Genomic DNA, 72,089 nt, shown 5'->3' with positions numbered 1-72,089 from the left:
GATAGCTACATGATAATTGACCTTATTAGAAAGAATTGGGATATATTTAAAACTAATACTTTATTATACAATAAACTGGGTTCTAGGCCTGAAATTACTTTTAGGAAAGGTAGCAATTTGAAAAAACTACTGGAAAAGCCTACACCCAGGTTTGTAAAAACCCCAGGAACTTTCAAATGTCAAAATTGTAATAGATGTAGTACTATTTTAGAATCTAACAGGTTTACTATTTCGGATAGAACTTATATGGTGAAATATAGGACTAATTGTAATTCACGTATGGTAGTCTATTTGGCTATGTGCCAACAATGTCCAGGGTTCTACGTAGGTAAGACCGAACGTAGACTACAGGACAGAATATATGAACACTTATACGCAATAAAGAAAGGAAGGTTAGAGAATGCACTAGCCAAACATGTCTCATTATACAAGGACCATACTTTTAAGTTTATGATAATTGATCAAATTTTGAATAATGACCAGGGTGTTCCCCTTCATTTACTATTGGAAGAGAAATAATTGATGTGGCAGATAAAATTAAACTCTTATGCATTTCCAGGTCTTAATGACCTGTGTTCAATTAGTTGCCTTTTAAAATGAAAAAGTCTGAGACGCTAATTCTTACCACTTTTATGTAATATGAAGAGATTATCATATATCTAGGCTTAAGTGATATTATTTCATTGTTTTAATGAATGTTTGTATATGTTAGAAAATTTATTAACAAAAAGGGTTCATGGTGTAAAATATTAAATATTAAAATATTTAAATATTAGAACATTAAGTTAATTAGTTATGTTACGTATTACAATTTTTCTGTGTTGATTTTATTGTGAAAGTTTGTATTTTAGTGATACTGGCCAGTAATATCTTTTAATTGATGTCAGCTGATGCTTTTAACAGTATTTAAAGATGGCATTTTAAGATTACTTGTATTGTTCTGAGGAAGTCTACTGACGTCAGTAGACGAAAAGCGCTTCAACTTGGATTAAAGTGTTTGTGTCAGCCGTTGGATCTACTTGACTTGAATTACTTGTGGATTTATTGGTGGATTTGGACTGTTACAATCTTTTGGTGGTTTCTACAGTCTACTACTTGGTGTGCTGTTTTGTAATTTCTCAGTTCTTGTTTTTTGTGCAACGAGCTTCAGGAACTGTGGCAGACATAACCCTACCTCCACAGCAATAGTGATGGCAGTGTGTGAACACCAAGGGATGTGCATGAGTAGACCTTGCAGTCATGCAGATTTGAGGGACATGTGTTGGGCAGACTGACCATACACTGGCAAATGCAGATGTCTCATGCTAGTATACCCCTGCCAGGAATAGTGACTGCTATAGTACACATAACAATAGGTGCAAAAAAAATCATGATAAGGGTTTTCACACATATGCACACACTGATTGTATGCATCTTGGTCAGCATCCGCACACCAAACACATTTTGTAGACCCTGCATGTGAATGTACAGGGCATATTTCATATATCAGGCACATGTACTGTTAATATATGTAGTGATGTGGTCACATGGCAGATCAAGGAAGGGTGAGTCATATCAATAAGGGTGTGTATGCTCCCCATAGTCACATAACTGACACAGTGCTACACATTCAGCAATGGGTTTTACACCTGTGAGGTTTGGTGCACAATGCATGGCAGGATGCAGAACAGGTGCACAGCAATACTGTGTACATGGGTGCAGTGGTATCCAGGGAAGGGGCATCACCTACTAACACAGCCCATGCATCACACACACACATGTATACTGTTGCTAGCATGGATTTACTAATGCTGCACTGCATGCTGTTGTGTATCATATGTTATGCATGGTGACAGATGGGTTATGGGAGGACTGTGTGTACTATCTTTGTGCAACCTCACCTGTATGTGTGTGTGTGTGTGTGTGTGTGTGTGTGTGTGTGTGTGTGTGTGGGGTCATTTGGTCTATAGGTTCACTCTGGTGAAGTGGAGGGAGGTTGATGCATGTAGGATGTGTGTATACAGTTGTATGTGTGTTTGTGTAGGTGTCCATGTATGCCCATATGTGATTGTGGGGTTCTTCATATGGCAGTACTTCCCTTTGGGATCGTGCAGTACATGGACATGGACTGACATATGACACACCAGGAATACTTGTCTGATATGTACTCAGAGGGAAGATGATAGTATAAATAAGGTCTGTAGTATGCAACATGCATTGGGAGGGAAAGTAGACACCAGATATACCCTTAATACCGCATTAAGCAGGGAGGTGACTGACAACCTATGTATGCAGCACTACAGATGCATTGGGAAATTACTAGACAACACCAGGGAGTGTATATATATATTACAGTTGTCACATGAAAGTTGATTGAGCAGCATATCTGGCATTTACTGAGCAATAGTTACATATGACACTACAGTGTGTGACATTATGGAGTGAACGTAGTAGCCCATCACATATAGGGGCCATGCTCACGATGTCTGGATATACCCAGGGTGAACAGTGGATGACAGCAGTGAGGTCTTGTAAAAACCACTCCACTCAGGTCAAGGAGGTAATGGAGTAACAGGTCTTGTGTTGTGATCACTTGTCTAGGTATTTGGAGGAATGATACATTTATTAGTGGTATTAATGAGTGTATGTTACCAAGTGTGATGCAGGATGGGGAACTTATGGGAATAAACGTGGGACTGTCTGTAAATGCATGGACAGGTAGGTATTAAAGTGGAATGTGTGTGTGTGTGTGTGTGTGTGTGTGTGTGTGTGTGTGTGTGTGTGTGTGTGTGTGTGTGTGTGTGTGTGTACTGTTTTGCAATGCTGTACAGGTCTTAAAGTGCATTCCTTGTTTTCCACCATAGGAGGCGAGGTGGGTCAGGGTCCCTCCTGCATGCAATCTGATGTTGGTGTCCATACAGACACCGAAGATGATGATAGTACTGTTGAGGCACAGGTGGTGGGTGCCAGGGACCAAAACATACCCCTCTTAGCCACCCCAGCCCCGCACACAGTTTCAGTGCCTATACATACCCCATCACCAGTGGCCATAGCGGAGGGACAGTTGGCGGTTGGTGGCAGTGCACAGGGGAGTGTGGTATCCATGCCTACTGTGTCTGGTCACAGCAGGCATAGCCAGAAGTCCAGCAGGGCACCACATAGGTAGATGTCCCAGGGTGCTTGTGGTATGGCCACTGGTCATCATGCCCCTGGCAGAAGCTCCACAACAGGTACCACCAGGTACATGTTTCAGGTTGTCATAGGGGTGCAGGCATGTATGGAACTGTACACCAGACATGGCCTGAGGCTGCAGAGGGCTGCTCTCACATCTGCAGGCAACAACTTCCATGAACTGTCTGGTGCCCTCCATGCTCAAACGAGGTCATGGATAGATGGTTTGATGAGATGATGGGCCTCATCGATTGTGGTTTGCCAGTGCTTGAACATGTGGTGGGAGTGTGGTGATGGCCGCCTGGACGTAGACCAGCAACACCAACAGCTGGTAGTCAATGTGGATGTGCTAGGACACCAAGGCACTCCTGTAGTGGCAGTACCAGCCTCAGCACTGCGGGGGGATGCTGTCCACACCACACCACACCACAGCAGGCCACAAGCACATGGTCTTGGCCAGTCCCAGGAGTGACCTGGTTCCAGCAGACATCTGTCATCATCAGGAGAGAGTAGCACATTGAGGCCTGTACCTGGACGTGCCCATGGAACCCATGGCAGGCACAGTCCATGTATCCATGGCCGGAGGCTGTGAACTGCACACCTTGTCATGTATGGTCTGCAGCTGTCCATAAACACCTGTATAGGGCAGCCACATGGCAGAACTGTGTGTATTCATACCCACACACTATACAAACACACCTAGGGCAACCACATACCTACACACACCACATCACCATGCCCAGTTCAACTCATTACACCCCTCACCCACACACATGGTGTCAAATGTATGGCTCACCTTCGGCCTCTGGCAAACCAAGGATACACCCTGTGCATATGATGATAACTGTGCCATATTCCTATCATCCATAATATTGATGCAGGGACAGGCTAATATGGTTCTGATGCACATGGTGACTGTACTACAGTATACCAATGTACTGCAGTGTAACATGTTGTCAGGAGTAATGTTTAATGCATATATGTCAGGTACTGTAGCCATCCAGCACTGATGCATTATAGCCATTAGTGACACTGGTTGATTGTGGTCTCCACAATGTTATCCATTTGTGTTATAGGTGTACATATGTCTGCAGGAGGATGGTCTGCAGTCATATTCCACAAGGGGTATGGCACTGTGGTGACACCATGGCTGTGACATATCCGGGGTACAGTTGAACACATGCCACAGGTTTGTGTAACAGTTATTGTCTGTGCCACATGGACAGGTGACACACTGGGATGTGTATAATCTGCAACCTGATGTAGACCCATCCACATACATGCACACTCTTACTTGGCAACACTGGGACTAGACCCCTACCTAGGTATGCAGTGCTACTGAACTGTGTGGCTTTTATTGCACAAACCACACACTGTTTAGGGTGAGGTGTGTTCCAGGTAACATGTTACGTGCTGAACATTCCCAGACATGTACAGTATGGTAATGTGGGATGTAATAGTGTGACATACCATCATATACACATTAAAAGACACATAACAGACAGACACACATCCGAGAGACCAGGACCTATCGGTGCTAACTAACTTGTCCATGTGTCCAATGTGTTACAGGTAGGCTGCACACAGCACATGCATAACAGGGCTGGATTGTGGTATCAGTTACTTGTATGGTTGGTGGTGACAGTTCATAGGTTCATAGGTTCATAGGTTCATACTAGCACTCTTGCAAGGGGCAGCCTAGCCTATAGTTATGTGGCTTTGGCTTTTCACCACTTTTTAGTTTAAAAAAACTATATATCATTCATTTCATTGTGCCTCTGTCAAGCAGTGACACTGACTGAATCCTGGGGTGGGGTATATCTGCAATCTCCCATCCATTTCCTCTTCTCCAAGGCCAGAGAGGTGGAAGCTCCTCCCATGTACCGGGATTTTGTTCCACAGCATAGGGAGTCTCTGGGTGATGAATCTGTGGTCACCATAATTTGGCACATGGGACATATACTGGGTGTATCATGGTGTAATGACAGTGTACACAGCACCCACATCCCCCAGTGGATATTGTACTCCCTGGAACCCATGGTGACACTCTGACATACCCACCATCACACATTGCCCATGACTGCGATATAACCCATCGTATATCACAACAGTGGTACTACAGGGATATGCATGTAATGCACATGTCACAGGCCTAGTAGGGTGCTGCGTTGTCATGCTTCACCTATGGGCAGCAACAACATTATCTGTACTACTGTGTGGCAATGCATATTGTAATAGGAATATGTGGCCTTGGAATGCTGCACCCTACAGATATACAGACATGCACACATACACACTTGTCAGAACTCAATGGGTATCCCATGCCTCTTGACCCATTTGCACAACACTGTTGTGCTGGTTCTGCAAGGCTCATGTAGCCGGTAGGGAGAGGAGCATAACAGGGTACATGTCCAATACAGCAGCAGCCACATATGACTATGGCAATGGGTGTTGTGGTGGTTGTGAAGGCCCTCATGGAATTCCCAACTACATGTGTAGTAACACACAGAAACTGCTATCCTCAGTAATGCACACATGCACATGTGTCAGTGCTGGGGTGCATCACTGCAGGTGGTCATAGCTGTGTACCTGGCTATTGTCCATGGAGAGATGAGTTGTGTAAGGGATGTGTGTACAGTGGTATCATGCCACCTGCTATGTGCCAGCAGGCAACCTATCAACAGACACCACTGTGATGACCCTCAGGGTGAGAGAGGCATGCATCAGCCAATCCTCTGGGTGCCTCCTGCACATGGCCACTGAGATGATCCAGTTGACATGTATGCAACATGTATTACAACACATGGTTTGTGTCTGTGATGGAGACCTGTACCCAAGCATGTTCTGTTGACTGTAGTAGTGTAGTGGAGGTACCCATGGCATGTGGTGCATACAGGGTGTTGTCTCCTATATGTGCCATTTATTACACTTCTGGGCAGACATATCAGTGTCAATCAAGCATAGGTTGCCTGTATGTATCCCAGTTGGATACCTGCCATCTGCACATCTGTAAAGGGACTGACAGTCATCAGCTTGGCAAATAGCTATGCAGTAGGATGAATGTGTCGACAGATAGACGTTTGACAATATGTATGCCATTACTACATGTTGGAAGCCCTCAATAACATGTGCTGTACAGACGGTAGTCTACAGTTACATTCTACATTTCAGATCATTATCCAGTAGAGGCATATATACTGTGACACAGCTCACACACCAGGAACATGACAGGGAGGCCTCAGAGTCCAGCTATGCCTGCAGGTGTGCTTGTCAGTACTACATTTAGCACTCTACTCTTGCCTGGGAAAGCACTGCCAACAGTAGTACCGCCATGATGCACTACATGCCAGTTTGACAGAATATACCCTGGGTTATTACCCCTGTATGTAACACATTCACACAGATAACAGTGCTGTACAGGTCTCATATACTTGTGTGTCCCAGACATGGCACTCACACCCCTTGCTACTGTCATGACAGCACATAGATGCATGTATTGTACATGGCATTACATACACTTATTACAGATGTCATTACCCTGCTATGTTATCAGACTGAGTGGTGAGAACTGGTTACCAAGACTAAACCATGCTTAGCAGGTGTCGGCATTGCTGCAATATAACAGATAAGCAGAGTTGCACACTGGTAAGCGGATACATTTAACTGTACCTTAGCACCACTTAGCTTCACACAAACCCGCGCAAACACACTTAAAGCTGCTCAAAACTGCCTTCCCCAATCTGTATCCAGCAGCCCTTGTTCTGCCCAGCAACAAAATAAACAGCCCTTGCAGGTCTTGAACACATGACCCTGTACACTAGAGTCACAACTGTTAAGCACTACACCATGGGCACTGTGAAAACAGCTGTTGTTTTCCAATATATCTGTCAATACACATATTGATTATTATTGAACAATTGCTTTTACTTCCACAATTGTGTAGTACTTGTTATTGATATTACTGTTGCATCACATATGTTGTTATATCATAATGTACACATATCAGATACATATGGTGAGATACATCTGAGAAGGTATGCACAACCATGATGCTTACACATGACAGGAATATGGATATATATACATATACATATGTTGATATATATATATATATATATATATATATATATATATATATATATATATATATATATATACATGAACATACACATGTATATTCATCCATATGTCTGTCTACACATCTGTATAGTGCATCATATATATGGCCATGTGTAGATTTCTTTGTATATATATATATATATATATATATATATATATATATATATACATACACATATATGTGTCTATATATATATATATATATATATATATATATATAAAAATGTATATATATATATATATATATATATATATATATATATATATATATATATATGTATGCACATCCTATGTGTACAGATATACCTATGTATGTAGATATATATGTAGATATCTATAACTATATGTACAAATATATATATCTATTCAGATATACCTATTTATGTCGATACATATGTAAATATCCATAAGTATATGCGCATATGTATCTATACCTGTATATGTGTAGACATATATTGCTGTGTATATGTATATATTTCAGTGTTTATATGTATATATGTACATATATATATATATATATATATATATATATATATATATATACATATATATCCATATATGTATATCAATATGTATATGTGTATATATTTATATAGATATATGGATAAATATATATACATATATGTGTACCATATGTCCAGAACATTAAGTGGAGTCCTACCTCAGCACCAATAGTCCCAACTTCTTAGTGCAAGAGGGTGTCATGTATGTATTGCAGGTATATATGTAGACTGTTGCTACTGTAATAGGGGTTGTTTTAACAGACATGTTGTGTGTGGGAGGTCACATCTGTTTTTGACATGTGCGCCATTGGCTACTGACAGACATCCTAAGGACATCATAGTACAGTACCACTGCTAGCACAGTAATGATCTTGTCGACTACAGCAGAGATATGACCAATATATGTGGACAGTCTGGCACTCTGTGGTCAGTCCAGACGTGTACACATATCCCCTTCATGCGAGGCATGTGAACCACACCTCCCAATGTGGATGTTAATAGCCATGTACATGGGTATATCACGTAAATACTGGACTACATATATCCACACAGATTATGCATGCACACACGCCAGTCTGTCCTGATACATGATACCTAGTGATGCAGGGGTTACATGGCCACATACTACCCAGTAGTTAGTGACATACATCTGTACAGAATCCCACTGCTTTGTCAGAAATACACAACAGTTATGGTGGCCTGGCAGCAGTATGTCTTGCAAATAACTGGAAATAACAGCACACTGGGTAATTATACCAGGCTGCTAGGCATGTCACAAAGCACTGTGCAAACTACAGACAGACTGCCACAATACTGGACTACACTTTGTATGGGGGAATACACATGTACCTGCGATTATAGCAGGCTCTCCATGCATGTCACAGCACAGAGTAACAGACACCTGTGAGAAAGTGCATACCCACAACCAATGTAAACACAGCCACACCCACATATGGTACACAAGCTTAATATGACACGATATGGACTGTCTGATAAACACCATCCTCACATGTGCCACTCACACACTAACCCTACATAAACTGTGTTATGGCACTGTGTGGCCCGATGGCTGTCTGTGGTATGGGACACGTGTGTGTCTGGCCCTACAGACATGTGAGCCAATAGGGTAGCATACACTGGAGCAGCATGCAACATCAGATAGAACAGGACCAAGAACAATGGCATCTACCACAGTCTGTGCATAGTCCAAGGTACGTATGCGCAATACACATACTGTCGACAATCATCCTAATTACACAAACCCCAGTACTGTACATGCAACTGTAAAATGGCCAAGTTATGTCCTCAGAAACAACCCCTACTAAACATAACATGTCTAGCAGTCAGATAAACTGACTGGCTTATTATCGGGTATGATGTCAATAAATAATGGTGTACAGAACATATGCACCTCTTACTGCATGACATATGTACAAAGGTTGACAGACTTGTGGCTGGAGCTACAAACACTGCCCCAATATTGGCATGTTGCTGTGATAACCTCATACATTTACTGTTGTTCCAGGGTTTGTTGTGACATATGTCCTATGAGGGATTTGAAGTCAGTAACTCTCATGGCTGCCACCATGTACTGACTGCAGTCCTCACACTATGCTTCTGCAGTTCTCAGATAGGTGTTCTGTGAGTAACACAAAAAACAAAAGGCTCCACACACAACCCAGTCTGCAGATGACCCTACAGATGGGAGTTTCCTCAAAAACATAGCACTGCCATGACAGGTATTAAAACATGTAGACCAGCCATATCCACACACACCCTGTTAAAACGACATTACTCCAAATGCAGAATAGCAACACTTACTTTCTGTAGTCATGTCAGGCACACCCCCCTCCTGTCTGTTGGCCTGTTTCCACAGTGTATGTTGTTAGAGGTAAATCCCACAACCATCTGTGATGCTGATTGCCAAACACCAGATCTAGATTCACAGTGAATGTAAAGGCCCAACACCAACATGATGTTCCTAGATATTGGTGTGTGTTTCCATGCAATTGGCTATGGGAATGTTACCACAGCTGTTCGACATGCAGTCTGCTAGAAGAGGTCTGCAAATCATGCAGAGGCCATCAGCTGATCATGAGCATCACTTACAAAACACAAGCTGCCTAAGCAAAGCAGGTGTACTTCTCCACATCCATCAGAAAGGGAGTGAGAGAGACAGACAGAGACAAAGTAAGTCAGGGAGGGGATGGGAGAGTAAAACCTAAGCATGTTTGTGTCACACACCTACCAGTATGGTTTTTCAAACCGCTGACTGACTATGTATTTCTATCACATGTCTATGCAGGTATTGCATGCGCCACATAGTGTACATGTTGAGGAGCTGTCCAATTGTATATGTGATGGCGAGTGACATCTGCAACAGTGATATTGTAGTGATATGGTAGGTGTAGTACACGTGCCTGTCCACATGAGCAGGTGTCAGTGTCAACACAGCCACACTTTGTCAGGGACTCACACACATTGACACACTTGACAGGGTCAGGAATACACTTCCTGACTAGTTTGTTTCTCACAATACAGTAACGCACAGGTATCACATGCACCACAGGAGTTATCTGGAGGTTATATGGGCAAAGGTTATGTGAAGGTGTCAGACAACAGACAGCATGCTTCAGTATGCCAATGGGAGTTGTAGTGAGTGTGAATGTGGTCAAAAGCATCATACACCACACACACAGACACAGGGTGCCAATACTGACATGCATGGGTGCATTGCTTCATGGTGTGTAGTGGTTGATTGTACCAGAAGACAATACAAGGCTAGGTGAAGGGTATACATTGGCATCAGGCCACACGACAATAGTCTGCAGTGTGGCTCAGGGGTGTAGTGTCTGGATTGACCTACACAGGTGGGTATTGTATTCACTATCCAGTCACTTGGGTTACTGTTATGTGTGGCCAGTGCTGTGCAATGCTTGCCATGTATGTGTTCTTTAGTCCATGACATGGATGGTGTCTGGGATGTGCACACATCCCACTTGCATGTACAGTGACATGTGGAACTGTACCCGGGGTGCCTGGCCCATGTTGTGTACACAGAATTTTATCATCAAATGTGCCAGTCCTGACCTCATGTGGCAGGAACCAGTGATGGACAGCAGGTTGACCCTGCACCTACACTGATAGCATGATACAGATATTCCCTGGTGTCAGTGGCATCTGTCCAAACAGGGCATGTGTTTAAGGCATGGAATGTCCTTTGTGGGTCACATTTGATGGCACCACAGTTGTTGCAAGGGTCCAGTCGGGAACATAGTGAAGGTGCACTGTCTGCATGTACATGCCTATTGTACTGATGGACAGGGTGCCATGCCCCCTGTAGTCTACTGCAATCACACCATGGTTGCTATCTGTGGGTAAATTTCAGGGTACTACCAACATAGTGGTTGTTGCCAAGGCAAGTGTGCTTGTGTATGAGACATGGGTTGAGAGTGTTCTCTGGGTAATACAAGGGTTGCTTACTTTGTTCTCCAGGCCTTGATGTCACATGTAGGGATATGGATTGACACCCCAGCCTCTCGGCTATTTGACATCTGTTGTCCTTGTAAGGTGGACATTATGTCATATAATAAGGCTACCATATAAGAGATTTGCAAAACCCACTCAACAATGAGTCCAGTTGTTACACACTCACAGCCATCTCCACACAGGATATGAATGGCAGACACAGACACACACAGTTGTCCTGTCTGGGATTAGAATTCCTATCTAACTAGTTTATCACACAATAGCATTACGCAGTTATAGGACGCTCCACGGAGATTATTAGACTACGTCTTCCTCAAAGGTGAATTTCACTGGAAATTATATCAGCAGGCTTGCCAAAGAAGGTCAGTGGAGGTTTTAGTGACTGTAAATGGCCTCAAAAGCATTGCACTCTACACAGACAAAGAGAAACACACACACTTGCCATGTCTGGAAATAGAACCCCTACCAAGCTACTATATCACACTACAGCATTATGCTGTTATAGGATGCATCACAAAGATTATTGGAGTACTCCTTCCCCAAAGGTGTATTTCACTGGGAATGACATCAGCAGGCTTGCCAAAGAAGGTCAATGGAGGTTGTAGTGACTATGAATGGCCTCAAAAGCATTGCACCCTACACAGACAAAGAAAAATACACACAAACATGCACACTTGTCATGTCTGGGAATAAAACCACTACCAAGCTACTATATCACACTACAGCGTTATGCTGTTATAGGATGCACCACAGAAATTATTGTAATACTCCTTTCCCAAAGGTGTATTTCACTAGGAATGACATCAGCAGGCTTGCCTAAGAAGGTCAATGGAGGTTGTAGTGACTGTAAATGGCCTCAAAAGCATTGCACCCTACACAGACAAAGAAAAAACACACACAAACATCCACACTTGCCATGTCTGGGAATAGAACCCCTACCAAGCTACTATATCACACTACAGCATTATGCTGTTATAGGATGCACCACAGAGATTAGTGGAGCACTTCTTCCCCAAAGATGTATTTCACTGAGAATGACATCAGCAGGCTTGCCAAAGAAGGTCACTGGAGGTTGTAGTTCATACGTTCATAGGTTCATAGGTTGGTACTAGGCTATCAGCCCTAGGGCCTATGCAAGCCTAGCCATAACAATTCCCTGGATATTTCTTCCCACAATATTTACTTCTCTGGACACCTGTCTAGCAGGGTGACTGACATGATCCCCGGGATGAATTTCCTATCTCCTATCCAATCATCAAGGTTCCTTTTGAAGAAGGCTCAAAAGCATTGCACCCTACACAGACAAAGAAAAACACACACAAACATCCACACTTGCCATGTCTGGGAATAGAACCCCTACCAAGCTACTATATCACATGACAGCATTATGCTGTGATAGGATGCACCACAGAGATTATTGGAATACTCCTTCCCCAAAGGTGTATTTCACTGGGAATGACATCAGCAGGCTTGCCAAAGAAGGTCAATGGAGGTTGTAGCAACTGTGAATGGCCTCAAAAGCATTGCACCCTACACAGACAAAGAAAGATACACACAAATATCCACACTTGCCATGTCTGGGAATAGAACCCCTACCGAACCACTATTTCATACTGCAGCATTATGCTGTTACAGGGCACACCACGGAGATCACTGGAGTGCACCTTCCCCAAAGGTATATTTCAATGGGAATGACATCAGCAGGCTTGCAAAAGTAGGTCAGTGGAGGTTGTAGTGACTGTGAACGGCCTCAAAAACATTGCACCCTACACAGGCAAACAAAAACATACTCACAAACACTTGCCACGTCTGGGAATAGAACCCCTGCCAAACCACTATATCACACTGTTATAAGATGCACCATGGAGATTACTGGAGTACTTCTTCCCCAAAAGTGTATTTCACTGGGAATGACATCAGCAGGCTTGCCAAAGTAGGTCACTGGAGGTTGTAGTGACTGTGAATGGCCTCAAAAACATTGCACCCTACACAGACAAACAAACACACACACAAACATCCACACTTGCCATGTCTTGGAACAGAACCCCTACCAAACTACTACATCACACTACAGCATTATGCTGTTATAGGACACTCCATGGAGGTTATTGTGCTATTCCTTCCCCAAATGTGTATTTCAAAGTGAATGACATCAGCAGGCTTGCCAAAGTAGGGCATTTGAATTGTCGTGAGTGTGACTAGCCTAAAATGCTTTGCTCCTTACACATACAGAGACACACACAAACACACACAGTTGCCATGTTTGGGATTAGAACTCCTACCTAACTAATTTATTACACTACAGCATTATGCAGTTATAGGATGTGACATGGAGATTATTGGGCTACTTCTTTCCCAAAGGTGTATTTCAAAGTGAAGGAAATCAGCAGGCTTGCCAAAGTAGGGCATTTGAATTGTAGTGAGTGTGACTAGCCTAAAAAGCATTGCTCCCTACACAGACAGAAACACACACACACACACACACACACACACACACACACACACACACACACACACACACACACACACACACACACACACATACACAGTTGACATGTCTGACATTAGAACTCCTACCTAACTAGTTTATCACACTACTGCATTACACAGTCCTAGGATGCACCACTGAAATTACTGGGCTACTTCTGTCCCAAAGGTGTATTTCATAGGTTCATAGGTTCATATGTTGGTACTAGGCTATCGGCCCTAGGGCCTATACATGCCTAGCCATAACAATTCCCTGGATATTTCTTCCCACAATATTTCTTCTCTGGACTCCTGTCTAGCAGGGTGACTGACATGATCCCCGGAATGAATTTCCTATCTCCCATCCAGTCATCAAGGTTCCTTTTGAAGAGGGTCAAGGAAGCGCTCTGCTTGACATGTATGGGCAGTCTGTTTCAGAGTATGGGGAGTCTCTGGGTCAGGAACCTATCCCTCCAGCATGTTTTGTTCATTGTGATGGCAAGGTTTAGATCCCTGGATCGTGTAGCTCAGAGGGATTGGGATTTCTTTAAGTGGAGCATGCCCAACAGCTCAGGGTTTGACATAGCCTTGTATGTTAAGCAGAGATCACCTCTGAGTAGACGATATGCCACAGAGTATAGCTGGAGTTTTTTTAGATGGTCAGCATATGGCATCTGCTTTAGGCCTGTGATTATTTTAGTGAGGTATTTCTGTGGTCTTTCCAGCTGTTGCAGATGTCTTGTGAGGTACATACCAAATGGGGCATTATACTCTATAATGGGTCTAATGAGGGATGAGTACAGTGGGACAATGACCTCCTTTTTTCTGGATGAAAAGCCTTTAGCGATGAGTTGTGCCACATAGAAGGATTTCCTGACTGCTGTGGTGATGTGGTTATCGAAAGTGAGACCACTGTCCACTTGTGTCCCTAAGTCTCTCATCACACTTTCAATGTTTAGTGTGCTGCCACCTATGTGGTAATTCATGGGTGCATGTTTTTTCCAAAGGGGATAACTATACATTTCTTGGCATTAAGCTTGAGCCCATGGCTCTGGCACCAGGCATCTGTTTCTGTAAGGCCCTTTTGTAGAATATCCACATCATTCGGGGATTCAATAATGGCTCCCAATTTGCAGTCATATGCAAACTTTGTTAGCTAGAGTCCCTTAGTGTTGGCCTGTACTTCAGAGAAGTAGATGCCAAACAAGAGTGGTCCCAGGACTGAACCCTGAGGTACTCCACTTGTAATTTGTCTGGAGCTGGATTTGGAGTCGGCTACTTTTACAGTCTGCATTCTGTCAGTAAGCCAGTTGACAACCCATCGAATAACATAAAGATTTATGCCCAGCTTAGTAAGTTTATCTATGATAATAAAAATAAACTGACTCTCTGCAACAAACACGAATCCTGGTTCCACAACAAAAACGGCCAATGGTACGAGTAGAAATGCATGAAATTATTTAATTTTAAGTGTACAAAAAATAAAATCCACTTTTCATCAGGAATAATCTCCCAACTTCCTCAGAAAAATACATGGGCATTATTACATCAAATGTCTTATATAGTTAATTAACCAAGTCACATGATGGACAGCTTAATTAGTCCGTAGTCTTTAAAGTAATAAAGACGTGAACACTGGACAATAAACATAAAAAATAATAAATAATAAAAAATAATAAATCCTAGCTTCATAATTAAACTATAATTAAAATATTTTAAAAGGTTTTTAAACAACTGTTATTAACACGTTCCTAAATGCTAGTGAACCATAAACTAACGATGTATATAGTCATTCTTACAACTTACTGGCGATTGTTTCATACATACTGTAGGAGTTTATATGGAATGTATAAAACACATATATAAAAGAATATATATATATAATTATAAATATCCACACATATATCTAAAAGTACACTTAATCAAACCCAGTCAATTACAATAATAATAATAATAATAATAATAATAATAATAATAATAATAATAATAATAAAAGGTACAAATGGTAAAAGTAAATGTGATAACTTAAACAAGTATCACACTAATATAACTATTTTAGCAATCATTAAAAAATGTGAGTATATATATATATATATATATATATATATATATATATATTTAATTATTTAATTATTTATTGAGCCCGTATCAAGTCACTGCTGAAATAGCGTACTTTAGAGAATGTATTACCTTGAAAATTGTGCCTAAACGTCTCAGACTATGGCAGTACCCTACAGGTCTGACTGAAGGTTCCGTTTTTCATAAAGCTTTAATAACCTTGTTTGATAGGCACGGTTTAAAATTGTTGGAAGTGCTGTGCATTCACTACCAACAAACTGTGGACAGACTTATTGATGAAACGGACAAACTTGACTCTGAAATTAAGAGTGATATGTATTTTCCTAGGTACTGCTTCGATTATGATCGAATTTTTGATAGTATTGATCAGTATTTATCAAAAATTAATTCTACAAAAATCAAGAAAATTAAAAGAGACATAAAAGATTATGAGGCAGGTACAGCTTATCCAAAACCACCTAGCTCACAGTGGGGTTTTTTGGCCGACGAGAATGGCACTCAAAGTAATTCAGAAGAGTTGCAGAACCAAGGAGATGAACTTGTTAACTCTCCCATTAATAATAATGAAATTGTACTGACTCAGCATGATGTTAATTCGAGTACTAATCGTCGGAGTGGAAGGATAGCATCTAACAACAACAATAAAAATAACTCTAATCAGAACACGTTCACTAGAAACATGAACCAAATAAATTTTCGGTACTGTGCCTCGAACTTTGTAGAACCGAAAACGAGAACAACCAGGAGTGCGAACAAGACCAAACAGTAATGATGGACACTGTTTTAGCTATTGACAAAGATGTTAAATGTAAAATTTTGTATAATTCCAGTATGGACTTTAAGGTTTACAATTATTCCGATATTGACATCAGTTCAGAAATGATTGATTTATTAGCGAAGGGACATACATTTGTCCCAACAGTAGAACTTGGTGTAGCAACTACTTTAATTGATCTTAAACTTTTCATTAGGAAACAATTTAATGGTTTTAATGGGTGGTGACATGAATAATAAGTCCGACTATTATGTTTCGAGTGTGTACAACCCACCCTTACATCCTTTACTCACTTTATTTGAACAAGTTAGTGAATTGGATATTCGTAACCTTAAGAATATAGGAAATACTTCAAGACACAATAAAGACCGAACTTTAAACATCAGTAGAGATGCCAGGGAGAACTTGAAATTTCTGTGTCAAGCCCCCGTCCGCATTATGAAACCAGATAAGGGTGGGGGGTTAGCTATTATGAATATTACGGATTATAATGAAAAAATGACAGAAATTTTAGATAGCCACACATATGTAGAAGCATCTAAAAATGAGATGTATGGTGCTTATAGGAAAGTCACAGCCTTTATTGAATAACTATATATAGAGGCAATGATTGATAAATCAATGTACAATTACTTAACGCAACCTGCCCCTCGAATTCCAAGGTTGTTTGGAATTCCAAAGGTACATAAATGTATAGACAATCCACCTATGCGACCATTAGTGGATGGTAGGAACAGTATTACTTACACGTCTGCCAAAGTAGTTGATAATATTTTAAAGAAATACATAAAATTTGAAACACAAATCTCCAAGGATTCTTGGTCATTCCTGGAGAACATTGATAAACTTGAGTTTAGCGAAGATACCTTTTTTGTAACAATTGATGTGAAGGATTTATATTCATCAATCCCACATAGTGTAGGAATAGAGTGGGTCGTACAAATGTTAAAAATTTTGGATGCTCCTACACAAGAGATACAACTTGTAGGAGAACTGATTGATACAGTACTATCGTATAACCATGTCCTTTTTAATGATAAAGTATACCATCAAAAAGTTGGGGTAGCAATGGGTTCCTCCTGTGGTGCCAGCCTGGCTAACTTGGTAATGGCATACTGGGAGAGGGAATATGTGTTAAAAAATCCATTGTTTAAAGACCAAATTCAGTTCTATACCCGTTTTTTAGATTACATTTTTATTCTATTCCAGGGTACTGTGGATGAAGTAAAACAATTATTAGAAATGTTTAATTCTAGTACTGACTTTTTAAAATTTACTTCTAACCACAGTAGAAACAGGATAGTATATTTGGATGTAGAACTACATAAGAACTACAATGAAAAGATTTTTGTTTCTAAAATCTTTCGTAAAGACACCTATTCCAACATGTTTTTAAATTTCACCAGTTGTCATCCTACATACCAGAAAAAATCAGTAGTCAAAGGCCAAGTTGTTAGAGCTGCCAGGATGACTACCAAGGACACCGAGTTTGAAGATGAATGTAAATTATTAAAACTGTTCTTTAGAGAGAGGGGGTACCCAGACCATTTTGTACACGACATCATAAAGGAGGTTCAGCATAAAAGAGAGTTAGGTGTTTACACCCCAATTTTGAATAACAGTAGAGGGAGTAGACCATGGACGAGTTTAAGAACTAAAACATTTAACCCGTGTAGTTTTATTTGTATGTTTAATATGATTCATACCAAGTTGTAAACATCATTGTGAAAAATTGGGACATTTTGATGAGAGATAGTCAACTCAGAACGTTGTTTCCAACAGTACCTGGAATAACTTTTAGGCGAGGTTTCAACTTGAAGAACATACTGGAGGCTAACCCTAGACCGTTCATTAACAGGAAGGGTATGCATAAGTGCAAGATGTGTCGGATTTGTAAATATATCGACACAGGATGTAACTTCATGATAGGTAGTAATAAATATACTACCACGGGGAAATTTAATTGCAGTAGTAAACAAGTTGTTTACTTGGCGAAATGTACAACATGTCCAGCTTTCTATATAGGTAAAACTGATAGAAAGCTGGGCGAGAGGATTTATGAACATATATACTGTATAAGTAAGAAGAAATTAGAAAATGCATTGGCTAGACATTCAAGTGTGTTTGAGGGGTATGAATTTAAATTCAGAGTTCTTGATCAATTGTACAATGATGGAAGAGGTGGCCCTGAGTCACTAAAATTAGAAAAAATAGAACTACTTTGGCAACTTAGAGTGAACGCCTGTCAATACCTGGCCTTAATGAAATGTGTTCGATTATGTGTATTCTTAGACTGAAAAATTTGAATAGATAAGAAATGGAGTGTTAATAAGTGTTTGTATAATAGTGAACAACCTGATTGGCACTACATCAAAGTGTATTAGAGTATGTTAATATTAGTTGCGATATTATCAAGTTTAGTTTACATTTTTATTTAATAATTGCTTGTTATACAATTTTTCCTTTATAGTATTTATTATTTGAGCAGTGACTTGATACAGGCTCAATAAATAATTAAATAATTAAATATATATACTCACATTTTTTAATGATTGCTAAAATAGTTATATTAGTGTGATACTTGTTTAAGTTATCACATTTACTTTTACCATTTTTACCTTTTATTATTGTTATTATTATTATTATTGTAATTGACTGGGTTTGATTAAGTGTACTTTTAGATATATGTGTGGATATTTATAATTATATATATATATTCTTTTATGTATGTGTTTTATACATTCCATATAAACTCCTACAGTATGTATGAAACAATCACCGGTAAGTTGTAAGAATGACTATATACATTGTTAGTTTATGGTTCACTAGCATTTAGGAATGTGTTAATAACAGCTGTTTAAAAACCTTTTAAAATATTTTAATTATAGTTTAATTATGAAGCTAGGATTTATTATCTTTTATTATTTTTTTATTATTTATTATTTTTTATGTTTATTGTCCAGTGTTCACGTCTTTATTACTTTAAAGACTACGGACTAATTAAGCTGTCCATCATGTGACTTGGTTAATTAACTATATAAGACATTTGATGTAATAATGCCCATGTATTTTTCTGAGGAAGTTGGGAGATTATTCCTGACGAAAAGTGGATTTTATTTTTTGTACACTTAAAATTAAATAATTTCACGCATTTCTACTCGTACCATTGGCCGTTTTTGTTGTGGAACCAGGATTCGTGTTTGTTGCAGAGAGTAAGTTTATCTATGATTCCAGAGTGAGGGATGGTGTTGAAGGCCTTGCCGAGGTTCAGATAGGCTGTGTGGACCGCCTTACCCTCATCCACAGCTCTGGAGACTGATTCAAAGAAGTCAATCAGATTCAGGAGACAAGATCAGCCTTCACAAACCCAAACGGGGTAGGGTCCAGTGTTTGAAGGTTGCCAATGTCTTTGTTTATAAGTTCCATGATAATGCATTCCATGCCCTTGCAGATCAGGCTTGTCAGACTGATGAAATGGTAGTTCCCGGGATCCAAGATGGATCCCCCCTTGTGGAGTGGGATAACTGTAGCTGTGTGCCACTCAGTGGGCACAAAGCCTGAGGTGAGGCTATGAATAAACATGACACTTAGGTGAGGTGCCAGTTCATTTTGTAGCTCATGTAGTACACAGCCTGGGATATCATCTGGTCCCATGGATGCTGTATTCTTAGCTTTGGAGAGTGCGGTTTCTACCTGTGTGGCCGTGATTACCAGAATTTGACAATCTTTTGATATTGAGATGGGGCCCTTTAGTGGGTGAAGTTGGCACTAAATCGATCTGCCAGGATATTGGCAATATCCTTGGAATCAGTATATTTAATACCATTCTGTTGTAGCTCAGAGCAGATCTGAGCATTGCCATTTAGATTCTTGACATAACTATTGAATGCCTTGTGGTTGTTTTTGGAATCTTTGGCAATTTTATTTTCGTAACTAGCTTTTGAGGACTTTATGAGGGATCTTCTTACTGAGACTGGTGAGGGAGTTTTTTGCATCCTGGGATTTTCCTCTTTTATGCAACAGTTTCTTCCTTCTGTTGTATAGTTTGTTTATAGCCTCGGACCACCAGATTGGTTTCCTTTTTTTGGAATAGAGCATCTTGGTTCTATTTGGGATGGCATGATTCATGCATGAGTGAATGTGCTCGTACAGTGCCTTAGTGTAAGATTCTGCAGTCAAACTTTCAGATCCCATCTGCATGGGTGTCATGAAGTTTGTCACTTCTGACTTCAGTACCATGAAGTTGGCTTTGGAGAAGTTTTTTAAGGAGGTTTCCTTACTGGGGGGGGGGGGGTGGGATGTGGATGTCAAGGGTGATTTGCTTATGGTCAGACCTGACCAATGAGGGGGTGACCACTGGTGTGGAGCATCTATCTCCCATGTTGGTGATGACTAGGTCTAGGATATTGGAGCCCCTGGTGGGACAATGGATTAGTTGATCCAGGGCATTGGAATTTATGAATTCCAAGAACAGTTGGGAAAAGGAGTTGGTACCCGAGTAGTTTTCCCATTTACTGGCAGGGTAGTTGAAATCACCCAGTATTAGGGTGTTTGGTTGTATCTTAATATTTTCCAGTATGTTTAGAAAGGTGTAGTGAGAATATTGGGGCATGGTGGGGGATCTGTAGCAAGCTACAATTTGGATTGCAGTTTTCCCTAGTGTTAGTTGCACCTGGAGAATTTCAGATGCATTGTGTTGGGCAACTAGCCTGGAGGTGTGAATGTCCTTGGTGAATATGGACACTCTTCCAACTTTAGTGTTTTGGTCTTGGTTTTGTGGCTGAAAAGTGTGGTAAGAGTTGTAGCCTGGTATTGCAGGAGTACTCTCTGGAGCCTTAAACCAGGTCTCAGTTACTGCACAGATATGGATGTTCTCCATTTTTAGGAGTGCCTCGAGAGAGTGCATTTTAAGGTTTATGAAAAAATTACATGGAGCTGGATGAGAGAATATACTTTGCAGCATCAACTTTGCATGAGTCCCTAAGAAAAGCATGTAATTAACATTTTACAGATTTTGTTTTGTCTGGAATAAATGGTAATCTAATGCCATCTGATAGAGCAACAAGTTTTATCATACAACTGTAAAGTTTTTATCTGTTTTACTTCTCCAACATGTAATATTAGTTTTACAGTCATTTTGTCATTTTGTGAAAATGAAAAACAATTAGAAACATTCATGCTTTTTGCATACCAACATTGTCTTGCTAAGAAAGTGTTAAATCCTTTTAATAGAAATTCCATTGTTGAATCATTTTGCCTTTGGTCATCCATGTCAATTGAATACATTTAATCAGATTTACATTGTTCACTATTTTTATCATTCTTAGTTGATCTTTATGTACCCTTTTTTCCTTTGATTTTGTACACTAATTGTCCAATTTGTTCCGTTGTTTTAGCCATTCCTTGTTAATAGGATGTAAATACTTTAGCACATACAATACTTTCTCCAGTTCAGCTCTTGAGCTGACATATGCCCTGGTAACTTACCTCAGTGACATTTATCTTTCTAAACAGTTTGCTTGGTGTGGATTGGTGATTCTTAAGACAGTCAGTCTTGTTGGCTGCTGGCTGCTGCTAAATTCAAAGTATGGTTATATTTGCATTCACAGCCTGTTGCATACAGAAACTTGCAGAATAATATGATGATGAGAGAATATACTTTTTGCAGCAAACTTTAGAGAGCAGTACAACAACTTTTTTATATAAACCAAAACAGAGCCACGTTGCAGCTTAAAAGTACTGTTCCAACTTTACTTCTCATATAGTAAGAAAAACATATTTTGAGAAAGTGAACATCCTGTATTTTATTTTGTTCTTAAAAGCAGATTTTTGCATTGTTGTTCTTGCATACATCCTGTTTCTGAGTCTGCCATGGTAAATTAGTATGGATGCTGATTACATATTACTAAACTCTATTTCTACATTTAAACAGTTTATACTTATAGCATTGAGTAGCATTACCTTCATATTTTGCATGCCTGTATCTGTTACGGTGGTGGTTTCATCCTTTGAACCTTGCCTAAAATGGCACTATAGGGGTGGCAAGAGCTTTAGCCAGTAACCTAAATCCCAGGGGTGACAGGTGCAAAACATGTCTGGCAAAGCATCGCAGTTTGTCGATCATGTCTTCCCAGGCAGACAGATACTGGATCCCCTTTGAATGACACCATAAGATTTGCCGATTGTTGAAGTCAATCATTTTGTCCTTATACTGTGGTATCTTTCTGGGCGAAGGCAGGATGCTACTCAGGGCTAGGGTCATACCTGTCTGGGCCACATGATCCAAGAGCTCTTCCATGTCTCTTTTCATGTAGTCCAGGGAGGTGCATCTCAAGTCATTCACTCCAACATAGAAAATGACAGAGTCATATTTGTACTTGTTGTGGAGTGACTTGAGTGCATGCATTATGTGGCAGATCCTGGCACCAGACAGGCAGCTGACTATAATTTTCTCCTTGTTCAGCCTGGTGAGTGGGACATCAGTGTGCCTGACTATAGAGTCACATATGACTAAAGTTGTGGGTACATTGTCTTGCCTTAGGGGCTGTTGTTGGGTGGCACACTGGTGTTGTGAGCTATGTGTCACTTTGGTTGTGACTGGTGTTCGTTTGCATTTCAGTTTCGGAGGTCCTTGTTGCTTGGGCAGGTTAATGTTAAGGGCCTCTGCATATATGGGTTTATTGTTGCTATGTGTGGGTGTTGATGGTGTGAGTTTTGAAGGGCTATGAGTTGCTTGAGGTGTAGTGCAGGTGTTAACCTTCTCCTCTTGACTGTCAATCACAATCTTGGCCAGAGAGAGCTTTGCTTCCAGTTTGGCTATGTAAATGCATCTCTCTCAGGTTGTAGTGTTGGGTTGTAGGAGGAGAAGATTGTTTGTGTACATGAGGCAGTTGCCACATTGCCCCAGTATGCCCAGATTCACCAGGTGGACAGGAGAAATCACCGGAAGCTGACCCTTGGACATGTCTGTTTAGGTGCTTTTTTTGTAAAGTATAAGAGCAGTTTTCCCTTACCTTTGCAAGGTACTTTGCAATTATAGGCTGTTTAGTGCCTACAATTAATTTCTCCTTATTGACAAGGAAAGTTGAGTGCTTGCATCAGTTTCAGGCTTCCTAGTGCTTTCTAGCAGGTTCTAGAGCAAGTGTTAGTCACAGGGGTTCAGAATATAGTGCTACTACTGAGAAATCAGCTAGTTCTAAGGAAATATTTGAAGAACAGACTTTCTGGCACCTGGAATATATGAATGACATCAGCAGGCTTGCCAAAGTAGGGCATTTGAATTGTAATGAATGTGACTATCCTAAAAAGCATTGCTCCTTACATAGGCAGTCATGCACACACACACAGTTGTCATGTCTGGGATTAAAACTCCTACCTAACTAGTTCATCACACTACTGCATTATGCAGTTATAGGATGCACCACAGAGATTACTGGGCTATTCTTCTCCCAAATGTGTATTTCAAAGTGAATGACATCAGCAGGCTTGCCAAAGTAGGGCATTTGAATTGTAGTGAGTGTGACTAGCCTAAAAAGCATTGCTCCTTACACAGTTGTCACATCTGTGATTAGAACTTATACCTAACTAGTTTACCACACTATAGCATTATGCAGTTATAGGGTGCACCATGGAGATTATAGGGCTACTCTTTTACCAAAGGTGTATTTCAAAGTGAATGAAATCAGCAGGCTTGCCAAAGTAGGACATTTGAATTGTAGTGAGTGTGACTAGCCTAAAAAGCATTGCTCCCTACAGAGACAGAAACACACACAGTTGCCATGTCTGGGATTAGAACTCCTACCTAAATAGTTTATCACACTACAGGATTAAGCAGTTATAAGATGTGCCACAGAGATTATTGGGCTACTTTTTTCCCAAAGGTGTATTTCAAAGTGAATGACATCAGCAGACTTGCCATAGTAAGGCTATGGGGGCAGTGTTTGTGCATGGGCCATAGCCCATTCATCTAGAGGTAGACACACAACACTCAGGCACACACACAGGTTTATATCCTGCGGGTATGTGTATACAACTGCTATATGACTACTGCTTTGTACAGTCATGTTGCACAGCTAGCACTAGCACCACAGAGTCTTTAATGCTGAGGGATACCAGTGGCTAATTTCTACAGTGAGTGACATTTACACATCATGTGGTTGTAGCCATTTGGCTGTGTGCTGGGTGGGATAGGCCTCATGATGGAAGGCTCTATGTCACTGTCACTCTCTTCCACACATCTATGTATATATACTTTTGGCATATTATAGTGTGTTGTCCTTGGATATATGTGTGTATTCCTATCCACTGTGTGTGCAAAGCATGACTGGTATATACTGAGGAGTGTATGCACTAACATCTGCAACTGTCAGATATGTATGTTCCACTGTTATTGGCAGACATGGGCTTCATTTGTTTAAGTGTATGAGCATGCCCAGTATGCCCTGCTGTAATGAATGTGTGCATCCATTCCAGGTAGTTTGTACTCTAGTGCAGAACTTTCTGTTCTACACCTACAGCTAGCAAACTGTTTCTGCAGGATATCTGTAGATCAGTTGGTGATATGGGGTTAAACAGTGCAAGGGATAGTGTGTACTGTAGGTGATTGTGTCTGTGCTGCTTCTGCTACATGGTACTGGTGTTAGCAGAGATATTCAGACATGTGTACTGTTATACACTGTGATGTTTTATGTCCTCAAGTACTGTCAGGTGGACATTTTTGCTCACAGTGATGTCCTGGGGAACACAGGGTGAATGCAGCTGTGTCTAGTATTGTGGTCAAACACCTACATATCCATGGAAAGTTATGCCATTCTGGAGGGGGAGCTGCAGACACTTGCTGCTGGGTCTGTGTATCCAGTTCAGCACCTTGGTACAGTGATGGAAGTCCATTTACGTGACAGTATGGCCTTACCTTGCTGTGGCAATACCTCACAGCTGTACAGATTCACACAGGTTACCCAGAGGCAGGGGTCATAAGTCAGGATATTACCCTTATTGCGGTGTACAGGCAGGTTTGTAGCCACCCATTTTTGTGTTTGCAGCCAGGGATAGTGTGTGCACATGGCTATGTGTCACACTTTGCATATTCCATGCTGCCCATGCTCCCACCCCCCTCTATTATTCTATCTTCTTCCATACATTATGCATACATTCTCTGATACTTTCCCTATAGTTATCACCTCATCACAACTGTGTTTTGGTGTTGGTCCACAGTTCATGCAGTGGGACATGGTGTACATGTTACTGTGGTTTTTCCATATGGCCTTGCATATGGCTTATGTGGAGTGTGTTATGTTGTTATTTAGGTGTCCATGACATAACATACATTGGCAGTATGGGTGAGATGCAGGCCATTGGCAGAGGCCTGTAGGCCATTTGATGGTGATGCAGGCCAGCTGTAGCAGCCCGTTGCATTCTGTCAGTCCTACAGTCCCAGACAGCCATACAGTATATTCCCCTGGGGTGACAGGTTAGGTGTGCCAGGTCTTCATGCCAATACTTTCTATCAGTATCGATCAGGTGGTGTGGATGCTGGCAGGGTGCTACTTACAGCTAGGGACACACCTGCATGAGACATGTGCACTGCATGCTGCATTCTTTCGCTATTGCCATACACAGGTGATGGTCATATTGTACCCATTCCCAACAGCAGGGAAAAGACCAGAGAGGTACCTGTGGGTGGTGTTTAGGTGAGCTGGGTGCATGTGTGGTATTGACACTACTTGCATCTGACTCGCAGATATGCATGGGGCATTCCAGTTATGCTGGCTTGTGCATGGACATCAGCCTTTTTACCAATACATCAGTCCTATCACCTTTGTGATCTGGAAGTGTTCGGCAGATGACATCAGTATTCCCTACTACAAGCCCAGATAATGTGATGCATACCTGGGGTTCATATTACATTATCAAAAGGTAACGTAATCGAATGGCCGAAACATTGAAACAACCACATTTCAAAGCTTTTATTGTGCAGGGCTGTGCCCCCCATCCCCCGATAAATATATATTCCAACACTGAGATTGCACTACAGTGAGGAAAGGGCAAATATCCCAATCTTCACTGTACTGCAATCCCACAATGCAAACTTTGAAATGCCTCTGTTTTGATGTTTTGGCCGTTCAATTACATTATCTTTCGATAATGTAATAGAAACCCGCATACCTGTATGTACAGTTCCAAGGGTGTGTCCATTTCACGGTTACACATTATATACTGTATGTCTGGGGTACTTTTCCCCTGTGTACTGCTTGTATAGCTATTCCAACAGTCATGCCATGTCCATTTTTCAGATGGTGACACATATTACCACCATACATTTACAATGGCTTACTGCTAGCATGTGCTATACTGGGAAGCATTATCTTTGACACTGCAATTGTGAGGACTTGGCCCTGTCATCGACAGAAGTGGGCAATGGCCACCAGGTCAAACCTCAACATGCATGCATACTGACGAGTCTCACACAATATGAAACGCACACCAACCTAACACACGCATACCTGCATATTGTACAAATGCTATCTATCCTGCTACCTTGGTCATCTCAGGTCATCTGTGCTCCACTGGTATTATACCTACACATACATATTACTACATGACTACATCAGATTGGAGGGGCACACCTGACTTTTACTACATTTCTACATAGGACTGGGGGGCACACCTGACTGTTACAATGTATCTACATCAGATTGGGGGGCCACACCAGACTGTTACTAAATTTCCAAATAGGATTGGGTGGGGCACACCTGACTGTTACTACATTTCTACTTAGGATTGGGGGTGGAGAACACATGATTGTTTCTACATTTCTACATAGGATTGGGGGTGGGGAACACCTGACTGTTTCTACATTTCTACTTAGGATTGGGGGTAGGGAAAACCTGACTGTTTCTACATTTTTACATAGGATTGGGGGACACACCTGACACTTGTACACATTTGCAATGACTGAACAGGTATGTCAGATACTCCATTTCATTCTGTATTGTAACCTATCATGCTGACTAGAGGCATATCAGTGTACTACAGGTCTTAGGTTTGATTGACCTACATATCGGTTTCTGACTTCTTACCCTTCAGAACTCACATCCCACTGCCTGACTTGATGTAGTCTGTCTGTGTAGGCCGGGGGGGGGCAGGTTACCCATAACCATCATTCAGAGGCCTTAGCATGGACTTTGTTTGTGTTTGTCTACACCTGTCCTGCTGGCTGGGACTGTTGTTGGGTATGTGAACATCCCTGACTGGCATGTGTGCATCATATGGACACACAATGCCCCAGCACATATCCTGCAGTAGGTTTTGTTAACATATGTACTACTGGCTACTATGGTGACACTAGTATCTGTTACAGATCACATGCTGCCACTATAGGTGTCTGCTATCTGCTGGCATCCCATTCAGCCACCCGATTCCCTTGCATGCTCACATCCATACCGTAGATACTAGTAACAACACATACTACTCCATTCAGCAATTAGTAAGAAGAGTGACTTACCTTGTGGGTGTGCCAGTATTGAGGATGGTGCTGAGGCTGCCTATGTCAGATGCACATATTACACTCCCTATACATAGTTGAGCATACGTAGTGTCATATTTGGCATCCCTTTTACTGTATGTGCGAGTCAGAGAGAGGTGTCATTCCTTGGGTCCCTACTGTGTCAGTGTATGTGCTATGTGTTGCCTCTTTGTCAAGGCCAGGGCATACTGGGCATGTCTCCTTCTGCCTACTGGGGCAGGCTCAGGTTGTTCCTCCTCCGAGTCACTCTGTGCCTGTGCAGGCCTTGGCAATGGTGGGGGGCTGTGTGTCCCTGCCCCATGCTGTTTCTGCTACAGCTGTTTCTATAGGATCATATTGTGTAGCATGGCACATATGATTACAATTTGAGTACATGTAGCTAGGGAGTACTGCAAACCTCCACTGGATGTGTCCAGGCACCAGGACCATGACTTGAGCATCCCAAACACATGCTCTATTATAATTCTGGTCTGTGCATGTGTCTCATTATGGAGTTCTTATTCGGGTGTGTGTGTGCAGTTCTCATGGGTGTCATCAGCCATGGCTCCAGTGCGTAACCAGCATCCCCCACTAGGTGACCATAAGGGATGTCCCCATTGGCAAATCTCTGGTACAGCTGCATCAGATGCCAGATGTGGGAATCATGATAGCTTCCAGGGCAGCCAGCACACACATTCATTATTATGCCCTGGGCATCACACATGACCTGGCAGTTGATGGAGGGGAAGCCCTTGCAGTTGTTGTAGACCGTACCCTGCACAAAGGGTGGTGCTTTGATGTGTATGTGCATGCAGTCTATAGCACCCACTACCTCAGGGTATTCTGCTATTTAGTGGAAGGGATGCATCTTGCTGACCAATGCCTCACGGGTGTTGGGGAAATATACCTACTCACTGGCATATGCTGACATGGCATCCAGGAACTGGTGGAGTACCCTGGATGCTGATGTCTGTGAGATCTCCATGATATCCCCAGTTGACCTTTGGAAGGTACTTAGGCCTACACATACCTTGCTATCCACTGGGATGGGTTCCCCCTCTGTTAGTTCTGTGTGTCAGGTGTGGCTGGCACAGTTCAACAATTTGCTGTAGGAGGTCCATGTCCACCCTATAGTGCTCCACTATCTCAACCTCATGTAGCCCCTGTTAGGTTATGTGGGTCTGTACACTCTTTTCTGTCTCCTCACTGTGGGTTGGTCGACAGCATTCTCATCCTCACCACCCTGAGTCTCTTCCACCTGTTGATGTACGATAGCTATTGCAGCCCCTATGATTTTGTTGCTTTTGTTTGTTAAAATTCCCCTGCTTGTATACACCGGTGGTGTAGAGAATGTGGGAAAAACCAGACGGAAAGGTGTTTGCATAGTTTATAGTAGTGTTCTGGGCTGGGCTGGTGTGCTGCCTGTGTAATTGGCTGATTCTGATACATTTCACCTGTCTGCTGTGCTAGTTCTCCCTGATTACTTTCCTACTGCTGTTTTCCCTTCCTATTGCCTTCCTGTTTAAGCCTGGGGGTGCGCCGTGCAAACACAATGATCAAATGTGCACAGAGCTGCTACTTCCTGGTTTACTTTTTTTCCGTTTAAAACCCGGCGCACAGCGCGCACACCCGCTTAGGCAATGTAAAGACTGCTAGGCAGCCTCAGACACACCCCCTTGCTTAGCTCTGCTAAGCTAAGGGCAATCCCGAGCCACAGGGCTCCAATCTACTTACAGTATGCCTGCCACATCCCCTATGATGTCAGATAACTGCTAGGCTTGCACCAAGCTATTCCTGCTCTTGCACTGTTGGGTGCTGAGTAGCATTGAGGGGAAATCTGGTATTCAGTATCATTCCTCTTATTTGCATAGGATTGCCTGCTGATGCATAATTACAGGTCCCACACTGGGCCTCCCCCCTTAGCAACAACTATTCACTGGCCATGTTGTCTTCTGCCTGCCATTGAGTATAATGGCAAAATAGTGATTTTGGTTAGAATGCTTACTTTAGTTTTTTTTAATTTTTCGCCCGATCCTGTCTGCGCTCTGCTGCCCTACACTTAAACAGCCGAAATCGGCTAAAAAATAAAAGTCATTATTTTTTTTTTGTAACTGTTTTCCTTGCCAATGGCCATATATTTGGCCATTGGTATGCTTTCAACATAATAGCCACCCTTTATTTGGAGTTGCTGTGGCTCCGTTTTGTAGTTTGCAGAAATGTACTCGTTTACCAACCGAGTACATTTCTGCAAATTACACTAGTCCTGCACTGCCGGCTACCAGCTTCCTGGATTGCAATTTCACCTCATTTGCATGGATTTCACCTGCAAATGGGGTAATTTGCATACAGGAGCTGAGTCTGTGCAGGACTAGTGCAGGAGCGCTCATGCATGTCCCTGCAGCTTATTCCTGGATCGAACGGCAGACATATTGCCTCCTGGAGCTCCTGCACTAGTCCTGCACACCATGAAGGGCTTCTGAATCCGGGGGTTTGATTGGGTAACATCCCTTGTCCTCATTTTTATGTAGATAATGATTCATTATTTGTTATAAAACATTCCCCACACATCACAAATTAAATAAATTTGGGTGTTTTTTTAATAGTACATGGCAGAGTGCTTCTGGAGACTTTCAGGTTTTGATGATTTAACCTGTGAACAGTCTTTGGGTAAACTATTGTTTTCAGCAATATTTGTGTTTAACAGTGAAGAGAACCTGTGAACATATAGTTGGGAAGTAGATCTGGATCCATTCTTGTAATATGGCTTTGCTCATCCATATTTCTCTTGGAATGGTTCTGGTCAGGTACTGGTTTTGGTGCTTGGTATTATCATATTCCCTTCGAACAGCAAGGAAGGAATCTATGTATTTTTTTCTAATGGCAAGCAATGTGTTTCTCTGAAATGTCATCTGCCTGGTAACAGGTTTCAGTTCATTAGGTTGTCTGGTACTTTTTTATGGGTCTATATCAGAACATCGAAGTTTTAAAACTTCGAATGTTCTAATATCAACCCCTATTCAGTGAACGCTAAAAATAGTGAAGCTGCAGAACACCAATTTTTTCCTAGGGAAAGAATTTGGTTGGCCGGTTCTGTGGCTTCGCTATTTACAGCGCTGTGGTGGAAAGATACGGGTTAAGTTCAGGTAAGTATGCGATTATGTAGATGTTAGGGTTAGGGGTGGGTTAAGTGAGTTAGGCTTAGGGCGCGGGTCAGGTGAGTGTGCGATAGTGACAGACTTTAGGGTTAGGGCTGGGTTAAGGGAGTTAGGGTGCGGGTTAGGTGAGTGTGCAATAGTGACGGACCTTAAGGTTAGGGTTTGGGTTAAGGTAAGTGGATAGATAGTAGTGTATGTACAGTTTAGTGCAGGGTTAGATGTAGGATTTTAAGTGTATGTACGCGGATTGCTGTTTTTCTGGTGTGCGTGTGTTGTGTGTATGTGTTTTGGAATAGCAAATTTTTTCCATGGGAAAAAATTGCTGTTCTGCATGTTTGATATTTTGTGGTTTAGATATTTTAGGTTCTATGTAATAGCATTCGCTATTTTTCATCTTTCGAAAGCATGATATAAACACACTTTTTTTCTGGGTCAATAAGCTGTATTTATGTTCCATGCTCAGTATCCTTGGTGTACACAAATGACTCACTTAATGTTATCTGCCTGGTAACAGGTTTTAGTTCATTAGGTTGTCTGGTACTTTTTATCTGGGTCTGTAAGCTGCATTTATGTTTCATGCCCAGTATCCTTGGTGTACATAATGGACCCAGTTATACAGACATTGGCCTGCTATTCATTTCTTAGTTCTCTAATATCTTGCTAACATGTTTTTATGTTTTCTCTTTGAGGCAGCTGCATTTGTTTATATGTTTCCCTTTGTGATTGCTGTATATTTTTATGTTTTCCTTTATTGCTTGCCTCATATTTTAAATGTTTTCTCCTTGTGATTGCCATATATTTTTATGTTTTCCCTTTTTGACTGTTGCATATTTTTATGTTCCCCTTTGAGATTATAGAGTTTTTTATGTTTTCCCTTTGTGATTGCTTGATAATTTTATGTTTTTCCTTTGTGATTGCTGCATAGTAATATATGTTTGCCCTTTGTGATTGCTGCATATTTTCTGCTTTCCATTTGTGATTACCTCTCCTTAGCCTCCTTTCCAAAATTATCTACATTTCATGTGTTTCTCTACTGTAATATCTACTCAGCAACCACTGGTAGGAGTGTGGGTTGACCAGAGAGACTATCACATATGCAACAGTGAGGGTCGCTTGATGTACTTAATTGCACTGTTACCCTCTGCCAAGGGCATCTTTGCCCAAATATCCTGAGGGCATGACTTTACCACTTTCTGTCTAGGGTCACTTGCTCAGGGATCAGAAGACTGAGTCTACTTCTCTTCATCTTGACAAAGTAGATGGTAGCCTCTTGTGTGGTTTTATTCTTTACAAAAATTGTACTTTTTTTGTTCTTAAAATAAGAGTTCGCAACTGGTGAAATGCATGATCTGATTATGTGTTTGAATAGCCATGGAAATGTAAACCACAAAAGAGTGGTGTACTTAGAGTAAATGAGTATTTGGAAAAAGGGACAGATTGTTTCCTTAACAGAAAAGATATAATAAAATTAGTGTGAAGTGTCCCATCTATCATTTAATATTCTAAATTTAGAATCACTGTAAAGGTAGCGGTTAGAGAACAGAAAATGCCTGTGTGAACTATAGGCTCACTAGTAAAATTTATAATAAATAGTGCAAACTTTGGATGTTGTTCAGTTATATTTTATGTGTGCTGACTTCTGAAACGGTGGCTCTCTCTATATCCCTGCTTATTGATTCAGCAGTTTTGAGGGCTTGCAATTTCAGTTTTGATCACATTTTCCTCTAGGTCATGTATACAGCAGAGTGGATTGTGAATCTTTTTTTCTCTCATGTCTGCCAGTAGCAGTCTGTGTTATACTCATTAAATGAAGTTTCTGCAAAATTGAAGTGCAGCTTATTTCATGTTATGTGAAGGCAGCTGTCAGGCCATTTCTGAAAACTGGTGTTTCTTATCTAAATTTATATCCTGAGCAAAAATAAAAAAAAAAAAAAAAACATAACATCAAAAATGATTATGCAGTTTGCTTAAACTAGCTTTTGGCTTAATGATAAGTATCATAGTTGATGAACTTACCAAATTAGCAGTTCTTTGTATATGTTATGCTTAGGCTGGTGGTATGTACCATAAGAATTTTGAGCCATGAACAGGTATATTTTTTTTACTTTATGTAACTAGGTAAATCTATTAGTTAAACAGAAGCATCATTTTTTTCAGAGGCAGTAAGAGCACTGTCAAAGTAAGTTGCTTAGAGTCACTCAGTGGGCAAATGGAGATTGATAGAATCAAAGCCAAACCTAGAGAATTAAGCTAATTTAGTATCTCATGGCCTTAATATTCATGTTGCATTACCAGATACAGTTACAGTCTTACATCCTTGCATGTCAGCTGGCTTCGTATGGTTCTATTTCAGTTCATTTGCAGATATTTCCTGAATACTTCAGTGAAGTCAAAGCAATCAACTCTCTCTTTCTCTCTCTCTTTTTTGAGATGAATGTTTTCTTGAAAGGCTAAAAATGACAGTTAACCTTGATGACTGAATGGATACCTGATACTTCATGCCTAACCTGATAGGTCTTGACCTCCTTGAAGCATGAAGAACATCTTGAGGGTGGTATTTTGGCAAGGCACATATGGTCTTCAGACTTAATTGCTTTGTAGTTCCTATGGTCCTAAATCCTAACCCTACCCCCAGTGGCTGATGTGTATGCTTGCTATTACAAAAACCTATGGCACCAACCCAACCTGCATGCATGTTTCTGCATATTTGCTAATGAAAGCTACCGCGGTGCCTCCACAGACCCTGGAAATACCCATTACCGCCCATTGCAAGCCTCTGCTGCAAAGCCATGGAGAGGATCATAATGGAAACTCATAATAAAGACATAGGGAACTTGCAGACTTTGGATCCAACCCAGTTTGGCTTTGTTAAAGGCAGATCCTGCCTCTTAAACTTGGTTGACTTTTTTGAGACAGTCACCAAGGCCATTGATGAGGGAAAGGCAGTCCATACAGCCTACCTCGACCTGGCAAAGAGACTCACACACCCCCCACCTAGGTATCATAAAAAAAACTCATCAGCGCTTGAATGTAAACCCATACATCACAAGGGTTTGCAAACTGGCTAAGTGACAGAACCCACAGGGTCAGTTTGCTGGAGCCATGTCAGACTCAAAGCCTGTCACAAGTGGTGTCCCACAGGGCTCAGTCCTGGGTCCTCTTGTTCGGCATCTTTTTCTGAAGTACAAGCAAACACAGGAGGGTTATGGCTGACAAAGTTTGCAGATGACTGCAAAACTAAGCCACAGCCGAAAACACATCTGACACAGATAGAACTCAGAAGAAGAGGATAGGAACGGATAACTGCGCCCAGAGCTGAAGTTCAGCGTAAAAAATAAAAAGAATCCTTACCGCTAAAAAAACAAAACAGGTTACTACCATATAGGTGGCAATCCACTGAGCACTGAGAAAGTCATCAAGGGAGGGATCTGGGGACCCAGGTTGACCTTAGCCTTTTAGTTGCATGTTCATAAAGTAGTTAGGAAAACCTTTGCCTATTATATTGCCCATCATGAAGATTCACATCTCTAGATCAAAGAGAGTCGTCCCCCTGTCACTCATCACTCATTAGACCTATGATTGAGTACAATGCCCCGTCGGAATGTATCTGACCAGACACCTGCTGCAAAAAGTTCCGGTCAAAAAATATGTCTTATGCTGAAAGAACTCCAGCTCTATTCAGTCTCATACCGCTGCTCAGAGGTGACCTGTGCCTGACATATAAGGCCATGTCAAACCCAGATTTGATGAATATGCTTCACCTCAAAAATCTAGATCCCTCAGAACCACAAGGGGGAGACTTACGGTTATAAATAGAACGTGCTGGAGGGACAGATTCATCACCCAGAGACTCCCTATGCTGTGGAACAAATACATGGGCAGAGCACCTTCTGGCCTTGTTCAAGAGGAATTTTGACCAATGGATGGAGATTGCAGATATACCCAGGGATTGACCAATGGATGGAGATGCAGATACCCCCCAGGGATTACTTCAGTGTTCACTGCTTGACACAGCAAAATGATAGGCATAGTTTTTATTCAAACTAAAGGGGTGGCGAAAGCCACATAACTATGGGCTAGGCTTATAAATGCCCTTGGGCAGATAGCCTAGTATGAACCTATGAACCTAAGAACCTATATATGCAGCTTGATAGCATGAAACACTTATGCCCAGTCTATCAAAATGCAGACTGCACTTTCCTTTCTAGTAGATGTCAGCATTGCAATGAGACATACAAAGTCCATTCCCCAGCATGGGTGAGTCACCATCAACTGTCATTCTCAATCTCCCTTGCCTATTCCTCCAGCTTACAGGTTGATCATCTATTCCAGGTCATCTAGGCCACAGCTAGAGTTGTTCCGTTCCATCAATGAAATAGATTTTGCTAGCATATGTTGGTCTGTGTTAAAACATCTGTTACCTTTTTTCTTGAGTTAAAACAATTGGTTATGCATTTGTCTTTTGATGTTGCATTTTAGTAAATCTATTCTTAACCATAGACGTCTGTTAGGGAACAATATGGTAGCTGTGGAAATTTTGATTTTGGGATTTGCATTTCTTTTTGTAATATGGAAGCTGCCAGTCTTAAAGAGTTTGTTGACTTTTGGCTTTTCCTTCCATCTTAAATGTCTGCACAAATGGTGAGGCACAGACATAAAATGCTTGGTACCATTCTGCTTAATAAAGACCTCAAACTCTTCTGTCATAAACTGTGTCCCATTACCACTTGCAATTTGAAAAAGCACCTCATAGTTTTATAAAAACATAAACATTTGCAGCAATATTTTCTTTTTTGAGGTAGCCAAATCTATATATCTGGAATGCACATTTGCTATGCACATTTTTGCAGTCAGAGATAGAAGTGTCCATGAAGGAGCCTTGAATGTGTTGTTGTGACACTAAAGCCACTCGGGGTGGTGGTTCTTGAGGTGGTGTACTGTATATTGAACTACTTGGCATCCTGTGCAGCTTTTCACTAAGGTTTCAGTTTGTTTATCTATATCAGACCATTGCTGTAAACTTTAGGAAAGGGAATTCATTTTGCCATATCAAGACATTCCTCTTCTATAACATATAACAAGCTAGGCTGTATTTTTTTTTCTGAAATCACCACACAGGATCCATAAAATAATGTGCCTTGACACAGTTCTAATTATTTTTAAACTGCAAAATTGGGATACAATGCATTATTATGCTCAGGTCTCCCTTTTATGACAAAGTTATGTACTTGTGACAAGAATTGATCATTCATGATTTTAGTTTGTATAATAGCATTTATTAGTGGTAACCCCATAAGTGCAGTTATGTGGTACATATACAGTGGACCAAAGATACTTAGCTTGCCTGGTTTATTGTAAGAAACACAGGAAAATGTTACCCTAACATTGATGATTTATGTTATGTATATCGTATTTGGACGACTGAAACTTGCTATTCCAAGTACCTTGTATGTATATTGTCTGTGTCATTCTTTTCTTGTATTTAAATAGAAAAGAAATGTAATAAAAATTATATTTGAAAAAAAAAGAAACACAGAAAAATGCATCAGCATTTCTGTGTTACTTAATTCCCTTTAAAAATCATAAGTATGAGCCCCTAAGAAAATAATTCAGTATCGAGTCTATATCAGTTTATCGATAACTTTCTTTGTTGAACACCTTTTTGTTGAACCCTATTCATCGAACCACTTTTCAACGAACAATTAAATCAGCCAAACTTTTTCCTAGGGAAAGGTGATTGGTAGCCGTTGTTACACACTTGCCCATTTCCCCAAAGTAGTGCAGTTTTGGAGTTGGCATATATATTTGGGGTGTGTGGAGGGTGAAGCCCCCCCACATTGGTTTGTTTACAATGATGTAGGTTTTTGTTACAATCACTCTAGTGGCCAAGTAGCTTTTTTCCCTGGGTAAAAGTTTTGCTGATTTGATGGTTCGCTGAAAAGGGGTTCAATGAACAGGGTCCAATGAAAAGGCTTTTGACGAAGAAAGTTTTTAATAAACTGATACAGACCCCCCCCCAATATCATATGTGTAATGGATTCATCAAAAACATCCATTCATGTGTTTAGAAATAGTTGCTGGTGGCTACTAGATCATGACCGGTCTAAATCATTTTCTAAAATGACAATTGTACAACTTTTTCATTCCTTGTTGCAGGCTAAAGACTTTTCTTTTTCTCTGGTGTAGTTTCTTGCAACTTTCAAAATGACAATACATTTAGGCTTTCACTATTGTTTGGGAAAGTGTGAGACAAAATAGTGCTGATTCTATAAGGGGAAGCATTTCATGCTAATCATATAGATACAACAGGGTCAAAGTAGATAAGTACTTCATATGATGTGGTCATTTTCCTCATTGTAAAGTAGGCCAATTCACAGCACTTTTTCCACTTCTGTATTTATCTATTTTGAATCAAGCTAAAGGTGCTCAAGACCTCAGAGAGATCTGTATACAAACTTTTTGGTAATAATTTATCAGTCCAATATTTCAGTTCCGTTGTAATGAATTCTTAGGTTTGGTGCCATTAACTTTGCAACCATTTCATCTTACAAATTTTCAAACCAATATTTTTTTCAGTCGTGTCATCAGTAAGAAATTTTGCATTGGAAAAACTCACCTTTGTTTCTGTGAACTCAAAGGCTATGTATTCTTATAACCTAGTCTGGACCTGTTGAGTTTTCTGACCCATGATTAGCATAATCTGAAGGTAACAATATATAACTATGGAATTTCTTGGAACACTTGGCCCATATGGAATTCCTTGGAATGCTCAGTCCATATTGGAATATTTTGTCCATTGCTTTCTCCCAAATAGTCAGCGAAGATGCCCATCCCAAAGTGGGAGAGTTGAAAAAATAGCTTTTTATTCTAATAGTTAAGAACATATGTAGAGGTCCTTCCAGTTACATCTGTTAATATGCCTGTGTCATATCAACATTTGTGAAATGTGCCAGTCCACATTAAGGGTGCAAATATGTCATCTCTTGTTAGGCAGAAATACCACAGGATTACAGGTAACTTTAATATCTCTGTGTAAGTAGACATCTCTGTTTTTGCTTCTTCTTTTCTACAAGAGCTATGGATGAAGTGCACTTTCTCCATTCCACTTTAGAAGTATACCAGCACTTGTCACATGTACAATGCCTGCTTTACTTTAGGTCTAAGTCAACAAGACACAACCCTTGGTTTTTGGGCTAGCATTTCTCACCTTTTCAGTTTTTACCATTCATGGTCCTCATGTTTTCCCTTGAATCATCTCTTCTTCTTCTTCTACATGTTGTATGAACAGTGTCTGCAGCTCTTCATGCTCCCCATGTTTTTCCTTTGAATCACCTCTTCTTCTTCTCCATATTTTATGAACAGTGTCTAGAGCTCACATTGTAACCTTCCCTTCCACAGCCCAGCCTCATCAATCATCCATCGTTTTTCTATTTTTCCATCAGTCACTCTATTGTCCCCATACTCACTATACATGCTAGATCTTCTGCAGTTGTTTCTCACATTACATTTTCTTTTCTCCTGCTCCTGTTATCCACTCCCCACCTTCTTCATATGTTTTCCCCTCACTGAAGCCTTTTCTCCATCCCATTATATACTTTACAGCTCTTTTCTGCCTTTTCTGTTGTCCTTAATTATATGTTTAGACAAATCCTTCAGAAGTGATTCTGGGTGTTCTTCTCTACCTGGATTTTTTTCTATTTCCATCCATCTTAGCCTTGTTTGTGGGTTTTGTGCTCTCTCTTATTATTACTGGTATGTAGGCAGACATTCTCTAGCCAACATTTTCATATCATCTCTGCAATTTGTAATACTATACCTCCCTAAAATGCAGTTCAAACTACTGACTCAGTCCAGTCTCTTGCAGCAGTTTAATTCAACTTTTTCTGTATTTTGTTTTCTCCATTTATCCATCCACTCCTGTTCCTATATAAACCATTTCATAGGATTCATACACTTTCATATGAATTTCAAGGCAATTGAGACTTGTGATCATTTCCACCATGGCAGTATCCAGGCTTAGGGAATATTATCTTTCTCCATGAGGGCTTGACCAGTAAAATCTGGGGGAACTTTGTGGGTACCTATCCAGTAAAGTAGATCATATATGAAGAATGATGTCATATTGCAGTGCTTACTTACTCTGCAGATTTAGTTTGCTCCATAGGTGGGGGAGGCAATGTGTTATGAATCTATTATTTGTTTATTTTCTGGTAAACATTTAGATCTTTGGTTCTAACATTTATGCAACCTTTAGACTTGTGGTGATACAAGAGATGTTGGACAACTGAGTTGCCAATGGCATGGAAAGCAAAGCACAGATCTCCCTTCAAGAGTCCATGAAATACTGAATAAAGAGACAGTGCTTCCAGTCTCTCTCTGTAGCTCAGGGTCTTTATCCCTGTGATCTTCTCATTTAGGAGCATCTGGTGTATAGTGAGTTGTTTAATATAGCAATGAAGTACAGACTGTAGGGGATGTTGCACTCAGTAACTGGCCTAATCAATACTGAAAATAAGAGAACAATGACCTCTTTTGATCTGGATGCTATTCCTTGGCAATTAGCTACAATAAGCAGAAGGATTTTCTGATTACTGCTACAGTCACATAATGATTCAAAGATGGGAAATTATCAGCATATAACCCAAGGTCCACTAACGGCATTTTTATTAGGAATTAGGGCATTGTCTACGTTGCATGCTGAGGGATAAGTTATTCATCAAAAGTGACAATATTGCACTTTTTTCATTTAATTAGAGCCCATTGTCAGTACACCTTTGTAAGTTCTTGCTGAAGTAATAGGGCATCAGTGGGGGACTTCACAATAATTCACATTTTGTAGTAATCTGCAAACTTAGATAGTCAGTGGTCTGAGTTTCCACTCCAGAGATCAGAAATGTAAATGCTGAAAAAGAAGAGTTTTAATTCTCATTCCTGGGGAACTCCAGTGGTTACCTTCATTTTAAAGAGCTTAGCTTACTTAAAATGCTAGCATGTGGTATAGTTCCAAACACCTTAGCCAGGCCAAGACACTCCATAGGAACATGAGGACCACTGACAATAGCTTGTGTAACTCTTTCAAAGAAGTCAACCATATTCATTAGGCATGATCTTCCCTAGACAAAGTCAAACTGCTGCAGGTCAAGTCTAATGAGATTTTTGATATCCTAGTTTGTAAAGTCAGTTATAATGCCTTACATTACATGGCTGATGGGTTGATATTTTCCTGGGTCAGTGGGTAGAGCCCTTCTTGTGTAGTGGCATCACCATTGCAGTGCTCCAAACTCAGGGACAAAACCTGTAGCTAAGGTTTTATGTTCCTGTTGCCATTGATTATGATATCTGTCTTTCAAAACAATCTGTCTCAGGTTAAACTATAAAATGAACATCCTGCTTATTTCTAAGTCTATCTCCCTACTTCTTTTCCCATGTACTTGTATCATAAACTAATAAGTCAGCCAAAATCCCCTGTCTTCCCTCCAGGGTTGCCAGACTTGTAACTGGGCAGGTAGGGGCAAAAAAAAAAAAAAAAAAAAGAAGGTCTTTGATGCGGAACTACCCACTGATCCACATTACATAGAAGTGGCTCCTTTGATTGGCTCATATGCCCGTATATAAGCCAATCAAAAGTAGCACAGCAGAGCCTCTTCTGTTCAATGCAGAACAGCCTGCTGTTTCACATTGAACTGAAGTGGCTCCGCTTTGTGATTAATGATTATTTTTTTTTCCTGTAATAAGACAATCAGCAATCTTACTCTTTAACTTCTTTCTTTTTTTCTTTTCTTCAGGTTAGATATCAACCAATTTGTATTATATTATATTATATTATATTATATTATATTATATTATATTATATTATATTATATATTCCAGCTACTTACCTAGGCTCATCCCAACTTCCATTCACGTTTATTGACTGGACATATATCCGTACTGCCTCACTCATCATACCTTCTTCTTCTCACCTGAAATTTCCCTTCCACATATATCTTCCTACCTTGAATTGGATAAGATTCCACCACTGAATGCCCTTGCAAACCTACTCAGTTGTCCTCCTGTGAGACAGCTATGTTTTGGTCTCTGGCTTACCAACTATAAGTTACCCAGTTCCATTTTCTGATAGCCACTGTCTTTGCACCTTCTATGTTCTGATCCAGTGCATCAAGTCACTTTATTCATATTACTGATCAAGGGGTTTTGCTTACCAAGAAATTTTCTCCTGAATACATAAACTAAACTCAAAATCAAACTACTGTTACTCTTCATCTTCCTCTCATTTTTCATTCACTTCATCTTTAAGCTGTGTCGTACTGAGTGTACATTTACCTCTTTCCTGGGCTTTACCTTATTATGTGAATAAAATATTATTTGGGTAATACTACAGATAGCAGTATCAGAAGAAAAAAACTAAAAGAATTTCAGAGGTGTACTTATGCTTTCTTAGAAATGCAGTTACTACGTTTCTAAGTGAAAGGCTGGCCTGAGGAAAAGTTAAGAATAAGACAACACATACAGTTCTGTTTTTCTTTCAAGAAAAATAAGATGCAACTAATCCTTAACATTCAAAAACTGACAAAAAAAAGTTGTCAGTCAAGTTTGAAAGTAAGTGCTCAAGAATATACACGAATGAAACCTGGGAATAAAAATAAAATAAAAAAAGACCAAGAGGCATTTTGCATTGTCCAGGGATGTCAATCAAAATATAACAAGTACTAGCTACTGTTGCCACCTGTAATGCATACTATAAAAAAATCAAAGGAATAAATTACAGCATATCCACTACCAGTTCATATGTGGAGTCACATGGTCACTTAATGTTTCATTTAAAGAATCCATATGTGCCATATGTGTGGATTATTATTCCACATTTTATGAAATAATCAAACTAGCAGACATACCAAGCCCAAATGTGCATTTAATCTTACATTCTGAAGACAGGGTATAGCTAATGCTTTCATATCTGAAGTGGTCTACAGTACTAGAATCAGGAATTCATAAAGTTTGATTATGAGTGGAAATTCAAATATAATTCCTAGTCCAAACTATTTGCAAACCAGTGGTCCAGTTGAGAGAATTATCCAATGACTGAAATATGTCATGAGAAGGAGCCAAAGCAATAAATAAATAAATAATAAATATGGGGATTCTTGGCTCTCAGGTTTGGAATGTAGCAATACCCCATTGCAGGAACTCAGTCTCTTAGCATCTCAGTTGTTAAAGACATAAGGCTGAAAATCAGATTACTTACATTAATTATATACTTATCTCAACTATATTTGATGTACAAAAATCAACTTAATGTTAAGAAAATTCTGGAAAGAAATCAGCAGAGACTGGATATTACTAGGACAGGCACTGCAGACGACTTCCACACTTCCAGGTTGGAAATAAGTTAAGCATCCAAAATCTACAAGAAAATATGAAGATAAAGTATTTGTCAAGGCAGCTGAATCAAGGACCTATGCAGTTTGTGGAGCAGTTAACAAACTGTATAACTGAAAGCACAAACATTTGCATAAGAAAAATACATAAAACTGAACGTCCAAGAAAGTGAGCAACTAGAAACTTCCCAACTGGTCAGAATATCTAAAGAGTTGACTACTGAAGGTGAGTCTTCAAATAAAACTGTAGTAGAGCTAGAAATGTCTGTCTAATGTAAATGGACCTGTTATTTTTAATTAACACTGTAGACTGTTGAATATACCAGAAAGTTGTTTGGACTGCCCTAGAGATAAAAATTCTTCTTAAGAGTGAACAGTTTCAGTTATAGAACTGTGCTTTGAATATATAAAAAAGTTTAACTTTGTTGTAAATCATACCTCTCGACTGTACAGATTTTTGGCAGAATGTCCAGATTTTTGCCTCATACTTTTGGTCTATTCTTCATAATATTTGTGGTTTTCTAAAAAAATCATTAAAAACTGAAGTTACTAAATAACACTAAATAATGACAGACATTTGAGCTTCAGACTTTATATCCTTCAGAAAATATATAATTATGCAAAATCTGTTATTCTAGCAACTTTCTAAGTTTATAGGAGCAATATTTAAATTCTGTCCCTATTTTGTGGCCTTTGTCCCCCATTTCTTTTGGCTCTGTCCAGATTTCTTGCACTGAGAGGTTGAGCGGTATGTTATAAATCCCTTTGCCATTGGATTGTAAAGGTAAGGCTAACTTACAGTGATCAGTATAACATAATACATGCTCCTCTCTCACAGACATTTAGATGTACATATACTTTTTTTTCTCAATTTTTTTTTTATTTTTAAAATACATTTGAATGAATTCCATAGTCTTTAAACATAACATCTTAAATAACTATGTACACTATTTACTTTAACCTGACACTATAACAGATCTTAATGTATACAGTTACTTTATAAGTATGTCCAATCCATTATTAGAGTGTCTGATCAATTATTGTATAGTGTCAATCAACAATAAGACTTTTCCTCAATGGTTGTTGATAAATAGCTCTGGATAAATTCTTAGTTCTTTAATTTTAATCTCCAATAATGCTGTGGTCTTTAGTAGGCTGTAGAAGTCTTCCAAAGTTGGTATTGTGTTTGTATTCCATCTTCTTGTTATGCACTTCCTTGAAATTGCAAGTATAGCCCATACTAGATACATGTTTGACCTATTCAAATGAGGACTTTCATTCACATTTAATAATACAAGAGCTTTAGTTAAATAAAATGATTCATTAAATAAAGCTTGTAGAAAGTTATTAATGCCATCCCAAAATGGCTTAATTTTAATACAATCAAAGAAAATGTGGTTTCAATCTGCATTCTGTACTTGCTCACATCTCCAACATATTCCTTTTATGGAATAACTAATTTTACTGATTCTGTCTGGGGTTAAGAATGCTCTATGCAAGCATTTCTAATTACAAACTTTCCAGTATTGTGTAAAGGATGTATATTTTATCGATAACAGGACATTTGTTTTAATATCTTCAGTTAACTGTATTGAGTGTCCTTTTGTTATATATTTCCAATATGAGGTCTTGGGTGTTGTTTTATAGTTTATCAATATTTTGTAAACTTTTAAAATACTGTTTCCCATGTCACAGTCATTATATATGATTTCATAATATGTTTTTCGTAAATTTAGGTATTTCTTTAAATGAAGAATTATTAATTATTCTACTTAAGTCTTACGAATATGAGAGAATACTCTGTAAAGTTAACCAGTCCTGTTGTGGAATTTTTTATGTTGTTTTTATTATTTGCATATCTAAAACTTTTAGTTTTTTGATATATTGGAGCCAACAAACAAATCCTTTCTGTTCCCAGGAATTAATACTTTCTCTATATATTTTATGTAGAAAGTTCTTTGTGATTATAAATGGTATTAAAAGATCAAACCAGATTTTTAAATCTATATCTGCGTTAATAATTTTCCTAAATGAGTCACTGTAATAATTAATCATATGAGTTTTTGTGGGTTTAGTTATGTTATATTGCATACTAATACATATGTGCCATAGCAAATTGTTTTTATCTGCTATTTGAAAATTTTTTTGTAAATCAAATTCATTTATTGATATTACAGTTAGTAATTCTTTCCAATTTGCAGAGTCATTTGGACTTATCCAATCTGAGATTGTTTTAGATATTGATGCTTTTATATATGTTTTTATATCAGGAAAGTTTAATCCTCCCTGTTTCCATAGTCTGAAATGATGTATAAAAGCTATTCTGTTTCTTTTGGGAAACCATAAAAATTTTATTAGACATGAATTTATTTCTTTAAGTATATTCCTTTCTGGTAACAGTTGTATTGCCAAGGCTATATATATATATATATATATATATATATATATATATATATATATATATATATATATATCTGGGACGTTTGCTCCGTTTTTCCACTTGATGATATTATTATAGTTTTTGAGACTAATTCATTATTATCCTTGCATAACTCAGTGCCTAGATATTTTAAGGTAGATTCTTGTTTCCTTATGATGTGATCCACCTAAGTCTGCAGTTCTTTTTTTTATTTAAAAATAAAAATGTTGATTTTGATTTATTGAAATGGAGCCCTGAAGTCATGCAAATTTGTCCATTAATATATCTAATTCTTCTAATGTCTCTTTTGTATTAGACAATGTTAGTAATATGTCATCAGCAAATAGCATTACTTTAGAACTGTATTGTTCATAAACATCTATTACTTTGATTTTTATATTGTTACGAATTGAATCTGCCAATATTTCAATAACCAGAGCAAATAGAATCGGTGACATGGGACATCCTTGTTTAGTGCCTTTTGTTATATGCATAGATTCTGAGGTAAAAGGGCCTAACTTGACATACGCTAAATTATTTGTATATATATTCTTTAGGAGATAAACAAAGGATGCAGGAAATTCAAATAGCATTAGGATTTTGAATAAATAGTCCCAATTTAGGGAATCAAAGGCTTTCTCTATATCTAAGCCAATTATGAGTGTTCCTTTATTTTCTTTATTAATGTAAGCTATAAGAGAAATTATTCTTTTCATATTGTCATGTGTGTGTCTATGATATATAAATCCAGTTTGATCATTATTTATTGTTTTGGGTAGTGGTATTTTCATTCTGTTGGTTAATATTGTTATAAATATCTTATAGTCATTATTTAATAATGATAACGGTCTATATGAGTTACAGAGGTTTGGGGATTTGTTTTTCTTTAGGATTGGTGTGATTAAGGAATATCTCCAAGAGGGTGGTACTAAAGCTTGTGACTGAATTTCTAATAGTGTTTTAAGGAGAGAGATAGTATCTTTGGAGGAAAAAGTTTAAATATTTCCATAATTATGCCATCTATACCTGGAGCTTTATTATTTTTACCCTCTTTTATTGTATCTGTAATTTCTTTGTAGGATATGGGTGCTTGCAGATCTAGCTTTATTTTTTCTGTTTTTTTTTATATTAGAACATTTTTTATCTAGATTTAATTGATCAATATAATTATATATATATGTATATATATATATATATATATATATATATATATATATATATTCTTTTTGGAAATGTTCCATATAGTAATTTCTATAGGCATCAAGAATGTCACCTATATCTGAGACATTTTTCTCTTTCTTTTCATGGAATGCTATTAGCTTTTGATTGTATTTTGAGTCTTGTGGATAAATTATATAGATATTTGGGAGAAGTGACCAAGGTATTACTTTTTAGTTTTTCTAAAGCTAAACTAGTTTTGTGTGTTAGAATTTAATTGTATTTATTGTTTAATACTTCTAGTTTCTTTTTCATCTCCAAATGATTTTGATTTTTTTTAGCTTTTACTGATAAAAGTTTGGATTGTAGAGCTAATAATTCAGAATCTCATTATCTGATTTTTTTACAAGTTAGAGGTTTACCATATGTGTAAGCGTTTAATGAGTCCTATATCATTATTTTATCTATGTGTTGTAATTAATATCTAAGAAGAACTGTAACTCAGATAATAACCAGGGTTTGAACTCTTTAATTTTAGTTATATATGCTGGAATTCTGGAGTTAAAGACTAATGGTTTGTACCCATTTTGAAGTTTTAGTATCAATGAATTGTGGTCTGAGAGGGGGAGGGAGTGATTGAGAAATTAATGATTTTAGAGTGTAAGTCATGGGCAGCAAATATTTTATCTGTTCTATTTTGGGTACCAAATATGTGATCTTGATAGAAAAACAGCAAAGATGTATCTTCTTTAAATTTGAAAGTATCTACAAGATGAAATGATTCTACCCACTTGTTTAAAGCTTTTGATATAGCAGATGTATGCAGCAATCTTTTATTTGTAGTTTCAGAAATATCAGATATACAGTTAAAATCTCCTTCTAATATTAAGTTGCCTTTATAATTATTGGAAATGAAATCCAAGTGTTTTTAACAGTTAGATTGTCTAGGGTCCATATTCTGTTATTATATTTAACTATTACTAATGCCATAAGGCCTTCTTTATCTTCATAATTATAAATGATTTCTGGGTTAATCACATTTGTTTTCCATAAAATTGTGATCCCTTTTGTCTTTGTTTTATAAGTGGATTGTGCCAATATCGTATATTCCTTAGGATTCCATTTGTAATTGTCATTTGTTTTGAAATGAGTTTCTTGAAGGAAGACAATTTGTGCTTTGTTCAGTTTTAAATATTTCAGTAGATATGATCTCTTGCTAGGATTGTTTATGCCATTGGTATTTAAATATAATAAAGTTAAATTAATCTTGGGTTATTTAGACTACATATTTTTTGTTTTATTGTGACTATTAAACATTTTCCTGTGATAACTATAAAGTATATGTTTGAGCTTTTTAAGGAAATTATCAGTTTTATACTTTGAGTGTTTACCAATAAAGTAATGTTTTGGTCAGGCATACTAAAAATGTTTTTCTGAAATACCAAATTTAAATTAATAAATGTTCACAAAACTAAGATCCACACTAGCCATGGAATGAAAATCATTCCTAATCTGATGGATAAACCTAAGTCCATCAGATTATCACTCATACCTTGACAATCCAGAATATCTGAGCTCCATAAATTGAATTATCATATGGAGAGTATTTGTAATAGGAATAAGCAATATTTATATTATTTTGAACAGATATAATACTACTGTAGATAAGACAATATAATTGTCTACTTATTGTATAAGCAATTAATATTTACATGAAAGATAGATGACAAGCAATTAAATCATAGTAAAGTAGGATGTATCACATATAAAACCTCAGTATAAGATTATAGCACACAGTTATTAAATATATTCACCCTTATTGATGAAGTCTTTCAAAACTTATTATTTAATATAAATAGATGGTAATAATATTTGTACCTAATGTTTATAATGCAATGTATTTTACTGGATATATCAGAAGTTATATTTCATTATTTGCCAGCATTTAAGTAATCACTTTGTTTGTTGCTAACTTACTTATAGCATCACATTTGTTTTATGTAAACATTTATGAAAGTTAGTGCATTTTAATTATCAGTGGATCCCTCTTCCCCTCATTTCCTACACATAAGGATTGTCATATCTGTCATTCCTATTATAAAATGAGTGACATTATAGGTTAAAAGCAACACATTCACTTATTGTGATTAATGATTACAAGTTCCCTTTCCATATTCATAAACTGCCATTGTATGGCATATTCTGAAAGTTTTTAGATTTAAATGACAACATTCTATTTTGTATAATCAACAACGGTTAAACTGAGTGATTATTGTCAATTTAATACTATTTGTTCAGAATATGATTGTTACATTCTGTGACATTCCTAGTTCTGGCTTCTAATGTTTCCCTTGAACAACTTTGTCAGTTTGCTGTCATGTATAAAACATTAGTTACCTTGGTAACAGATTAAGTATTATGTATAGTCAAGATGGGTTACAAAACCACAATTCAATTTAAAGCAATTATATGACTTGTTATGCACATTTACTTATATAAGAAAATCCTCATGCTTCCCCTTGATGTTCAATATAGTATATGTCATTTATGAGAAGTTAAAACAGTAGTGTTATTATACACAAGTCCATGTTATTAAACTCAGTGTCTATTGTCAATTTAATACTATTTGTTCAGAATATGATTGTTACATTCTGTGACATTTCAAGTTCAGGGTTCTGTTGTTTCTCTTGAACAACTTTGTTAGTTTGATGGCATGTATAACGCATTAGTTACCTTGGTAACCACTTAAGTATTATATATGGTCAAGATGGGTTATAAAAGCTACAGTTCAAGTTAAAGCAATTACATGACTTGCTATGCATATTTACTTGTATAAGAAAAGTATCATGTTTCCCTTGATGTTCAATGTAGTGTATGTCATTTATGACCATTTAAGACTTAGTGTTATTATACACAAGCCCATGTTATTAAATCCTGTCTTTAATATCTAAATTCTGCAGACTGCTTCATCTTATATGATGATTATATATTTCATGTCTAGATTTACTAAAATCATACATTACATAACTGTTGTGTGTTTTTTTTTTTTTGGCTGTTGCTTATTTTTTTGAGAGACCACAATCTGTAATGTTTATTCTTATTAGCTCCTTCCAAGCATGTTTATACAGTCCATACACTTTAAATTATAGGACCCTTCTAGTTTTTTATTTGTTATAAGTATATTTTAACCCTTACATACACACATATCAGTACTTTAAGCAAAGGCAACAATGCCCATCCAGTTTTTCCAGAATACCATTCACTAGTTCATGTGGTGTGTTTCCAGGCTGTTCTTAAAATATCCAAACCAATATTTGTCCTGTTCCATTTTACTAGCCTGTTATACGGAGTGGCCACGCTGCCAGTGAACCACTCAATACACCTTCGTTCTCACAGATATTTCCATGAAGGAAATCTGATGACTCTCTAACAATTTCCGGCAACCCTAAACACCCCTAGAATCAGCTATCCCCATATGCCCAACACGTCTGAGCAAGCTCACCTTCCAGACCACTGCAAAGGGTACTGCACAAAGACTAAGTGCTCTTAGTCTTTCAGAATAACTCAGACTTCCACTCTTATGTATGTCCTTAATGTGTTTGTACCAAAATACATTTTAAATACAAAATTGTGCTTATTATTTTTATTTATTTTTTTATCAAGAATGAAATTAATGAGCTAAATGAAGTGTTGGGAGACCATCAATATTTGTACATTTGGTTTAAAACAGCCCCTTTGTTATATATATATATTTTTTTTAAACCAAAAACTTCATTGCCAATAATCATCTTGGAGGCTCCCCAGAGCCATTAAGCATTATCGTCACTCTGTCTCCATTACCATAGCAACCTGGGACCATCTGTTGCTGTTAGTGTGTCTGTGTACTGCATACTAGAGGCTCACGATGCATCTGTAGCAAAGCTTCACTTCACTGCAACTTCAAGCCTAAATTCCCTCCCTTTCAATGAGGTAGCAGCCAGGAAAAGAATGGAGAGCAAATAAAAAAAAAAAACCCTCCCAACAAGCCACCACAACAAAAGATAACACATTCTTCCAGCCTTCCCACCTCTCGCTCAGCAGATGTGTAAACAAACTATTCCCTACCAAAATGTCCTAAATCACTGTTTTATCCACCCCCTTCCCCTGGATCCAGGCTAAAACACCAAATGTCTATTCCTAATACACAAGCATCAGTAAACCTCGATCACAAGCTGCAACCCACAGCATCCCAGAGACAAAAACGGCAACATACAGCAGCTGCCAGACACAGCTGCATCCACACACACCATGTCTGGCTTAATCAAACAGCTCTCAAAGCTATGATGCCTTCCATCATTGATATTAGCTATGTTTAGACAGAATAATAATGACATCTGTACTAGCTGCCAGACACAGCTGCATCCACGCACAGCATATCAGGATTGATCAAACAGCACTTGTAGCTGTGATACCTGCCATAATTAATATTAACTATATTTAGACAGAATAATGATGACATTTGTACTAAGAGCTTGCTACTATTATTTAACCAGGATATTCATGACATTTCTAAATCATACTTTAACTGAAGAAGGCATTAGTCTCCATGACAGCATTTTTTTTCAAAATACTCTACTGTTACTGCTGTTATATATGATGTTAATTTGTTACATTTGAGTCTGAACTCTGATGAATGGTACTTTGTTGAATTAGTTAATTAATTACTTCAATTATTATAAGTAAAATCAATGAAAAAATGAATAAGATAAGTATTCATTGAGTTCAAGTAGGGGAATAGAAACTTCTGTGTTTGCATTATATGTTGCTTTGTTTGGCTTATACATAATGTAAATAGTAACCCATCTTGACCTACCTTTGTTTGTGAAGAATTATTGGACTCTGAACATTCTGAATAAATCATTACTGTTTCTCGGTTGTTTAAGAAACCCTCCTTTTTTTAAATAACAACAGATGACAAGTGATGTACCATATCAGTTGATACTTTGAGATATGTAGGTAAGAGTTATTTTTTAGGACAGCTATCTTGGAATCAGTCTTTTGTTTCTTCTTTCGGTACTTACATATTATCACAACCAGATGTTCACTGTTGCGGTAATACGTTTGTTTGCCTAAAACCAGATAGTGGGAGTTAGTTAAGATGGAATTTGATGTTTTCAGTGGGTATGACTTAGTTTGTCCTTACATTTGGTAAGGTAAATAAACGTGGAGATGTGAATCTTGGACTACATACTGTAAAGTTGTTTACACTGCTGTCGTGTCACAGGAAATGAAAGATGGACACCTGGGAAATGTTTGGTTGAACTTCTGCTGTCCTGCAACATGGATTACTTATAAGTGTAGAATACTTTATTCAGAGAATAAGACATGGAGACTGCAAATCCTTTTTGGTAAATTGTTGGATTCATTGTTGCAAACTGTTGAATAGAACTGAAGTTAAGGAGAATAAGTAAGTGAATATGTATGTGCACACTTTATAAAGTACTTGTACAATGATGCTGTTCTGTTAAGTGGTTGTCCGATAATCATTTTTTTGGAGTCGTTGCCAATAATGGTTTATTTTTTGGATTCAGATGGTGTTATCCTTCTGGATACTACTTACTGTTGTTGGATTGTTTAGTAGATGTTTATGGCAGCATACTTGTGGATTGTACAGTCACTGGGTTTACTGTTTGGAATGTGCCTAACACATAACAGGACTTGGAAATGTAGTATGAATGACATGATTTTGGGAATGGCATACCTTCAAAACAAATACTAATTTTTCAAATATTACACTGTTATTCCTACCTAAACAAAATGTTTTTTTAAAGATAATATTGCCTGTGTGATTCTGCATACATTTCTGGTTTAAATTACCCACAGGAAAGAAAGCGGTAATATCGCAAAAATCTGGTTGCGATATTACGTAAGTACCCTTCTTTCTAGCATCAGTCCAACAATTTGTTTCTTTTATTCTTTTAAGACTAATTGCCATCCATTCCATTTCTTCTGGGAAAGACACTATGTTGTTTTTGATGAATATAGTAGCTTCTTCTAAGTCATTAAAGGTTCTCATCTCATTGGCAAAAAGTATTTTTATCTTGGCTGGAAAGGCGAGCTGTGCTTTAATGTTGTTTTGTTTCAACAGTTTTATTATCGGCCAGACTTTTTTCCTTTGTTCTAGTATTCTGGAAGAATAATCATTGAAACCTAATCAGGCTTTGATTGTATTTTAAGGGTGATTTTCTCCAAGCAGATTTTAATATTAGTTCCTTGTCCAGAAATGAAAGAAATTTTATAACTATGGATGTAGGTGGAGTGTTTTTTGTTAGAAGCAGGTTTCCTTAGTGCTCTATGTGCCGTTTCAATTCCAAATGAAAGTCCCTCTTTCAAGTCTATAAAAACAGGAATCCAGGTTGTTAAGAATGAAATAATGCCTTCTCCTTCAGTGTTTTCAGGCAGACCAAAGATCTGTATGTTGCTTCTCCTTTCCCTGTTTTCTAAGTCATTAATTTTGTTAAGCAGCCATGTATTCTGTTTAAGCCGAGATTCTTTTTGGAATTTTTCCTCTTTGTGTCTCCCTTCAATGTCATTTAGAGAAGTCACTATATTTGTTATTTTTGTATGGTGTTGCTGTAATAGTTCCTTAAGAGTATCAGTCTGTTTTCTGAGAATTTAATTTGAGATTTTCTAAGTCATTTTTAAAACCATCCATCTTCAAAGATAGTTCCTGTAAAGTAGATGTCATCAATTGCAGTTCTTTTTTCATAGCAGCATCTTGATGAGAATTCCTTCAGTTGTTCATATTCAGTGACTCAATATATCTCCAAGTTGACAGAAAAAAATGTTTGTATATCTCCACCAAAATTGATATTCATGTAGTTTAGTAGTTTATCTATAGATTTATGATGTTTTAAACTTGAAAATAATAAAATGTTCCTATATTATTATACTAGTTTATGGAGCTCTCAAAATTCACTGCTCTCAGTTGGCCATCTAGGCTCCGCCCCTACATATATTTTCTAATGTAAATAGAAATAGATTCTTTGTGGATATGTAACTATATGCTGCACAATTCAAGAGCTCAGGAGGAATATCAATTTCACAAAGTTTAGACCACACAATTTGAGTCAGTGTGTTATTGATTAAGCCTTCTGACATGAGAGTTTAGTGTTTAAGCAAACAAGAAGATATAAAGTAGGGCATTTGGACCTTAAAATGTGACAGCAGCTGCATTATATTTGCCCATCATCAGTATTATGTTACTCTTTTCTCTTTAAAATATAAAATGTACATTTCTTTTAAAGGTAGCACATGGATTCTACTTTATTATTTGAGAAACTAGATAATATGCTTAAAAGCTAAGGGAGGAGGCACTAATCATACTTGGATATTAGGACAAGGAGAAACAATAAAATATAACATCTGCTGGGGATGTCTCCAAAGGATTATTTTAGTAGAGGTAATAACAAAATAGTAATCAGAGAGGTGACCATAGTTTGCACAAAATGGGGGTGGTGGGATATGTATGACAGGGATGGGGGAGATGTAAGCTAGTATATGTCAAAAACTAGTTAGGGATAAAAAGGCACAGAAGACAATGACTATATAATAAAAACTAGGGAATAGAAATGTCTGCTGTTAGAAATGTTGCTGATCTGAGAGAGCAAGATGGCTGCCGTCCTATAGAGAGTGCTGAAACCCAGTAGAGCACCTTACCCGAACATTTTACATAAAATATAAGGGAGATAAAATTCTCTATATCACCAAATACATGGTACAGGCATAGGAGCAACTTACAGTACGAACTGGAATAAAAAATAAATCTGGATCCTTGCTAAAAAGACATGATTTCTGCAGATAGCTGTAAGGGTCTCTGCCACATGTGAACTTTGTGCTGAATACTGCTAGGCCGAGGTAATCCTAAATTACAACACAGAAGAACTTCTACCAAATACAGTAAGTCTGATCAAACAAAATGCCTAATGATCAGGAATCTATGGAAAGCCAGACTACTAAATCAAAATTTACTACAATAAACTCACCTGAAAAGGATACAACATCTAAAAGAGCCAGAACTAGCAAAGCTGTGGAATCTAGTAAAAATGCAAACTCAAATAAAAACAAGTCAGAAAACTCCAACCTAGAAGACTTGAAAGTAGCTTTGCAACCCATTCAGGAAGCTATACAAAACCTATCAACTCAAATTAACACAATTGGCTCATCTACAGATAAAATACTTACAAGACTGGACAAAATAGAATCTAAAATAATGGATCACGACATTCAAATAGAAAGCATCCAAAAGGAGTCAAATACCAACAAAATGATATTCGGGAAATACAAGCAAAAATCCTGGATCTCAAGCCAGATCTAGACAGAACAACTTAATTATAAGGGGCATCCCTGAAAATGTAGATCAAAATAAGCTGCTGAACACACTGTCAGAAATCTTTGCCCTATTCCTAGGAAATGATTTAGAAGCTAACCAAATCACTATTGAGAGACCACATAGGGCTCTTAGACCATCACCCGCTGTAACTAGACCAAGAATTGTATATGCCAAGATACTTAGCTTTCTTCATGTTAACAAAATATTACTTGCTGCCAAAACAAAAAAATCTGTGGTTTGGAATGGCATGAGCATTACCATTGCTCAAGATCTACCATATCAAATTAAACTAGAGAGACAAAAGCTTGCCCCTTACTGTTCTTTCCTCATAACAAAACAAATCAGATTCCAAATGAAGTTCCCCAACACACTTACCTTTACAATGCAAGACCACAGATACTAATGCAACAACAAGGAAGAAGCAGCTACGACGTTTCTTAAAGTATTTAAAACAAACCCAGGAAAAAACATGTTTTAAAACCCAATAAACGCTAGTTATGCTCTCACTGCCACAAGTAAAAAGAAAAGAAGATCCTTCCACATAATCTAGATTACCTGCTTTGTATAACGCACTTCTGCTAAGCTTCTTTTTCCTCTGATGATTTCCGACTGAGGGGCCCTGCTTTTTGCATCCAAAATCAAGTGCTGGTTCCTGGGTATGATCTTCACATAATCCTTGGTCTAAAATAGAAGCTCCAGCTCCCAACAGGCTAGGTTGTCAACACTAACCTTGTGTGAAGGCTGAATTCCCAAGGTGCAATGCTTGCTTAAAGCTACAGAGCCCAACTCTACACAGTCCTGCACTGAAGGAGAATAAAAATGAAAGTGAAGAGTAAAAACAACTCAAACAACCAGAGGATACAGCAAAACTTTGTGGAGGAAGCAGGCTCACACTAATATGGACAAAATACTGGATATCTCACTATACAAAGGTACTTTAAAAACTACATGGTGACTGTAAAATAGGATAGGATGCTGAAGAAATCTAAGGGCTTAATACATTTAACGTTGTACTATTTAAAGGGCAAACAGTGGAAATGCATAATATAGGTGGATCTTATGTCTGGTTGCATATTAGTCTCTGTTTATTCAGCTTAAAAAACAGAGGCGTTTTTTTTTTTTTTTACATAGACATTAAGAGAGCAACTTGTGGATTATGGTCACAACCAGATGGACATTCAGTTTTATCTATAGTACAAGCCATAAAAAAGAAGGGGAAGGAAAAGAAAAAAAGAAAAAAAAATGTTATTTGTGCAGTTTTGATGAAAATATCTTGTTTCAAAATACTTTAGCATTGTTCATACCCTGTATGAATACAGAGTCCGAGAAAGGAGTTCTAGATAAATTAAGGGCTCATCAAAATGCAGGATATAATGTTTTCTACATGAATGTAAATATATAGTTAACTTAGCAATTTTCTCACTTTACTTTCAATGTGTGCTCTGCATGATGTTTCAAGTTACGGTACTAGGGATAGAATAAGTTTCTATGCTCTGCTGGTATTGGTTTAATGAACTGGGATACTGGATGAATAGGGATACCCCATGGTTAAACCCTAAAAAGAATTTCTATAGTCTCTATCTAACAATTGTGCTTCTAATAAGAACTGGTATCTCAATCTCTTCCAGGGGGACAGCGGTAGTAGTTAGGCACTGGGATAAAGCTGGAAGAGTTTCTCATCTATATCTAATAATGTATGTATGTGTTCAGGGTCCTGCAGTGATACGGTTATCTAACAGTACAGTACATAGCTTCCGATTTGGTATTCAAGTCCTAAAGAAAAGATGTTGAAGTTAGCCTCATGGAATGTTAAAGGTTTACAAACAGATAAATTCATGCATCTTGTCTATAAATCCAATCTAGACTTTATAATGATACAAGAAACACACCTACTAAAGGAGCAGTGGGTTCACACGGCAAATAAAAAATGGATCAAATCCATTATAGCAGCTGGTAATAACACCAATAAAGCAGGAGTTGCCATCATTATTAAAAATTAGTTCCAATACAATATTTTAAGACAATATTCAGACCCAGAAGGCAGATGGTGTTATTTTATAACCAAAATTGACAAAGTAGACAAACCAATCTTGATAGTAAATGTATATGCCCCTTGCTTCTCTCAACACAAATTTATTATGGGCATCTATAACTTAATAAACTCCTTCCCAGAACACTACTACATCCTAGGGGACTGGAACTCTATTCAAGACCCAAATATAGATAGAACAAACAAAAAAGCTAAATTCAACTCACAGGCCACTACTGCCCTTTTCGAAATCAAAAATGATTTTAGACTTAGCGACCCACACCTCATTACAGTCCCTCACACAAATAGTAAAGGTTTTACCTTCTTTTCACAGTGTCATAAAACTTGGTCCAGACTGGATTTCTTCTTAGTGTCGGACACCCTATTACAATTTAAACTTTCACTAGACACAGAACCTAGATCTCTATCGGATCACTCGAAAATCACCCTTACAATAGATTGGGCACATTGCAACTCATGACATAACAATAATAGACTCTGGCACTTGAACCCTAACTTATTAGAAAAACAAGATATTAGAAAAGAAATTGACTTATTACTGGACCAATGCATTTTAGCTATTGTAGATAACACCTTTCTGTTCGATATAACTTGGGCTACCACCAAGGTATTAATTAGAGGGATGTTAATCAATAAATACGCTTTCTATAAGAAAAATATTTTCACCAAAGAAAAAAGTATTAAGGATGAAATATCTAAACTTGAGCTTAGGCTGCAGCAGTCTTATTCCGTGGAGGTAGAGAACTCCATTAATCAACTTCAAGCTAAGTTACTAGCACTACAAGCAGAAAACCTATCATTTCAAGAAATAAAAAACCTAGCCAATTACTCACAGTGGGCCCAACTCCCCTCTAGATTATTGGCAAGACTGTTGAATCAACATAAACCTATTCCACATATCTCAGAACTTATTTTTCAGCAAAACAGTTACTCTAACTCACAAGATATAGTTAAGGTCTTCTAGAGCATATATGAAGATGTGTACAACCCTACCCCCAAAACATTCAATGAACAGGAATTACTTTTATTTATTAATGAACTAAACTCCCCCAGGCTAGAGATACAACAAACTTCTCTATCAGCTGAACTTACACAAGTGGACATCAAAACTATAATTAATAACCTCAAAAATAATAAGGCGCCGAGTCCTGATGGTTTCTCAGCCGAGTTCTACAAATGCTTTAGTTCTAAGATGTCGATCATACTACATCACCTATATAATCACATAATACAAGAGGGTATCTCTGACCCACACCTAAATGCATCCAGAACCATATTAATACCTAAACCAAACAAGGACACTACCAACCCTAATAATTACAGGCCCATTTCTATTATTAATTTGGATATGAGAATTATGGCAGCAATTTTGGCTAATAGAACTAAGACTATAATTACAAAAATTATTTCCCCAGAACAATCCAGGTTTATCAATCAGAGACAAACAGTTGATCAAACTCTAACTCTTGAAGCAATGATATCTTTATCCCTAAAGAAACAAACACCTATCTACACCTTAGCTATAGACGCTTCTAAAGCATTTGATAGAATCAATAAGTCATTTCTGACCTTGATTCTGCAAAAATTTAACTTTCCTACAGAGTTTATTCACTATATAAACACTTTACACAACAGAGCATATACCACTCTACAAATTAATAAACCTAGCTCCAAAAAAATAAATATTAACAATGGGATTAGACAAGAATGCCCCCTATCACCTTTCCTATTCAACCTATATATTGAGCCCTTATTCTTACTAATAAAACAAAGAACATTTCATAATATACCCCTTCTTTTTAACACTGAAATTTCTCTATCAGCTGCATTTAGACGACTTAAATATATATTATTCTCTTCCCAACACGGATCTTTACAAAATCAATAATTCAATAGAATTATTTTCAAAGTTCGCGAACTATAAGGTAAACTTGGATAAGACAGCAATATTCCCAATTAATAACTACGCTCAATTCCCAACTGCAGGTACTATACCTAATATTGAAGTCAGTGACCACATACAATACCTAGGAATAGCATTCTATACCAATGCACATAATTACTATCAGGACAATGTGATTAAAACATGGAACACCATACAAAAAGACTTGGTAAGATGGCACAATTGAAACTCCCCCTTCTCTCTAGAGTAGCCATCATTAAAATTAATATCCTCCCCAGAATACTTTTTATATTTAACGCAACCAATACACTGATCCACAATAAAGTCTTCAGTAACATCCAATCAACCCTCTCAAAATTCGTCTGGCATCCAAGACCCAGCAGGATAAGTTATCAAAAACTTATATATCCAAAGGACAAAGGTGGGGTGCGCTTGCCTGACTTTAAACTGTATTACGAAATTACCAAAGGTAGTAGACTAATTAATATTGCAAATTACAGGGAATAAATCAATATGTGGTGCCCAACCTGGTTGAAATTATATCATAACTATGTTAAAACATTACAATTTAATCCCAAGGCCCTCCCATTTCTAAAGGGAATATCCAGAAAAAGATACAAAATACAAAATGACATATGGGAACAAATTAAAATAACACAAAATCTCTTCCAGTCACTAAATCTATTAACTGCTTTTTATACTTTCAAACCATTACACCTTAACCCTAATATTCAACTAAATGAAAAGATGATTGACCTGAATTCATACCCACTACTGAAAGAAAAGACAGTTTTAGACATTTATCTACTTAGGCAGGAATCTATAACTAATATTAGAAACAAACTTAATCTCCCATTTAAATATACAATTATGATAAGACAACTGAAAGAAGTATGTTACAGATTTTGGAAGGATACTGACATCCCAGATCAACATATAGATACATGTAGAACACTTTGGGATATGATGACACGGAAAAAAAATGATCTCAAATACCTATAAATTCATTATCTCACTTAGACACATGAAAGAAGCTATCCACTCCAATTACTGGACAAAACAAGACCCTACAATTACCTCCAATATAATTGCACAGGCAATTCAGAAATTTTCCAAAGACATTCTCCTTCAGAAGCTCAGATATACTCAACTTATGATCCTAAACAACGCATATTTTACGCCCACAATATTAAATAAAATGTACAAAGAACTCCCACCTTTTTGCCAATTCTGCCCCTCCAAAGAAGCTGATATTATTCATATATTTTGGAGTTGTAAATGTACATACAAACTTTGGTGTGCCTTAAGAGTCAAATTAGAGAAAATGGGCTATGAAAAATCAACCTTATCCGGAAATTTGCCCTCTTATGCGTACCTCCTATAGGAATGAAGAATAATCACAAGCACATTCTAGTTACAACATTTATGCTAATAAAATACTACATCACATTAAATTAGAAAGACAGGTCCAAAATAACATGGGATGGATTCAAGCAAACAGCTAGTAAACAACTCCTGGCTCATAAATATTTATGGTATTCCATGAGGAAAAAAAAGGACCCAGAAGGACACTTGGAAAATGATATTTGAACTCATTCTGACATGATTGTAACGCATATTTCTGTATGCTGCATAGCTTGATATAGATGAGAACTGTATATAGGTTATCTAATGTATATAGGTTTTATGTTTGTAGGTCTGTATATTGTATGTTATTGTTTTATTCTCTGTTATATTGTTTTCTTGTCTTCATTTGGTTTTGATATAACCCTAATAAAAAGGAATTGAAAAAAAAAAAAAAGAAATGTTGCTGATCTACAGAGTCAGAGTGCAGGATGGACTGAGAATAGACATATGCCAACAGAATGTGCAGATCAAATTCAGGATGGATGCCTTTTGAGTAGATTGGGAGGAGTGCCAGTGCCAGAAAGAATGACAAAACTGGGAATTAGTAAGGATGGGGAAGGATGATGTAGGACCAAAGAATAGGTATGTAGAGTAATTGCAACATTTGGAGAAATTTCAGACTTACTAAGAAAAGTTTGAAAGCTGCTGTACAAACCAACAACATGGCGTATCCTTGTTAGATAACAAGGTCTAGGATCATTTGTGTTCATAATTATTTGCCACATCTGTGCCATTTGTATTTTTAATGACAAAGGTGTCACCTTCATTTTTCTGTAGTCTTTAGTTTTTATTGGCCCTACACAACTTTGTGTTGTCCTTTGCTCACAGTTATTGTAACTTGAAATATTTCATCCATGTTATCTTAGTATGCAAAAAAAATTTTGCATGTAATTAGGAAACAAGCAGTAACCTTACAAGTTTCACAGTGCAGAGAATGTACTCATGTGAGGTGTTGTCTGACTGATTGAAACATTTGTTTTTGGATTATATTGATGTATACCTAACTGTTGTTGTAGGATTTTAAAATTGCATGTGGTGTATTAGTATGCAACCACATGGCCTGCCATATATGTACTTGGAAAAGTAACAACAGTTGCAAAGAATTTGTATAGGATACTCAACTCTGATTCATGTGATTTCAGAGTAAGTGAGAACTGTATATATAGTAAAAACAAAATTCCCAAACCAACAAAACAACCAGTGAAGTGAAAAATAAGATACTGTAAAAGAAAAACGCCAGCACTGGTAATAACACGACTAAAAACAGAGTGTTTTTAATAAAGTAAGCATTTTCACGGATACACCACTTCTTCAGACTACAATCAATCAAACAAGCATCACATTTAAATAATAAAACAAATCAATTATGACATCATTGAATAAAAAACATACACTATTTAAAGGAATACAGTATACCAAAATTTCTAAAAAGCAATGAATTCAATGCTTAAGAGACTTTGCCTTTAAAAAGGGTTTAAAGGAAACCATGCTATTCAAGCCTGGAGGCTTGTCTGCATGGAACTGCACTATTCATTCTTCCTCAACTGCCTCCATATTGTTCTTAAAATCTCCCCCACTCTTCTTAATAGCTATAGTCTCAAGTACTATAAACTTAAATATATGATCAGTGCCTTCTTTATTGTTATGCATAGCTAGTGCACTGCTTTCCTTCATATTCCTAATGTCCCTATAGTGTTCTAATATTCTATCTTTCAGTAGAGGGTTCGTCTTCCTTGTGTAAAAAGAAAAACATCTTACACAGTAACTAAAATAAATAACATTACAGGTCTTACAGTCAGCATAAAAATTGGGGTCTATCTTAAATCCCAAGAGATGGTGTATTAAGGGTCCCCCCCATATGTATATATCTACAAACCATGCAGTTCCTGCATGCATAAGTACCAGTTCTCTCAGATCTAGGGGACCTACTAAAATCAGCAGTTCTATAGCATAAATGACCCCTCAATGACCTATTGTTATGAAAAGTAAAGTTTGGCCTATCATCAATCACCCCTTTAAGTCCTTTAGCAGTGAACAAAATATCCCAATTTTTGTTGATGACCTCACATACCACATTTATATTACTGGCAAAGGTCAAAGGCATCCGTAACTCACTATTAGTACTATGTCTCAAATTAATCCTAGTCACTTCTACTTGTGAGGTAGCCCTACTCTCATTATAGTATGGTTTACATCTATAATTTCTGGTTTCCCATGCTTCGTGTATACATTTATCAATATCATTTCTTTTATATTCTCTCTCTATTAATTCTAACTTAAGAGAATTTAAAGCATGATGCAGCTGGTTATCATCATTATGTAGACGCATCATCCTGAAAACCTGTCCATGTATAATATTCCGTTTAGTATGTTTCGGGTGCATGCTATTATTATACAAGAGGTTATTCTTCCTCACAGGCTTCCTATGGAGACTAGTCCTAATGCAGTTTAATTGATGCTTGCTAACTTTGACATCAAGGAAGTCGATTTCATAAAAAGAATACTTATATGTGATTCTCAAAAAACTTGTCGTCCCATTTAAGTATTCAATAAAATTAGTCAAAGCTTGTTAAGTACCCTGCCATAACATAAAAATATCATCCACAAATCTAATATACCAGGCAATAGATCCATTAGACAGTTCATTGGAGGGTATATACTCACATTCCCATTTTACTAAAGAAAGGTTGGCATAGCTATTGGCACAAGCCATGCCCATAGCCACGCCAACCTTATGTAGATAGCATGTATTCCCAAAAATAAAAAAAATTATCATCCAGTACAATATCAAGCAATGTACAAATTAAGCGCACTTTACTATTCTCAGTCCCCTTATCACAAAGCAGTTCTCTCACATTCTCTACGCCCCAATCATTGGGGATGGCAGTAAATAATGACTCAATATCTAGAGTCACAAAAGAACAATCAAGTTCTATATCTCTCCATTTAGAGCTAAGCATGTTCAGAAAGGTCTCTGTGTCTTTCAAGACTGTCAGACAACCATCCAATATTGGGTGTAAATTTTTCTCAACATATATGGAGAGAGGTTCCTTGGCCCATCCTTTACTAGAAACTATAGGGCGCATAGGTGGGGTACTCAAATCCTTGTGTATTTTAGGTAGCCCATATACTATGGGAATCACAGGGTGTTCAACAATGAAATATTTAATGATGGACTGAAATATCATACCAGTGATCAATAGATCAAATACCAAAAAGGCTACTTTATCAATGATCCCGTTCACCACATTTATGGGTATACATTTGTATGTCTTAATTAACTTCTCTAAAGCAAATTTCATACTCCTCAAAACCTAGGTGGAATCCTTCAAAGCCCCCGGGCCTGTGGAAAATATGGCCCAGACTGCAGAATCCTTTATAAACGCATTCTATGAACACCTTCAGGAATTCATGGATCTTGCAATCCCAAATAAAACCAAGACCCAATCCTCCAAAGGCAGACGTCCTGTCTGGTGGACCCCAGCCATAAACAAACTATACAATAGAAGGAGGAAGCTACTACATGATAGAGCAAAATCCCAAAAAGGGAAGGCATCTCTGATCAGTATTAGCAAAAAACTATGGGCACTCATAAAATCATCTAAGGCCAGCTTTGAGAGAAAAATTGCACAGGACACTAAGGATAATCACAAGGCTTTCTTTAGTTATGTTAGGAACCTGGGTGGGAATTCCCAGATATGCTCAGAATTAGTTTAAAATGACAAAAAATACACCGAACCCACAGACATTGCCAACATCCTAGCTGACAGGTTCAGCACAAACCCCCCCCCCACCAAAAGGGCAAATATCTATCCCAGCAGAGGTCTGCTCCCCTGACATCTCAGATGCTCAGGTAAGAGCCGCACTCTCCAAAGCAAAAAACGCAGCATCAATGGGACCGGACGGTGTCCTGGGCTGCGTCCTACATGAACTCCAAGAAGAGCTAAACCCAAACATAAAACTATTGTTCAATCTCAGCCTTACTACAGGATATGCACCCAAAGAGTGGCGTACAGCAACAGTGGTCCCTCTCCACAAAGGTGGTGCCTCAACGGATACTGGAAACTATTGCCCCATAAGCCTGACTAGCTTGGTCTGCAAAGCTATGGAAAGGATCATCATGGACCTCATAAATAAAGATATTGGGGACCTACAGACACTGGATCCTACCCAGTTCGGCTTTGTTAAGGGCAGGATCCTGCCTCTTAAACCTGGTCAATTTCTTTGAAACAGGCACCAAGGCCATTGATGAGGGGAAGGTGGTCCACACAGCCTACCTGGACCTCGCAAAAGCCTTCGATACAATACCCCACTCGGGCATTATAGATAAGCTCACCAGCTTAAATATAAACCCCTATGTCACTAGATGGGTTGCAAACTGGCTCAAGGACAGAACCCACATGGTTAGAATTGCTGGAGCCATGTCAGACTTCAAATCAGTTACAAGTGGCATCCCGCAAAGCTCAGTCCTGGGACCTCTCTTGTTTGGTATATATTTCTCGGAGGTACAGGCCAACACGGAAGGACTGTGGCTGACCAAGTTCGCAGATGACTGAAAACGGGGCGCCATAATCAACTCTCCAGCCGACACAAGCATCCTCCAAAAGGGCCTCATAGAAACAGACAACTGGTGCCAGAGCCATGGCCTCAAGCTAAACGCCAAAAAGTGTATAGTCATTCCGTTCGGCAAAAACAAAGTGCCCACAAATTACCACATAGGTGGTAATCCATTAAGTACAGAAGAAGTAATTAGGGACCTGGGGACCCAAGTTGATAGCAATCTCTCATTTGACAGCCACGTGGCCAAAGTGGTTAGAAGAACATTTTATATAGCCCACCTAATCATGAAGGGATTCACATCTAGATCAGGGGAGGTCATCGTGCCTCTTTACTTATCCCTCATCAGACCCATAATTGAGTACAATGCCCCTTTTGTGATGTACCTTGCCAGACACCTGCAGCAACTGAAAAGACTCCAAAAGTACCTCACCAAGAGGATCAAAGGGCTCAAACAGATGCCATATGCTGCCCGGTTAAAGAAACTCCAGCTCTACTCAGTGGAATACCGCCTGTTCAGAGGCGATCTGTGCCTGATGTATAAAGCCATGTCCAACCCGTAATTAATGGACATGCTGCACCTCAGAAAATCCAAATCCCATCGAGCTACGTGCTCGAGATACTTGAACCTCAGCAGTGAAATAAATAGGATATGCTGGAGGGACAGATTCATAACCCAGAGGCTCCCTTCACTCTGGAATAAAATCCCAGTCCAGGTTAGGCAGAGTCCCTCATTGACTCTCTTCAAGAGGAATCTTGATGAGTGGATGGGAGATCGTAGGTTTACCCCGGGTATCACTTCTGTGTCACTGTTAGACAGAGGCACAGTATACTGACCTCGAAAAAGGGCATAACAAAATAAATTTAAAATGGGTGGCGAAAGCCAAACACACTCTGGCTAGGCTTATAAATGCCCTAGGGCAGATAGCCTAGTATGAACCTATGAACCTATGAACATCATGGCTCTAAGCTGTGCAGCAAACAGCTGAAGAAAGATAGACAACTGATAGATCCAGGCTTTGCATCTCTCAGTTGATAGAGGAAAGACATTTCACAGCTCTAAGATGTGCAGCAATAAAAGCTGAGAAAAGACAGATATATCACAGGTCTAGGCTGTGCAGCTCATAGCTGAGGCAGGATGGACATATCAGAGAGACAAACTGTGAAGCTTACAAATGACAGAGGGCCAAAAATCTTAATTGCAAGCTATACAACTTGTAGCTTGTGGGAGTGTAGACAAGTCATAGCTACAGGCTGCGCTGCAGTGAGGCTAAAAATGATGAAAATTCCACCAAGGAAATGTTTCAAGAGATCTCTAGTTGAACACAGCATAACCCATTTGATAGCAGAAACAGGAGGCGAACATCTGATACAGACCTACTTATTTTTCTATTTCTATTTCTATTTTCTTATTATTTGTTAACTTGGTAGGTGGGCTAACTGATCTTTTTAAAGTGATGACTCAGACTAGATTAGGCACAAGATGAAAGTATTAAATGACTGGGACAGTGTAACACTGTTTGTAAAGAGCAGTGTGCCATGTAGGAGTATATCAAAGATTACTGAGGACAATTACTGGTCAGAGGCGAAACTAAGTACATATTCAACAAATGATAAGTGCAAAGGATAGCCAGTATCAGTCTTTAAATAAAAACAACTTGTTCAATGTCAGTGTGAAAGGTCTGACAATCCAATTATTTGTATTTATTTTTTGTTATTTTGAGTTTGTTAACTGAGGCAGAGTCCTAATTCCATTGTACCGATGTCAGTAATTACCAATAAGTAAGTGAAAATTCAGTAAATGTCTAAACATAGTGCACATGAATGATGAAGTTTAATAACTCAAGGCACAAGAAAATAAAATGTTAGTCTTTAGCTGTACAAAAACAACATTGTGGAGATAGTGCCTTGTAAATGGTAAATTAGAATGATAACCAGCATATTGTTTCATTCATGCAATTTGATTCCCCTCAGGCCTCTGAGCACTGTTTCTTTTGTAGTATATCTTTGTCATTACTTTAGCCATATGCTCCCCTTGCCTTTGAGCACACTTATGTAACACTTTGTATGTCGCATGGTGAATTTACACAAATGGGAAGAATCAGTCATATGTCTAGTGCAAGTGAGGGCCCCATGTTGAATGCCTTCATTCCTGATACACAGTGATGAAATCTTCGCATGTTTTCAATTACCACAATAACTCAATATTATACAATGCAATAGTCTAAGCTGTTTGGAGAGGGAAAGGTGATAGCTTAGAAATAGGACCCTTGGGCATTCTTTGAAGCTGTAAGTGAAAGCCTTATTTGGAATGATTTATCCTTATCTGCAAGAGCAGCTGAAACAGGCAGCTTATCCTACTGTCTGCTCACTTCCTGTAGGGAAACTAATTTGGAAAGACAAAAGCTTCTGATGGAAACATGGGAAAGCAACAAGGTTCTAAACCTCAAATGATATGCAAGTCCAGAGGTATATAGAACTGCTGCTGGGATTTAGGTATAATATTTCCTTTAATGTTTCTGAAAACAGCTGCTGATAATGTTCTGAAATGTATTTTACTTCCAGCAAAACTAAAACAATTTCATGTACCTAAAAGAATCTTTCTTAAAGCCATACTGCAGACATGACCTTTTTATTTTTATTACTTAACCTATATTCAGTTTAAATGTTGATAAATGTTTTTTTCATTTTTACTGTAGTGTCTGATAAATGTCTTAACTGACTTCTTTAAGCTCTACCACACTTATCGGATAGTGGGCTTCGAGCAATGGCATGCATTAATACTTCAGTATTTATTAACAAGCTATGCCTTTCCGATGACTATTTGTCTTGTTTTTTATTCACTCACTCCAGGACTGAGCCTGTTGGCTCCTATACCTGCACACAATCAGCTCATTCAGTCTGTGGTAGTGGGAGCCAGGAATCCCCCGAGGACACACAAGTCCTATAACCCATTTATGCCTGTCAAGGAATCCTGAATCATTTTATCTGTTCCATGGTAAGAGTTGGGTGGTAGGTAGTGTTTCACTTTGCTGGTCCTGTGGGGTGGCCTACCTTAGTTCTGGCTGGAGCACCCCCTTCCTGTAGTGGATTTTCTGAGCATTACCACAAACTGCTATCTAAAGGGAAACATGGCTTTCTACTCTGAATCCCCTCAGCTTACAGTGCGATTTGTACACAGCAGTGTGGGATCACAAGGCTTGAGTTCCTTGGAGCTACAATCCAGTGGTCCCTCTAAGTGTTCCATGTAATCAGCCACTATTGCTTTCCTTCCACATGGATGAATGAGCTGGCAATGGACATCCATTCCCATCCCTCCCTCCACCAGTTCCTACAGGCACCCAAGCCACTATATGAACTCAGGTCTTTATCTCTCTACACTGTGGTGTTTGCTGTGTCTTTTTAGGTTTTTACCATCCCACATTGACCTCAAGTCTCTGAGAATCATCTGTTGCATACTACCTTATTGGTTTCTGTAAAGTTTGAAAACTTGGGTATCCTATCTGTTAAATGTCAGGCGAGTTATTCAAATGATATCACTTATCCAAGTGCAAATTATATTGAATGAGATCACTGACTTCATAGTCTTCTGCTTCTCCTGAGGGACAGTTATTGTGAAGGTGATTGTAATATGTCTGTTAATGCAGAAAGCAAGCAACCTGTGGAAGTGTGTGTGTGTGTGTGTGTGGGGGGGTGTTCCTACTAGGTTTGGTGCTCCTTTTATTATGTCCCATCCTTTCATTTCCATATCTGTGGTGCATAGCACCCATTGCGCTCCCTGCAACTTTTGGGGTTAGTCACTTCAGATTTAGACCTACTTTGTTTGATGCAAACTTGTGAACTTTCACTTTATGATTATATCTATGTTTCTTTGTGGAAAATTAATTGTACTGCATGTTTCACACTGACTGGTACTTTCTGTGTATCTGTCATATTGCATTTCTGAATTTCTGAAAGTCAAATGCTGGGGACACTCCTCTCATCATCTCAAAGAGGAGCAGATTTGTACCACATATTGCTAATGACTATTTTCTGTGATATGCTTAAGAGATAAAGTTTTGTGTAATATCTAGCATACTGACAAAAATCTTTGTTATTGTACTTGATACGTCCAATGAGTGCTTACTCATACCATGTATTTTATTTTCTAGCTTAAATCTTAAAGCTTTAGAAGTTTGATTATACCATTTGTTTCTTTGATTGGAAATTTTCTACACTTTCTACAATGAGTTTTTTTTTTCTTAACATAAGTCTTTTGCAATTTCAATAACCACCATGGAAGAAACTTATAGGCATCGAAGTCTGAGTGTATTTTACCTGTCGATGTTGGAGCATGCTTTTCAGTAATGGAATTAATGAAGTGTAAACATTTTTAATTTCTTCAGCTCTTCCCTTATTACCCATAAAATCCTACCAGTTCCATCCCTGAATTTCTCTATTTATTGCCATATAATCACCTTTGCAAAATATTCTGCTTGACTCCAGTTTCTTAGTTTAATAATTATTCTTTGTATTAGTTATCTAGAATGCATAAGTATGCTCAGTTACCCCTGGGTTCTGTGACTGTACAATTATATTGCTAAAAGCCATCATTAGCCCATACTAAGTCAGGAACTCTATTGTGATGAAAGTTTTCAGATTCAGTTTGAACAAAGTGATTCTGAGCTGTATCCCCCAAAATTTGAATAGGTTCCTGCTAGATGTCATAATTGAGGGCTTCTTTCTGTCAAGGGGTTAAGATCACCGGCAATTCATAATGAACTTCTATTAAAGCACATGCCTAGTTATTCTAAAAAAACTTTCTGCTCTTCCTCAGATGACATATTTGGCAGTCTATAGAAGGTTACAATGTGCTATATTTCTAGACCAAAAGTAATGGATGTTGAATCTATTTCATTAACAAATGAAGTACAACATTTGAAGATGAGATAACATTCCTTTGTTCTCAATTTATAATGTCCTAAGAATTTAGGAACATGTAGTAGTGTATGATTTTCTCCAAACCATGCCTCCAACACAAATACAACATGACGCCCTTTAGTGTTTATTCAAACTTCAAATTCACCTAGCTTATTATTGAGAGTGCATGTGTTAGTTTATAAGCATTTCAGTCTTCTTGCTATGTTTCTTGTTATGTTACGTCTTTATTTGGAAAACCTGATGAATTCTTGATTTTTTTTTGTTAAATGTATTCCTAGGGCCGGATTCATTAACAGCTACACTAAATGCAGCTGTCATGTATGTGGCACTCCGCATACACGAGCACTCTATATTTGTATTCATTAAATGGTTCTACACTTAATGTAAATCTGCCAAGTAAAGGTAAATGACTGAATATTCTAGTGAAAGCATAAGTAGATGAATTACATGCTAATTAACCAATCTGACATAGCAGAGATCTTCATGAAGCTATAAAGTGATTGAGTATACTCAGCATAGCCATTTGTCCTATAATCCACAACTCTTTGGATTACAACAACAATTATACTTAAAAACGTTAGTATTTGCCCCTGACATTTGAAATTTGTATGTGCAACAGACTTTAACTAAAGTTGTTGCTGATGCTGTTGCCAGACCTCTGCCAAGAAGAAGAAATGTTTTTATTCCCTGTTTGACTTACTATGGACTGCATAACACAGCAAATTGTATAGCAAAACTAGGTTAACAGGGAATCAGTATAGTAAATATGGAACCTCTGTCACCTTCATCTGAGGCCAAAGGTAGGTGTGGAACCTATTTGGAAAAAAAAATAGAACTGCTTACTTCCAGGTGCAAGTAGTTATATGTCTCTAAGATGACACATCTCTCCTATGTATGGTAATGTCAGTAATACTGCATAACTGTGATGTCAGCAACATCCACCTTTGGGCTTTGCACAGTAATGTGCATCGAGTATTTCACTTTCCCACACATATATAGAACTGTTACTACATTAAAATTGTACAAATGCTAGTACACAGTCATTCATCATTGGCACAGGGTGGTGTTGGGATAAAATACACGAGGGCAAGCACAATGCCAAAGAGATGAGTGTGAATTATTAAATTGAATTGCATACTTGAAAGTTCTGCAGTATACCCACTGGTGTTATCCTCCATGTCAGAACTAACATCAATGTACAACATACGTAAAAAATTAAAGTCCCATATTAATACACACAAGAAATACAACCCCACCCCAAAAAATGTAAAAGAAATGAAAAGTATCCATACAGATCATGTAAGGAGGACAACAGCTGAATAACTAAGTAGTACATTGCAGCATTAATCAAAGCAATGTACACTTTTCTCAGTACAAATGGATAAAGGTGTTTTTGAATGTCCACTTGTATGGAGGGTGGTTGGTTATATATCAGAGGCTTAATGCATATCAAACCCCTGACCTTGCCAGATAGTGATACAACACTGTTCTGCAATAAATCCCCCAATCCGATATCTGTGCAGTAACAGAAACCTGGTTCAAGGCTCCTGAGAGCACCCGAGTAATACCAGGTTATACCTCATACCATGCTTTTGGGCCCCAAAACTTGGACCGAACCACAAAAGGAGGGGGGGGGGTATCAATATTCGTCAAAGATACCCACACCTCCAGGTTGGTGGCACAGCACGAAGCATCAGAGACTATCCATGTGCAACTAACAGTGGGTAAAACTGCCTTCCAGTTTATAGCCTGCTACAGACCACCCTCCCAAACCCAGGAACCCCACTCAGCCTTCCTGAGAACACTGGAAAATATGAAGGTCTCTCCAAACACCATTATATTGGGCGACTTCAACTACTCAAACATAGACTGGGAGCATTACTCTAGCTCCAACACCCTAGCCCAAAGATTCCTAGAATTTATAAACTGAAATGCTATGGAACAACTTGTTACCACTCCCACAAGAGGGGAAAACATACTGGACCTGATCATCACCAACATGGGGACTCTATGCTCCAGACCAGAAGTGTATCCCTCACTGGTAAGATCAGACCATAAATTAATCTCACTGGATATTCACATCCCGACCGCACCCCCTGCCCAGAAAACCACAGTGAAAAACTTCTCTAAAGCAAATTTCACACTCCTCAAAACCGAGGTGGAATCCTTCAAAGCCCCCGGGCCTGTGGAAAATATGGCCCAGACTGCAGAATCCTTTATAAACACATTCTATGAACACCTTCAGGAATGCATGGATCTTGCAATCCCAAATAAAACCAAGACCCAATCCTCCAAAGGCAGGCGTTCTGTCTGGTGGACCCCAACCATAAACAAACTATACAATAGAAGGAGGAAGCTACTACATGATAGAGCAAAATCCCAAAAAGGGAAGGCATCTCTGATCAGTATTAGCAAAAAACTATGGGCACTCATAAAATCATCTAAGGCCAGCTTTGAGAGAAAAATTGCACAGGACACTAAGGATAATCACAAGGCTTTCTTTAGTTATGTTAGGAACCTGGGTGGGAATTCCCAGATATGCTCAGAATTAGTTTAAAATGACAAAAAATACACCGAACCCACAGACATTGCCAACATCCTAGCTGACAGGTTCAGCACAACCCCCCCCAAAAGGGTAAATATCTATCCCAGCAAAGGTCTGCTCCCCTGACATCTCAGATGCTCAG

This window comes from Protopterus annectens, chromosome 2.part1, assembly GCF_019279795.1.
Source record: "Protopterus annectens isolate FY-2018-M chromosome 2.part1, PAN1.0, whole genome shotgun sequence".
Lineage (NCBI taxonomy): Eukaryota > Metazoa > Chordata > Ceratodontiformes > Protopteridae > Protopterus > Protopterus annectens.
Note: the sequence above shows the minus strand (reverse complement) of the source record.